This window comes from Phasianus colchicus, chromosome 30, assembly GCF_987193195.1.
Source record: "Phasianus colchicus chromosome 30, bPhaCol1.hap1.1, whole genome shotgun sequence".
NCBI classification, from domain to species: Eukaryota; Metazoa; Chordata; class Aves; order Galliformes; family Phasianidae; genus Phasianus; species Phasianus colchicus.
In genome coordinates, this window is record NC_143465.1 from 1,381,054 (window position 1) to 1,451,818 (window position 70,765).

The 70,765-nt window shown below is 64.9% G+C and overlaps 3 protein-coding genes across 3 annotated transcripts; 2 read left to right on the forward strand and 1 right to left on the reverse strand.

Moving 5' to 3' along the window:
- Positions 1 to 2,309: 2,309 nt before the first annotated feature.
- On the reverse strand, positions 2,310 to 56,240 carry ARHGEF2 (Rho/Rac guanine nucleotide exchange factor 2). Its single transcript, XM_090126859.1, has 23 exons — positions 56,168 to 56,240; positions 47,375 to 47,519; positions 43,323 to 43,390; positions 43,164 to 43,227; positions 41,044 to 41,173; positions 39,899 to 40,008; positions 37,685 to 37,831; positions 36,164 to 36,414; positions 33,809 to 33,934; positions 29,999 to 30,116; positions 27,345 to 27,632; positions 26,321 to 26,397; positions 23,101 to 23,270; positions 20,119 to 20,186; positions 17,068 to 17,256; positions 15,438 to 15,512; positions 13,547 to 13,614; positions 12,909 to 12,950; positions 12,661 to 12,711; positions 8,457 to 8,546; positions 8,220 to 8,405; positions 4,662 to 4,824; positions 2,310 to 2,461 (listed from the first exon to the last, which is right to left on the reverse strand). Exons 1-23 carry the CDS (start codon positions 56,204 to 56,206, stop codon positions 2,388 to 2,390), a joined length of 2,739 nt encoding a protein of 912 aa, XP_089982985.1. The 5' UTR covers positions 56,207 to 56,240; the 3' UTR covers positions 2,310 to 2,387.
- LOC149914322 (uncharacterized) lies at positions 37,821 to 39,889 on the forward strand (the record flags this gene model as incomplete). The annotated part of the gene is made up of 1 exon (XM_090127043.1): positions 37,821 to 39,889. A coding segment is annotated over exon 1 (1,983 nt), but the record flags the coding sequence as incomplete, so codon positions are not given.
- Positions 44,313 to 45,485, forward strand: LOC149914323 (uncharacterized). Its single transcript, XM_090126854.1, has 2 exons — positions 44,313 to 44,846; positions 45,183 to 45,485. Exons 1-2 carry the CDS (start codon positions 44,496 to 44,498, stop codon positions 45,483 to 45,485), a joined length of 654 nt encoding a protein of 217 aa, XP_089982980.1. The 5' UTR covers positions 44,313 to 44,495.
- Positions 56,241 to 70,765: the final 14,525 nt, after the last annotated feature.

Genomic DNA, 70,765 nt, shown 5'->3' on the forward strand with positions numbered 1-70,765 from the left:
CCATGGGGCAGAGAAGGAGCGCGGTGTGGGGCGGGGTGCTATGGGGCGGGGCCGGAGCGCTGGGTGGTCCGGGCGCTATGGGGCTGCAGCTCTATGGGGCGGGGAGCTATGGGGCAGGGCTCTATGGGGCAGAAGTGCTATGGGGCAGGACGCTATGGGGCGGCACGCTATGGGGCAAGAAGTTATGGGGCAGAAGTGCTATGGGGCGGCACGCTATGAGGCGCACGCTATGGGGCAGGACTGTGGGGCAGGAAGTTATGGGGCAGGACGCTATGGGGCAGAAGTGCTATGGGGCAGGACGCTATGGGGCGGCACGCTATGGGGCAGGGCGCTATGGGGCAGGGCGCTGTGGGGCAGGACGCTATGGGGCAGAAGTGCTATGGGGAAGCACGCTATAGAGCAGCGCTCTATGGGGCAGGACGCTATGGGGTAGCACGCTATGGGGTAGCACGCTATGGGGCAGCACGCTGTGGAGCTGCACGCTATGGGGCAGGGCGCTGTGGGGCAGAAGCGCTGTGGGGCAGGACGCTGTGGGGCAGAAGCGCTGTGGGGAAGGACGCTATGGGGCAGCACGCTGTGGGGCAGGGCGCTGTGGGGCTGCACGCTATGGGGCAGGGTGCTATGGGGCAGGGCGCTGTGGGGCAGGTCGCTATGGGGCAGGGCGCTGTGGGGCAGGGCGCTATGGGGCTGCACGCTATGGGGCAGGACGCTATGGGGCAGGGCGCTGTGGGGCAGCACGCTGTGGGGCAGGGCGCTGTGGGGCAGCAGCACGCTGTGGGGCAGGGCGCTATGGGGCAGGACGCTGTGGGGCAGGGCGCTATGGGGCAGGGCGCTGTGGGGCAGAAGCGCTGGTCGGCAGAGCGCTATGGGGCAGGGCGCTGTGGGGCAGAAGCGCTGTGGGGCAGAGCGCTATGGGGCAGGGCGCTGTGGGGCAGGGCGCTGTGGGGCAGGACGCTGTGGGGCAGAGCGCTATGGGGCAGGGCGCTGTGGGGCAGGGCGCTATGGGGCAGGGCGCTGTGGGGCAGGGCGTCACCCACATTTACACAACCACCCAGCCGTGACATCGGGCATCGCACGGGGGAACCCGGACGGACGGACGGACGGACGGACGTGGGGACAGGGAAGGACAGACGGACAGATGGGCGGACAGACGGACGGACGGGGGACTGATGTGGAAGCGGGGACGGACGGACGGGAGGGACACAGAGACGTGGGGACGGACGGACGGATGATGTGGGGACAGACGGACATGCGGGGGGGGGGGGGGGGGGGGGTAGGACGGATGGACGGGGACGGATGGACGGAAGGACAGACAGACAGACAGACAGGCCAAAGGGATGCGGGGACGGATGGACGGGGACGGATGTGGGGACAGGAGGATGGAGGGACAGACGGACACAGGGATGCGGGGAAAGGACAGACTGACAGACGGGGGGACGGACGGACGGACGGAGGGGGGACCGAGATGGACATGGGGACGGACGGACAGACGGACGGACGGGGGGACAGAGAGAGACGTGCGGGCGGAGCCGTGGGGACAGACGGACGTGGGGGCGGACAGACGGACGGACGGACAGAGACGTGCGGGGACAGACGGACGTGGGACGGACGGACAGACGGACACGTGGGGACAGAGGGACGCGCGGGGGGGGGGGGGAGGGGGAACAGAAAGATGGTGGGGGGGGGGGGGGCAGCGACGGATGGGGGGGCCGGAAGGATGGGGCCGGACGGACGGACGGACGCAGAGGGACGGACAGACAGACGTGGGGACGGCTGGACGCGGGGCCGGACAGACGGATGTGGGGCCGGACAGACGGACGGATGTGGGGACAGACAGACGGACGCAGCCCCCCCCCCCCCGAGGCTCAGACCGGCCGCTTTTTGCTGCTTTTCGTCTTTTTTTATTGAAGAACAAAAGCGGGGACCGCCCCCCCCCATCCCCCCCCCCCCAAAAAAAAACCGCGACAGCCCCCCGATGGGGGGGGGGGCGGGGGGGGGGGGGAAGATGTGAGACCCCCCCCCCTTCAGCCCCACCCCCACAGAATAAATAAATTAATCAGAGAGGAATTATGGGATGGAGGGGGGGGGGGGCACTGACCCGTGGCATCGCCCCCCGGTGTTCAATTTTGGGGGGGGGGGGGCAAAGCAGGAGGGGGGGGGGGGCGCACGGCTGTCACCCCCCCCCCCAAAAAAAAAAAATAAAGACTTGGAATGAATGGGGCGGGGGTCCGCCGGCTTCTCCTTGGGGGGGGGGGGGGGGGGCTGTTCTGGGGGGGGAGGGGCTCTTTTTTTTTTTTGGGGGGGGGCTGTTGGGGGGCAGGGCTGCATGGGGGGGGGTTGTTGTTGTTTTTTTGGGGGGGGGCGATGTTTTTGCTCCGGGGGGGCCGCTAGCTGTCCGAGCTGCACCCCTCCCCCTCGCGCAGCTCCCCCTCCTCGGGGATGTCGTGCATCCGTAGGAAATCTGGGGGGGGGGCACGGCGTCAGCATCACCCAACCCCCCCCCCCCCCCCCTCCGCCTCCATGTGAAAAAGGAGGGGGGGGGGCACAAGGCACCGAAGTGCAGCAACGGCACCGCCGCCCCCCCCCCCCCCCCAATAAAAAGGGGCTCAATGTGTGCCCCCCCCCCAACTACATCAACCCCCCCCCTCAACATACATCAACCCCCCCCCCCAATAAAAAGGGGCTCAATGTGTGCCCCCCCCCATACATCAACCCCCCCCCTCAACATACATCAACCGCCCCCCCCAAAAAAGGGGCTCAATGTGTGCCCCCCCCATACATCAACCCCCCCCCCAAATACATCAAACCCCCCCCCCCAAAAAGAGACAACCTGACCCCCCCCAATACACCAACCCCCCCCAGAAAAAAGGGGCTCAATGTGTGCCCCCCCCCACATACATCAACCCCCCCCCAATACATCAAACCCCCCCCCCAAAAAAGGGGCTCAATGTGCCCCCCCCATAGATCAACCCCCCCCCCAAAAAGAGACAATCTGACCCCCCCCCCAAAAAAAGGGGCTCAATGTGTGCCCCCCCCATGTACATCAACCCCCCCCCCAGAAAAGGGACAATCTGACCCCCCCCCAAATACATCAACCCCCCCCCAATATATCAACCCCCCCAAAAAAAGGGACAATCTGATCCCCCCCCAGAAAGAGACAACCTGACCCCCCCCAATACATCAACCCCCCCCCCCAAAAAAGGGGCTCAATGTGTGCCCCCCCCCATACATCAACCCCCCCCCTCAACATACATCAACCGCCCCCCCCAAAAAAGGGGCTCAATGTGTGCCCCCCCCATACATCAACCCCCCCCCTCAACATACATCAACCGCCCCCCCCAAAAAAGGGGCTCAATGTGTGCCCCCCCCATACATCAACCCCCCCCCCAAATACATCAAACCCCCCCCCCCAAAAAGAGACAACCTGACCCCCCCCAATACACCAACCCCCCCCAGAAAAAAGGGGCTCAATGTGTGCCCCCCCCCACATACATCAACCCCCCCCCAATACATCAAACCCCCCCCCCAAAAAAGGGGCTCAATGTGCCCCCCCCATAGATCAACCCCCCCCCAAAAAAGAGACAATCTGACCCCCCCCCAAAAAAAGGGGCTCAATGTGTGCCCCCCCCATGTACATCAACCCCCCCCCCAGAAAAGGGACAATCTGACCCCCCCCCAAATACATCAACCCCCCCCCAATATATCAACCCCCCCAAAAAAAGGGACAATCTGACCCCCCCCCAGAAAGAGACAACCTGACCCCCCCCAATACATCAACCCCCCCCCCCAAAAAAGGGGCTCAATGTGTGCCCCCCCCCATACATCAACCCCCCCCCTCAACATACATCAACCGCCCCCCCCAAAAAAGGGGCTCAATGTGTGCCCCCCCCATACATCAACCCCCCCCCAATACATCAAATCGCCCCCCAAAAACGGACAACCTGACCCCCCCCGATACACCAACCCCCCCCCCAAAAAAAAGGGGCTCAATGTGTGCCCCCCCCCATACATCAACCCCCCCCCCCAAAAAGAGACAACCTGACCCCCCCCAATACATCAAACCCCCCCCCCAAAAAAGGGACAATCTGACCCCCCCCCGAAAGAGACAACCTGACCCCCCCCCCCCCCATAAATGCACTGTGCCCCCCCACAATTATGGGCAGTACCCCCCCCCCAAATAAGACGCGCTGTGCCCCCCCCCATAAGAGACAACCGCCCCCCCCCCCCAAATTAGGAGCAACACAACCCCCCCCCCATAAAGGCACTGTGCCCCCCCCATAAAGAACACAGCCCCCCCCCCCCAAATTAGGGGCAATACAAGCCCCCCCCCCGCAAAAGAGACAACCATCCCCCCCCCATAAAGAACACAGCCCCCCCCCAAATTAGGGGCAATACAACCCCCCCCCATAAAGGCACTGTGCCCCCCCCATAAAGAACACAGCCCCCCCCCTCCAAATTAGGGGCAATGCAACCCCCCCCTCCCCCCCATAAAGGCACTGTGCCCCCCCCCAATTAGGGGCAATACAACCCCCCCCCCTCCCCCCCCATAAAGGCACTGTGCCCCCCCCTAATTAGGGGCAATACAACCCCCCCCACCTCCCCCCCCCATAAAGGCACAGTGCCCCCCCCGCATGGATTTTTTGGGGGGGGTCCTCACCCACCTCTGGGGCTGCCGGGGGGGCTCCGCTCGCACTGCTCCAGCAGCTCCTCCATGCTGTCCCCCCCCCCCGGGGGGGGCGCCGGCTCCTCGTGGGGCTCCGGGGGGGGCAGGGGGAGGAAGGGGGGGATGGCGGCGTCGGGGGGGGGGCTGCCGGGGGGGGAGCGCTGCGGGGATATTTGGGGGGGGGGGGTCAGCGGTGGGACCCCTGTAATGACCCCCCCCCAAAAAAACCCCCCTTCGAATCCCCCAAAAAAGCCTCTGGAGCCCCGCCTCAACCCCCAGCTGTGGACCCCCCCGCAAGACCCCCCCCACACGACCCCCCCCCGACACACAACCCCCCTTTCTCCCCCCTTCCCCCCCCCACAGGACCCCCCCTTCCCCCCCCATTTCCCCCCCTCTCCCCCCACACAAGACCCCCCCCTTTCTGCCCCAAACCCCCCCATACACCCCCCCCTTTCCCCCCACTTCCCCCCATTTGCCCCCCCTTCCCCCCCCATTTCCCCCCTACCCCCCCCACGACCCCATTTCCCCCCATTTCCCCCCATTTCCTCCCCTTCCCCCCCATTTCCCCCCCTTTCCCCCACTTCCCCCCCCCATTTCCTCCCCATTCCCCCCTCACATTTCCCCCCATTTCCCCCTTCCCCCCCCATTTCTCCCCCAACCCCCCCCACGACCCCCTTTCTCCCCCATTTCCCCCCTTCCCCCCCATTTCCCCCCCCGTTTCCCCCCCCATTTCCCTCCCCTTCCCTCCAAACCCCCCCTTCCCCCCCATTTCCCCCCCAAACCCCCCCACGACCCCCTTTCCCCCCATTTACCCCCTTTCTCACCCCATTTCCTCCCCTTTCTCCCCCATTTCCCTCCCTTCCCCCCCATTTCCCCCCCTTCCCCCCCATTTCCTCCCCGTTTCCCCCTCTTTCCTCCCCCCGTTTCCCCCCGTTTCCCCCCCCATTTCCCCCCCCCTTCCCTCCAAACCCCCCGTTCCCCCCGCATTTCCCTCCCAACCCCCCCCCCTTCCCTCCAAACCCCCCGTTCCCCCCGCATTTCCCTCCCAACCCCCCCCCCCACGACCCCCTTTCCCCCCATTTCCCCCCCCATTTCCCCCCCTTCCCCCCATTTCCCTCCCAACCCCCCCGCAGGACCCCCCCATTTCCCCCATTTCCCCCCCGTTTCCTCCCCCTTCCACCGCCGTTCCCCCCAAACCTCCCTTCCCCCCCTTCCCCCCCATTTCTCCCCATTTCCACCCCCCTTCCCCCCCATTTCCCCCCTCCCCCCCCCACGACCCCCTTTCCCCCCATTTCCCTCCCATTTCCCCCTCCTTTCCCCCCAACCCCCCCCTTCCCCCCCCATCTTCCCCCCTTCCCCCCCTTTTCCCCTTCCACCCCCATTCTCCCCCATCTTCCCCCCTTCCCCCCCATTTCCCCCCTTCCTCCCCCCTTTCCCCACTTCCCCACCCATTTCCCCCCCATTTCCCCCCCATTTCCCCCTCTTTCCTCCCCCCGTTTCCCCATTTCCCCCCCATTTCCCCCCTTCCCCCCCTTTCCCCCCTTCCCCACCCATTTCCCCCCCTTCCCCCCCATTTCTCCCTCTTTCCACCCCCGTTCCCCCCCATTTCCCTCCCAACCCCCCCCGCAGGAACCCCCAATTTCCCCCCCTTTCCCCCCAACTCCCCCCCACGACCCCCTTTCCCCCCATTTCCCCCCAAACCCCCCCCTTTTCCCCCATTTCCCCCTTCCCCCCCCATTTCCCCCCTTTCCCCCCCTTTCCCCCCATTTCTCCCCCCCATTTCCCCCCCTTCCCCCCCATTTCTCCTTTTCCCCCCCTTGCCCCATTTCCCCCAATTTCTCCCCCCCAATTTCCCCCCCTTTCCCCCCCTTCCCCCCCATTTCTCCCCTTCCCCCCCATTTCCCCCCCTTCTCCCCCATTTCCCCCTCTTACCCCCCCAACCCCCCCCAATTTCCCCCCCTACTTCCACCCCCCTTTTCCCCCCCTTCCCCCATTTCCCCCCCATTCCCCCCTTCCGCCCCATTTCCCCCCTTCTCCCCCCATCTCCCTCCCCTTTCCCCCATTTATCCCCTATTTCCCACCCCCTTCCCCCCATTTCCCCCCCCATTTTCCCCCCGCTTTCCCTCCCTACTTCCCCCCCTTTTCTCCCCTTCCCCCCCACTTCCCCCCCATTTCCCCCAATTTCTCCCCCCCTTCCCCCCATTTTCCCCCCCCATTTCTTCCCTTCCCTCCCCATCCCACCCATTTCCCCCATTCCACCCCCTTCCCCCTCTTCCCCCCCCATTTCTCCCCTCCCCCCCCATTTTCCCCCCTTCCCCCCATTTCCCCCCCCATCTCCCCCCTCTTCCCATTTCCCCCCTTCCCCCCCATTTCCCCCCCTTTCCCCCCACTTCCACCCCCCTTTTCCCCCCTTCCCCCCCAACCCCCCCCACTTCCCCCCTTCCCCCCATTTCCCCCAATTTCTCCCCCCCATTTCCCCCAATCTTCCCCCCATTTCCCCCCCCTTTCCCCCCATTTCCCACCCATTTCCCCCCTTCTCCCCCATTTCCCCTCTTCCCTCCCATTTCCTCCCCTTCCCCCCATTTCCCCCCCCATTTCGCCCCCCATTTCCTCCCTTCCCCCCTATTTCCCCCCCACTCCCCCCATTTCCCCCAATTTCTCCCCCCCTTCCCCCCATTTCGCCCCCTATTTCCCCCCCTTTCCCCCCCTACTTCCCCCCCCATTTTCCCCTCCTTCCCCCCTTCCCCCCCATTTCCCCCCCCATTTCCCCCACCCATTTCCCCCCCTTCCCCCCCATTTTCCCCCCTATTTCCCCCCCCTTTCCCCTCCTTCCCCATTTTGCCCCCCCATTTCTCCCCTTCCCCCCCATTCCCCATTTCCCCCCCTTTTCCTCCCTTTCCCCCCCATTTCGCCCCCCATTTCCCCCCCTTTTCCCCTCCTTCCCCCTCTCCCCCCCCATTTCCCCCAATTTCTCCCCCCCTTCCCCCCCACTTCCCCCCCATTTCCCCCCATTTCCCACCCATTTCCCCCCCTTCTCCCCCATTTCCCCTCTTCCCTCCCATTTCCTCCCCTTCCCCCCATTTCCCCCCCTTTCCCCCCCCTTTCCCCCCCTTTCCCCCCCATTTCTCCCCTTCCCCCCCATTTCCCCCCCTTTTCCCCGCCTTCCCCCATTTCCCCCCCTATTTTCCCCCCCTTTTCCCCTCCTTCCCCCCAATTTTCCCCCCTTTCCCCCCATTTCCCCCCCTATTTCCTCCCTCCATTTCCTCCCCGCTTTCCCCCCCTATTTCCCCCCCCATTTCCGCCCCCTTCCCCCCATTTCCCCCATTTCCCCCCTCCATTTCCCCCCCTTTTCCTCCCTTCCCCCCCATTTCCCCCCCTTCCCCCCCATTTCCCCCAATTTCTCCCCCCCATTTCCCCCAATCTTCCCCCCCATTTCCCCCCCATTCCGCCCCCCTTTTCCCCCCTTCCCCCCATTTCCCCCCCGTTTCCCCCCCCACTTCCACCCCCCTTTTCCCCCCCATTTCCCCCATTTCCCCCCCCATTTCCCCCCCCCCACCTGCATTCCCGCACGGCGCCCCTTTTCCCCGTCCCTCAGGCGGCCCCGCAGCGCCGCCGCCTCCTGCGCGCGCTCGTGCAGCTGCCGCCGGCAGCGCTGCAGCTCCTCCTGCAACAGCGCGTGCTGCCGCTGCAGCAGCGACAGCTGCGCCTCGGGCGGCGCCGGCGGCGGGGGGGGCGGCGGCGGCGGGGGGGGCGGCGGCGGGGGGGGCGACGGCGGCGGGGCGGCGGCGGCGCCGGGGGGCGGCGGGCTGCGGGGGGGGGGCGGCGCCGAGCCGCCGGAGCGGAGCTGCAGCTCCCAGCGCGTGTCCTGCAGCGCCGCCTGGGCCTGGGGGGATGGGGGCAGGTGTGGGGCGGCCCCATAGCGCGGAGCTGCCACACAGCGCCCCATAGCGCGGAGCTGCCCCATAGCTCCCCATAGCGCCCCATAGCGCCCCATAGCGCCCCACAGCGCGGAGCTGCCCCATAGCGCCCCATAGCAGAGCTGCCCCACAGCGCCCCATAGCGCCCCATAGCAGAGCTGCCCCATAGAGCCCCACAGCGCCCCACAGCGCGGAGCTGCCCCATAGCGCCCCATAGCGCCCCATAGCGCGGAGCTGCCCCATAGTGCCCCATAGAGCCACATAGCGCCCCACAGCGCGGAGCTGCCCCATAGCGCCCCACAGCGCCCCATAGCAGAGCTGCCCCATAGCGCCCCATAGCGCGGAGCTGCCCCACAGCGCCCCATAGCGCCCCATAGCAGAGCTGCCCCATAGCGCCCCATAGCGCGGAGCTGCCCCATAGCGCCCCATAGAGCCCCATAGCGCCCCACAGCGCGGAGCTGCCCCACAGCGCCCCATAGCGCCCCATAGCGCGGAGCTGCCCCACAGCGCCCCATAGCGCCCCATAGCAGAGCTGCCCCATAGCGCCCCATAGCGCCCCATAGCGCGGAGCTGCCCCATAGTGCCCCATAGCGCCCCATAGCGCCCCATAGCGCGGAGCTGCCCCACAGCGCCCCATAGCGCCCCATAGCAGAGCTGCCCCATGGCGCCCCATAGCGCCCCATAGCGCGGAGCTGCCCCATAGCGCCCCATAGCGCCCCATAGCGCCCCACAGCGCGGAGCTGCCCCACAGCGCCCCATAGCGCCCCATAGCGCGGAGCTGCCCCACAGCGCCCCATAGCGCCCCATAGCAGAGCTGCCCCATAGCGCCCTATAGCGCCCCATAGCGCGGAGCTGCCCCATAGCGCCCCATAGAGCCCCATAGCGCCCCACAGCGCGGAGCTGCCCCACAGCGCCCCATAGCGCCCCATAGCGCGGAGCTGCCCCATAGAGCCCCATAGCGCCCCATAGCGCGGAGCTGCCCCACAGCGCCCCATAGCGCCCCATAGCAGAGCTGCCCCATAGCGCCCCATAGCGCCCCATAGCGCGGAGCAGCCCCATAGTGCCCCATAGCGCCCCATAGCGCCCCACAGGGCGGAGCTGCCCCACAGCGCCCCATAGCGCCCCATAGCGCGGAGCTGCCCCACAGCGCCCCATAGCGCCCCATAGCAGAGCTGCCCCATGGCGCCCCATAGCGCCCCATAGCGCGGAGCTGCCCCATAGCGCCCCATAGCGCCCCATAGCGCCCCACAGCGCGGAGCTGCCCCACAGCGCCCCATAGCGCCCCATAGCGCGGAGCTGCCCCACAGCGCCCCATAGCGCCCCATAGCAGAGCTGCCCCATAGCGCCCCATAGCGCCCCATAGCGCGGAGCTGCCCCATAGCGCCCCATAGAGCCCCATAGCGCCCCACAGCGCGGAGCTGCCCCACAGCGCCCCATAGCGCCCCATAGCGCGGAGCTGCCCCATAGCACCCCATAGCGCGGAGCTGCCCCATAGAGCCCAATAGCGCCCCATAGCGCGGAGCTGCCCCACAGCGCCCCATAGCAGAGCTGCCCCACAGCGCCCCATAGCAGAGCTGCCCCATAGCGCCCCACAGCGCGGAGCTGCCCCACAGCGCCCCATAGCGCCCCATAGCGCGGAGCTGCCCCACAGCGCCCCATAGCGCCCCATAGCAGAGCTGCCCCATAGCGCCCCATAGCGCGGAGCTGCCCCATAGCGCCCCATAGAGCCCCATAGCGCCCCACAGCGCGGAGCTGCCCCACAGCGCCCCATAGCGCCCCATAGCGCGGAGCTGCCCCACAGCGCCCCATAGCGCCCCATAGCAGAGCTGCCCCATAGCGCCCCATAGCGCCCCATAGCGCCCCACAGCGCGGAGCTGCCCCACAGCGCCCCATAGCGCCCCATAGCGCGGAGCTGCCCCACAGCGCCCCATAGCGCCCCATAGCAGAGCTGCCCCATGGCGCCCCATAGCGCCCCATAGCGCGGAGCTGCCCCACAGCGCCCCATAGCAGAGCTGCCCCACAGCGCCCCATAGCAGAGCTGCCCCATAGCGCCCCATAGCGCGGAGCTGCCCCATAGCGCCCCATAGCAGAGCTGCCCCATAGCGCCCCATAGCGCCCCATAGCGCGGAGCTGCCCCATAGCGCCCCATAGCAGAGCTGCCCCACAGCGCCCCATAGCGCCCCATAGCAGAGCTGCCCCATAGAGCCCCACAGCGCCCCATAGCGCGGAGCTGCCCCATAGCGCCCCATAGCGCCCCATAGCGCAGAGCTGCCCCATAGCGCCCCATAGCGCCCCATATCGCGGAGAGTGGCCCCACAGCGTCCCATAGCGCGGAGCTGCCCCATAGCGCCCCATAGCAGAGCTGCCCCATAGCGCCCCATAGCGCGGAGCTGCCCCATAGAGCCCCATAGCAGAGCTGCCCCACAGCGCCCCATAGCGCCCCATAGCGCGGAGCTGCCCCATAGCGCCCCATAGAGCCCCATAGCGCCCCATAGCACGGAGCTGCCCCATAGAGCCACATAGCGCCCCATAGCGCGGAGCTGCCCCATAGCGCCCCATAGCGCCCCATAGCAGAGCTGCCCCATAGCGCCCCATAGCGCGGAGCTGCCCCATAGCGCCCCATAGCGCCCCATAGCGCGGAGCTGCCCCATAGCGCCCCATAGCGCGGAGCTGCCCCACAGCGCCCCATAGCGCCCCATAGCAGAGCTGCCCCATAGAGCCCCATAGCGCGGAGCTGCCCCACAGCGCCCCATAGCGCCCCATAGCGCCCCATAGCGCCACATAGCAGAGCTGCCCCACAGCGCCCCATAGCGCCCCACAGCGCCCCATAGCGCCACATAGCAGAGCTGCCCCACAGCGCCCCATAGCGCGGAGCTGCCCCACAGCGCCCCATAGCGCCCCATAGCAGAGCTGCCCCATAGAGCCCCATAGCGCGGAGCTGCCCCACAGCGCCCCATAGCGCCCCATAGCGCCCCATAGCGCGGAGCTGCCCCATAGAGCCCCATAGCGCCCCATAGCGCAGAGCTGCCCCATAGAGCCCCATAGCGCCCCATAGCGCGGAGCTGCCCCACAGCGCCCCATAGCAGAGCTGCCCCATAGCGCCCCATAGCGCCCCATAGCGCGGAGCTGCCCCATAGCGCCCCATAGAGCCCCATAGAGCCCCATAGCGCGGAGCTGCCCCATAGCGCCCCATAGCGCAGAGCCGCCCCATAGAGCCCCATAGTGCGGACAGCGGCCCCACAGCGCCCCATAGCGCAGAGCTGCCCCATAGCGCCCCATATCGCCCCATAGCGCCCCATAGCACAGAGCCGCCCCATAGCGCCCCATAGCGCGGACAGCGGCCCCACAGCGCCCCGTAGAGCACAGAGCCGCCCCATAGCGCGGAGCTGCCCCATAGCGCCCCATAGCGCCCCATAGCGCGGACAGCGGCCGCACAGCACCCCACAGCGCAGAGAGCAGCCCTGTAGTGCCCCATATCCCCCCATAGTGCCCCATAGCACGGAGAGCGGCCCCGTAGCGCCCCATAGTACGGAGAGCTGCCCCATAGCGCCCCACAGCGTGGAGAGCGGCCCCATAGCGCCCCATAGTGCGGAGGCTGGCCCCATAGCGCCCCATAGCTCCCCACAGCACAGACATCCGCCCCATAGCTCCCCATAGCACAGAGCTGACCCATAGCGCCCCATAGCGCCCCATAGCACGGAGCCGCCCGTAGCGCCCCATAGTGCGGACAGCTGCCCCTTAGCGCCCCATAGCACGGAGAGCGGCCCCACAGCGCCCCATAGCACAGAGAGCGGCCCCGTAGCACCCCATAGCACCCCATAGCGCCCCATAGCGCAAGGAGCTGCCCCATAGCACCCCATAGCGCGGAGCGGCCCCATAACACACAGAGCTGCCCCATAGCGCCCCACAGCACTGCCCACGGCGCCCCATAGCGTCAGCCCCATAACATCGCCCCACAGCGCCCCATAGCGTCAGCCCCATAACATCACCCCATGGCGCCCCACAGCGCTGCCCACGGCGCCCCATAGCGTCAGCCCCATAACACCACCCCATGGCGCCCCACAGCGCCGCCCCACAGACCTGCAGCTCCAGCAGGAGGCTGTAGAGGTTGTTCAGGCGCTGGTTCACCTCCTGTGGGGAGAGGGGCAAAATGAGGCTCTGCCCCACAGCACCCATTGTGGGTCTGACTGCACCCCACAGCACCCATTGGGGGTCCGGCTGCCCATTGTGGGTCCGACTGCCCCACTGTGGGTCCGGCTGCCCCATAGCACCCATTGTGGGTCCAGCTGCCCCATTGTGGGTCCGGCTGCCCCACAGCGCCGTCTCACCTCGTGCGACACGCGGGGCAGCACCTGGTTTCCATTCCCGTCCTGGAGGGAAAAATCAGCATCACCCCACACAGCCACCCTGCCCCACACATCCCGCCCCACACATCCTGCCCCACACATCCCGCCCCACACATCCCGCCCCATATATTCTGCCCCATATATCCTGCCCCATATATCCTGCCCCACACATCCTGCCCCATATAGCCTGCCCCACACATCCTGCCCCACACATCCTGCCCCATATAGCCTGCCCCACACATCCTGCCCCACACATCCTGCCCCATATATCCTGCCCCACACATCCTGCCCCATATAGCCTGCCCCACACATCCCGCCCCACACATCCTGCCCCATATATCCTGCCCCACCCCACGCATCTGCCCCACACATCCTGCCCATATATCCCTCCCCACACATCCCGCCCCATATATTTCACCCTGCACATCCTGCCCCATATATCTTGCCCCATGTATCCCACCCCATATATCCTGCCCCACGCATCCTGCCCCACATATCCCACTCCACCCCACACATCTGCCCCGCACATCCTGCCCCATATATCCCACCCCACACATCCTGCCCCATATATCCTGCCCCACACATCCCACCCCACACCCCACACATCCCCCCCCACCCACCCGCTGTCCGGAATCCGAATCCGCCCCACCCATTTCCACGGCGCCATTCACACCGTCGGCGTCGCCGTCTGTGGGGTCAGATGTGGGGCGAGGCCGTGGGGTGATCCGGTGTCCGCCCCATAGCGCCCCATAGCGCCCCACAGCGCGCCCCACATTGTGCCCCACATTGTGCCCCGCACCACCCCGTGCCCCCCCAGCACACCCCAGAGCTGCCCCACTTTGTGCCCCACACTGTGCCCCATGGTGTGCCCCACAGCTCACCCCACAGCGTGCCCCACACTGCGCCCCATAGCACACCCCACATTGTGCCCCACATTGTGTCCCACAGCATGCCCCATGCTGTGCCCCACATGGTGCCCCATGCTGTGCCCCACATTGTGCCCCACTTTGTGCCCCACAGCGTGCCACATGCTGTGCCCCATATTGTGCCCCACAGCGTGCCCCACAGCGTGCCACATGCTGTGCCCCACATTGTGCCCCACGCCACACCGTGCCCCCCAGCACACCCCATTGCGTGCCCCACATTGTGCCCCACATTGTGCCCCACACTGTGCCCCATGCCGTGCCCCACACTGCACCCCATAGCACACCCCACATTGTGCCCCACATTGTGTCCCACAGCGTGCCCCATGCTGTGCCCCACATTGTGCCCCATACTCTGCCCCACTCCACACTGTGCCCCCCCAGCAATCCCCACAGTGTGCCCCACACTGTGCCCCACATCGTGCCCCACACCACGCCCCATGCTGTGCCCGACGCTGTGCCCCATACTCTGCCCCACTCCACACCGTGCCCCCCCAGCACACCCCATGCTGTGCCCCACATGGTGCCCCACGCTGTGCCCCACACTGTGCCCCATAGCACACCCCACTCCACACCGTGCCCCCCCAGTACACCCCATAGCGCCCCACATTGTGCCCCATGCTGTGCCCCACAGCTCACCCCACAACTCACCCCACAGCGTGCCCCACAGCGTGCCCCACAGCGTGCCACGTGCCATGCCCCATGCTGTGCCCCACATTGTGCCCCATGCTTGCCCCACAGTGCACCGCACACCATGCCCCATGCTGTGCTCCAGACCACACCATGCCCCCCAGCGTGCCCCACATTGTGCCCCACATCGTGCTCCCCACCACGCCCCACACTGTGCCCCATACCGTGCCCCACATTATGCCCCATGCTGTGCCCCCAGCGCACCCCACACTGTGCCCCACACTGCACCCCACCCCTCGCCCCATGCTGTGCCCCACACCGCGCCCCACATTGTGCCCCACAGCACACCCCACATTGTGCCCCACACCGCACCCCACCCCACGCCCCATGCTGTGCCCCACATCGTGCCCCACACCATGCCCCATGCTGTGCCCCACATTGTGCCCCACAGCACACCCCACCCCCATGCTGTGCCCCACACCGCGCCCCACATTGTGCCCCATGCTGTGCCCCACACTGTGCCCCACCCCACACCTCACCCCACGCCCCACACTGTGCCCCACACTGCACCCCACCCCACGCCCCATGCCGTGCCCCACACCGCGCCACACACTGCGCCCCACACCGCACCCCACCCCACACCCCATGCTGTGCCCCACATTGCGCCCCACAGCACACCCTACATTGTGCCCAATACTGCACCATGCCCCCCAGTGCACCCCACATTGTGCCCCACACCATGCCCCACACCATGCCCCATGCTGTGCCCCACACCGTGCCCCACACCATGCCCCATGCAGTGCCCCACATTGTGCCCCACCGCACACCCCACCCCCATGCTGTGCCCCACACCGCGCCCCACAATGTGCCCCATGCTGTGCCCCACACCGTGCCCCACACTGCACCCCACCCCACACCCCACCCCACCCCACCCCGCACCCCACACCCCCCCACTGACTGGTGGCTGCGGTTCCGCCGTCGCCGTCGCTGCCGCCCTCGCGGTCCCGAACCAACGCCTCCTTCAGGGACTCCACTGCGCCACCACAGCCCCCGTCAGCCCCACAGCGACCCACGGCGACCCACAGCGACCCACAGCCACCCCACAGCGACCCACAGCCACCCCACAGCGACTCATAGCCACCCCACAGCCGCCCCACGGCGACCCACAGCTGCCCCACAGCGACCCACAGCCACCCCACAGCGACCCATAGCCGCCCCACAGCCACCCCGCAGCGACCCACAGCCACCCCACACCCACCTCTGCCCCACAGCGACCCACAGCTGCCCCACAGCCACCCCACAGCGACCCATAACCACCCCACAGCCGCCCCACAGCCGCCCCACACCCGCCTCTGCCCCACAGCGACCCACAGCCACCCCACAGCTGCCCCACAGTGACCCACAGCTGCCACACAGCCGCCTCTGCCCCACAGCGACCCACGGCCACCCCACAGCAACCCATAGCCACCCCACAGCTGCCCCATAGCCACACCACAGCGATCCCACACCCACCTCTGCCCCACAGCGACCCACAGCCACCCCACGGCCGCCCCACAGCTCCGCCCCACACCCAGATCCCACTGACAGCCCCAAGCCGCCCCGCAGCCCAGCCCCCACGCGGGACCCCCACCCCACATCTGCCCCACACCCCACCCCCACCCCAGCTCCCAATTTGTGACCCCCCCTCTGTCCCCCCCCCCCCACTCTGTCCCCACGTGAGCCCCCCCCCACCCCCACTTCTGACCCCCACGTGCCCCCCCCATCCTTCCCACCCCCATCCCACCCCCCACCCTGACCCCCCATCACAGCTCCCTATTTGTGACCCCCACCCTGACCCCATCCCACCCCCCCTCCCCACGTGACTCCCCTCGCCCCTCCCCCCATCCCAACCCCCATTTGACCCCCACCGTGACCCCCAACCCACCTCCCCACGTGTTCCCCCCCCCCCATTTATCCCATTCCACACCCCCCCACCCATTCCATCCCATTTCTGCCCCCCCCACCCTTTCCATCCCATTTCTGACCCCCACCCTGACCCCCCACCCATTTATCCCACTTCTCACCCCCCCACCCATTCCATCCCACTTCTGACCCCCCCACCCATTCCATCCCCTTTCAGACCCCCACCCCAACCCCCCACCCATTCCATCCCACTTCTGTCCCCCCAACCTTACCCCCCCCACCCATTCCATCCCATTTCTGACCCCACCCTGACCCCCCCACCCTTTCCATCCCACCCAGACCCCCCCCCACCCATTCCATCCAATTCCAGACCCCCCCCAATTCCACCCCCTTTCAGACCCCCACCCCGACCCCTCCACCCATTCCATCCCCTTTCAGACCGCCACCCCGACCCCCCCACCCATTCCACCCCATTTCTGACCCCACCCTGACCCCCCCACCCATTCCATCCCATTTCTGCCCCCCTCACCCATTCCATCCTATTCCAGACCCCCCCACCCATTCCACCCCCTTTCAGACCCCCACCCCGACCCCCCCCCCCATTCCACCCCATTTTGGACCCCCCCCCCGATTCCACCCCGTTTCGGACCCCCCCCACCCTCCCCCCCCACGCCCCCCCCTCGCACCCTCCCTGATGGCGCTGAGCAGCAGCGCGGTGCCGCTGCCCCCATTGTGGTGGGCGTGGAGCAGCGGCGTGGGGCCGGGGGGGGCCGTGGGGTCGTCGCCCCCCCCCCTCAGCGCCGCCATGTCCGCAAACAGCGCCAGCTTCTCCTCCAGCAGCGCCGCGATCTGCCGGTCCTGCTGCTGCAGCCGCTCTGAGGGGGCAAAGGGCAAAGGTCAGGGGTCAGGGGTCACAGGGAACGGCCTGTGCAGCGGCGGCGTGGGGATGAGGGGTCATGGGGCTGCAGCTGCGGTGCTGAGAGGTCAGAGGTCAGGGGTCACAAGGGTGAGCGGTGGGGTGAGCTCGGGGTCAGGGGTCACAGGGCTGCTGCTGCAGTGCTCTGACAGGTCAGAGGTCATGGGGTGAGTGGTAGGGCTGTGGGGTGAGCTTGGGGTCAGGGGTCACGGGGCTGCAGCTGCAGTGCTCTGAGGGGTCAGAGGTCAGAGGTCAGGGGGTGAGCAGTGCGGCTGTGGGGTGAGCTTGGGGTCAGGGGTCAGAAGGTCACAGGGTGAGGGGTCACGGGGCTGCAGCTGCGGTGCTCTGAGAGGTCAGAGGTCAGGGGTCACGGGGCAAATGGTGGGGTGAGCTTGGGGTCAAGGGTCACAGAGCTGCTGCTGCAGGGCTCTGAGAGGTCAGAGGTCATGGGGTGAGCGGTGGGGCTGTGGGGTGAGCTTGGGGTCAGGGGTCACAGGGCTGCAGCTGCAGGGCTCTGAGAGGTCAGAGGTCACGGGGTGAGTGGTAGGGCTATGGAGTGAGCTTGGGGTCAGGGGTCACAGGGCTGCTGCTGCAGGGCTCTGAGAGGTCAGAGGTCAGGGGTCACGGAGTGAGTGGTAGGGCTATGGGGTGAGCTTGGGGCCAGGGGTCACAGGGCTGCAGCTGCAGTGCTCTGAGAGGTCAGAGGTCATGGGGTGAGCGGTGCGGCTGTGGGGTGTTTGGGGTCAGGGGTCAGAAGGTCACAGGGTGAGGGGTCACGGGGCTGCAGCTGCGGTGTTCTGAGAGGTCAGAGGTCAGGGGTCACAGGGTGAGTGGTGGGGCTATGGGGTGAGCTTGGGGTCAGGGGTCACAGGGCTGCAGCTGCAGGGCTCTGAGAGGTCAGAGATCAGAGGTCACGGGGTGAGTGGTATGGCTATGGAGTGAGCTTGGGGTCAGGGGTCACAGTGGTGCTGCTGCAATGCTCTGAGAGGTCAGAGGTCAGGGGTCATGGGGTGAGTGGTAGGGCTATGGGGTGAGCTTGGGGTCAGGGGTCACAGGGCTGCAGCTGCAGTGCTCTGAGAGGTCAGAGGTCTTGGGGTCATGGGGTCAAGAGGTGAGCGGTGGGGTGAGCTTGGGGTCTGGGGTCACAGAGCTGCTGCTGCAGCCGCTCTGAGGGGGCAAAGGGCAGGGGTCAGGGGTCAGGGGTCACAGGGCACGGCCTGAGCAGCGGGGCCGTGGGGATGAGGGGTCACTGGGCTGCAGCTGTGGTGCTGAGAGGTCAGAGGTTAGGGGTCACAAGGGTGAGCGGTGGGGTGAGCTTGGGGTCAGGGGTCAGAAGGTCACAGGGTGAGGGGTCACGGGGCTGCAGCTGCGGTGCTCTGAGAGGTCAGAGGTCAGGGGTCACGGGGCAAATGGTGGGGTGAGCTTGGGGTCAAGGGTCACAGAGCTGCTGCTGCAGGGCTCTGAGAGGTCAGAGGTCATGGGGTCACGGGGTGAGTGGTGGGGCTATGGGGTGAGCTTGGGGTCAGGAGTCACGGGGCTGCAGCTGCAGGGCTCTGAGAGGTCAGAGGTCAGAGGTCAGGGGGTGAGTGGTAGGGCTGTGGGGTGAGCTTGGGGTCTGGGGTCACGGAGTTGCTGCTGCAGGGCTCTGAGGGGGCAAAGGGCAAGGGTCAGGGGTCAAAGGGCACGGCCTGAGCAGCGGGGGTGTGGGGATGAGGGGTCACGGAGTTGCTGCTGGAGTGCTCTGAGGTCAGAGGTCAGGGGTCACAAGGGTGAGGGGTGGGGTGAGCTTGGGGTCAGGGGTCACAGGGCTGCTGCTGCAGTGCTCTGAGAGGTCAGAGGTCAGGGGGTGAGCGGTGCGGCTGTGGGGTGAGCTTGGGGTCAGGGGTCAGAAGGTCACAGGGTGATGGTTCACGGGGCTGCAGCTGCGGTGCTCTGAGAGGTCAGAGGTCAGGGGTCACGGGGCAAGCGGTGGGTGAGCTTGGGGTCAAGGGTCACAGAGCTGCTGCTGCAGGGCTCTGAGAGGTCAGAGGTCAGGGGTCACGGGGTGAGTGGTTGGGGCTATGGGGTGAGCTTGGGGTCAGGGGTCACAGGGCTGCAGCTGCAGGGCTCTGAGAGGTCAGAGGTCAGGGGGTGAGCGGTGGGGCTGTGGGGTGAGCTTGGGGTCAGGGGTCAGAAGGTCACGGGGTGAGGGGTCACAGGGCTGCAGCTGCAGTGCTCTGAGAGGTCAGAGGTCAGGGGTCATGTGGTCAAAATGTGAGCAGTGGGGTGAGCTTGGGGTCAGGGGTCAGAAGGTCACAGGGTGAGTGGTAGGGCTGTGGGGTGAGCTTGGGGTCTGCGGTCACGGAGCTGCTGCTGCAGTGCTCTGAGGGGGCAAAGGGCAAAGGGCAAGGGTCAGGGGTCGAAGGGCACGGCCTGAGCAGCGGGGGCGTGGGGATGAGGGGTCACGTGGCTGCAGCTGCGGTGCTGAGAGGTCAGAGGTCAGGGGTCACGGGTTGAGTGGTGGGGTCAAGGGTCATGGGCTGAGCGGTGGGGCTGCAGGGTGAGCTTGGGGTCAGGGGTCAGAAGGTCACAGGGTTAGGGGTCACGGGGCTGCTGCTGCAGTGCTGAGAGGTCAGAGGTCAGGGAGTGAGCGGTGCAGCTGTGGGGTGAGCTTGGGGTCAGGGGTCAGAAGGTCACGGGGTGAGGGGTCATGGGGCTGCTGCTGCAGTGTTGAGATGTCAGAGGTCATGGGGTCACGGGGTGAGTGGTAGGGCTCTGGGGGTGAGCTTGGGGTCAGGGGTCATAAGGTCACGAGGTCACAGGGTGGGGGTGCGGCGCCCACCCCTCAGTTTGCGCAGCGACGCCTCCACCTCCGTCTCAATCAGCGGGAAATCCTGCCGGCTGGGGCACCTGCGGGCACCGCGTCAGCGCCCCATAGCGCCCCATAGCGCCCACAGCACCCCATACAGCCCCACAGCGCCCCATAGCGCCCCATAGAAACCCCATAGCGCCCCACAGAGCCCCATAGAGCCCTATAGAGCCCTATAGAGCCCAACAGCGCCCATAGCGCCCCATAGCTCCCATAGAGCCCCATAGTGCCCCATAGAGCCCCATAGCACCCATAGCGCCCCATAGAGCCCCATAGTGCCCCACAGCGCCCCATAGCGCCCATAGAGCCCCATAGTGCCCCATAGAGCCCCATAGCGCCCCATAGAGCCCCATAGCGCCCCACAGTGCCCCATAGCGCCCATACAGCCCCATAGCGCCCCACAGCGCCCCACAGCACCCCACAGAGCCCCATACCACCCCAAAGAGCCCCATAGTGCCCCATAGAGCCCACAGAGCCCCATAGAGCTCCATAGCGCCCCACAGTGCCCCACAAAACCCCATAGTGCCCCAGAGAGCCCCACAGAACCCCATAGCACCCCATAGCGCCCCACAGAGCCCCATAGCACCCCATAGAGCCCCACAGAACCCCGTAGTGCCCCATAGCGCCCCATAGCGCCCCAGAGCCCCATAGCACCCCATAGAGCCCACAGTGCCCCATAGTGCCCCACAGAGCCCCATAGTGCCCACAGCACCCCATAGAGCCCCATAGCGCCCCATAGAGCCTCACAGCGCCCTATAGAGCCCCATAGCACCCCATAGCGCCCACAGCGCCCCACAGCGCCCCAGAGCCCCATAGCGCCCCACAGAGCCCCACAGCACCCCATAGTGCCCCACAGAGCCCCATAGTGCCCCACAGCGCCCCATAGAGCCCCATAGCGCCCTATAGAGCCCCATAGCGCCCCATAGAGCCCCATAGCGCCCTATAGAGCCCCATAGCGCCCTATAGAGCCCCACAGCGCCCCAACCTCATAGCACTGCACATCCTACCCCACAGCTCCCAGCTCAACCCCCCTCCCCACAGCCCACCCCACAGCCCACCCTCCATCCTTCCAGTTCACCCCCCAGCCCCCTCCTCAACCCCCCAGCTCCCTCCTCAGCCCACCAACCCACCCCCAGCCCCCTCCCCAGCCCCCCAGCTCACTCCCAGCCCCCTCCTCAAGCCCCCAGCCCCCTCCCCAGCCCCCCAGCCCCCTCCTCAACCCCCAGCTCACTCCCCAGCCCCCAGCTCATCCCCCAGCCCCCCAGCCCATCCCCCAGCCCCCTCCTCAACCCCCCAGCTTCCTCCCCGGCCCCCCAGCCCCCTCCTCCTCAACCCCCCAGCTCCCTCCCCAGCCCCCCAGCCCAGCCCCAGCCCCCTCCTCAACCCCTCAGCTCCCTCCCCAGCTCCCTCCCCAGCCCCCCAACCCACCCCCAGCCCCCTCCTCAACCCCCAGCTCCCTCCCCAGCCCCCTCCTCAACCCCCCAGCTTCCTCCCCAGCCCCCCAACCCACCCCCAGCCCCCTCCCCAGTCCCCCAGCTCACCCCCAGCCCCCTTCCTCAAGCCCCAGCTTCCTCCCCAGCCCCTCAGCGCCCTCCTCAACCCCCAGCCCCCTCCTCAACCCCCCAGCCCCCTCCCCAGCCCCGCAGCCCCCTCCTCAACGCCCCAGCTTCCTTCCCAGCCCCCTCCTGAACCCCCCAGCTCCCTCCCCAGCCCCCCAACCCACCCCCAGCCCACTCCCCAGCCCCCCAGCTCACTCCCAGCCCCCTCCTCAACCCCCCAGCTCTCTCCCCAGCCCAACCCACCCCCAGCCCCCTCCTCAACGCCCCAGCTCCCTTCCCATCCCCCTCCTCAACCCCACAGCCCCCTCCCCAGCCCCCCAACCCACCCCCAGCCCCCTCCTCAACGCCCCAGCTCCCTTCCCATCCCCCTCCTCAACCCCCCAGCTTCCTCCCCAGCCCCCCAGCTCCCTTCCCATCCCCCTCCTCAACCCCCCAGCTCCCTCCCCAGGCCTCCAGCCCACCCCCAGCCCCCTCCTCAACCCCCCAGCTCATCCCCAGCCCCCTCCTCAACCCCCCAGCTCCCTCCCCAGGCCTCCAGCCCACCCCCAGCCCCCTCCTCAACCCCCCAGCTCCCTCCCCAGCCCCCCAACCCACCCCCAGCCCCCTCCTCAACACCCCAGCTCATCCCCAGCCCCCTCCTCAACCCCCAGCCCCCTCCCCAGCCCCCTCCTCAACCCCCCAGCTCCCTCCCCAGCCCCCTCCTCAACCTCCCAGCTCCCTCCCCAGCCCCCCAGCTCATCCCCCAGCCCCCTTCTCAACTTCCCAGCCCCCTTCTCAACCCCCCGGCTCCCTCCCCAGCCCCCCAACTCACCCCCAGCCCCCTCCTCAACCCCCCAGCTCCCTCCCCAGCCCCCTCCCCAGCCCCCCAGCTCATCCCCAGCCCCCTCCTCAACCCCCCAGCTTCCTCCCCAGCCCCCTCCTCAAACCCCCGGCCCCCTCCCCAGCCCCCTCCTCAACCCCCAGCCCCCTCCCCAGCCCCCTCCTCAACCCCCCAGCTCATCCCCAGCCCCCTCCTCAACCCCCCAGCTTCCTCCCCAGTTCCCTCCTCAACCCCCCAGCTCATCCCCAGCCCCCTCCTCAACCCCCCAGCCCCCTCCCCAGCCCCCTCCTCAACCCCCCAGCCCCCTCCTCAGCCCCCCAGCTCCCTTCCCAGCCCCCTCCTCAACCCCCCAGCCCCCTCCCCAGCCCCCTCCTCAACCTCCCAGCTCATCCCCAGCCCCCTCCTCAACCCCCCAGCCCCCTCCCCAGCCCCCTCCTCAACCCCCCAGCCCCCTCCTCAACCCCCCAGCCCCCTCCCCAGCCCCCTCCTCAACCTCCCAGCTCATCCCCAGCCCCCTCCTCAACCCCCCAGCCCCCTCCCCACCCCGCACCTCCCCCCCGGCCGCCCCCCACTCACTGGCTGACAGCCTGCTGGATGAGGCGCATCCAGAGCGTGCGCTCGTCGCGGGAGGCGGCGTGCAGCTCGTACATCTCGGGGGGGGCGGCGCTGAGCAGGAACAGCCCCTTCTCCTGGTTGGCCACGTCCCGCACCAGCAGCTCCTGCAGGGAGATCACCGCAGGCTTGTCCTGCGGGGGGGGGCGGCTCAGTGCGGAACGGGGCTGGGGGGCCATGGGGGGGGGGTGTGGGGGGTGGGGGGTTTGGGTGATGGGGGGGGAGTATGGGGTTGGGGGGTGTGGAGGGAGTGGGGGGGGGGGGATGTGGGGTTTGGGGGTGGGAGATGGGGGGTGGGGTGGGGGGGATGTGGGGTTTGGGAGATGGGAGATGGGGGGGGTGGGGATGGGGGGTGTGGAGGGGGTGTGGGGGTGGGGTGGGTGGGAACGTGGGGTTTGGGAGATGGGGTGGGGGGGTATGGGGTTGGGGGGTGTGGAGGGGGTGGGGTGGGGGGGGAATGTGGGGTTTGGGGGTGGGAGATGGGGGTGGGGGGGATGTGGGGTTTGGGAGATGGGGGGTGGGGTGTGGGGTTGGGGAGTGTAGAGGGGGTGGGGTGGGGGGGATGGGGGGTTTGGGGGTGGGAGATGGGGGGGGTGGAGATGGGGTTGTGGAGGGGGTGTGGGGGTGGGGTGGGTGGGAACGTGTGGTTTGGGAGATAGGGTGGGGGGGTATGGGGTGGGGGGGTATGGGGTTGGGGGGTGTGGAGGGGGTGGGGTGGGGGGGGAATGTGGGGTTTGGGGGTGGGAGATGGGGGGGGTGGGGTGGGGGGGATGTGGGGTTTGGGAGATGGGGGGTGGGGTGTGGGGTTGGGGAGTGTAGAGGGGGTGGGGTGTGGGGGATGGGGGGTTTGGGAGATGGGGGGGGTATGGGGTTTGGGGGTGTAGAGGGGGTGGGGTGGGGGGGATGTGGGGTTTGGGAGATGGGGTTGGGGGGGTTTGGGGTTGGGGGTGTGGAGGGGGTGGGGTGGGGGGGGATGTGGGGTTTGGGGGTGGGAGATGGGGGGGGTGGGGTTGGGGTTGTGGAGGGGGTGTGGGGGTGGGGTGGGGGGGGATGTGGGGTTTGGGAGATGGGGTGGGGAAGTATGGGGTTGGGGGGGGGAGGGGGTGGGGTGGGGTGGGGGGGGATGTGGGGTTTGGGGGTGGGAGATGGGGGGGGTGGGGATGGGGGGTGTGGAGGGGGTGGGGTGGGGGGCATGTGGGGTTTGGGAGATGGGGGGGGTGGGGTTGCGGGGTGTGGAGGGGGTGGGGGGGGGGATGTGGGGTTTGGGGGTGGGAGACGGGGGGGTGGGGATGGGGGGTTTGGGGGTGGGAGATGGGGGGGTGGGGGGGGGTTGTAGAGTGTAGAGGGGGTGGGGTGGGGGGGATGTGGGGTTTGGGAGATGGGGGGGGTATGGGGTTGGGGGGTGTGGAGGGGGTGGGGTGGGGGGAGATGTGGGGTTTGGGGGTGGGAGATGGGGGGGTAGGGTGGGGGGGTGGGGGGTTTGGGAGATGGAGGGGGGTATGGGGTTGGGGGCTGTGGAGGGGGTGGGGTGGGGGGGGAATGTGGGGTTTGGGAGATGGGGGGGGTATGGGGTTGGAGGGTGTGGAGGGGGTGGGGTGGGGGGGATGTGGGGTTTGGGGGTGGGAGATGGGGGGGGTGGGGTTGGGGGGTTTGGGAGATGGGGGTGGGGGGATGGGAGGTTTGAGGGGTGGGAGATGGGGGGGCTGGGAATGGGGGGTTTGGGGGTAGGAGATGGGGGGTGGGGTGGGGGGGATGTGGGGTTTCGGAGATTGGGGGGGGTATGGGGTTGGGGGGTGTGGAGGGGGTGGGGTGGGGGGGATGTGGGGTTTGGGGGTGGGAGATGAGGGTGAGGGGCGTGGGGGGGTGTGTGTGGGGTGGGGTGGGATGTGGGGTTTGGGGGTGGGAGATGGGGGGGGTGGGGTGGGGGGGATGTGGGGTTTGGGAGATGGGGTGGGGGGGTTTGGGGTTGGGGGTGTGGAGGGGGTGGGGTGGGGGGGGATGTGGGGTTTGGGGGTGGGAGATGGGGGGGTAGGGTGGGGGGATGTGGGGTTTGGGAGATGGGGTGGGGGGGTTTGGGGTTGGGGGTGTGGAGGGGGTGGGGTGGGGGGGGATGTGGGGTTTGGGGGTGGGAGATGGGGGGGTGGGGATGGGGGGTGTGGAGGGGGTGGGGGGGGGATGTGGGGTTTGGGAGATGGGGGGGGTGGGGTTTGGGGGTGGGAGATGGGGGGGGTGGGGATGGGGGGTTTGGGGGTGGGAGATGGGGGGGTGGGGGGGGGGTTGTAGAGTGTAGAGGGGGTGGGGTGGGGGGGATGTGGGGTTTGGGAGATGGGGTGGGGGGGTTTGGGGTTGGGGGTGTGGAGGGGGTGGGGTGGGGGGGGATGTGGGGTTTGGGGGTGGGAGATGGGGGGGTAGGGTGGGGGGATGTGGGGTTTGGGAGATGGGGTGGGGGGGTTTGGGGTTGGGGGTGTGGAGGGGGTGGGGTGGGGGGGGATGTGGGGTTTGGGAGATGGGGGGGTGGGGTGGGGGGGTTTGGGAGATGGGGGTGGGGGGATGGGGGGTGTGGAGGGGGTGGGGTGGGGGTGGATGTGGGGTTTGGGGGTGGGAGATGGGGGGAGTGGGGTTGGGGGGTTTGGGGGTGGGAGATGGGGTGGGGGGGTATGGGGGTGGGGGGTGTGGAGGGGGTGGGGTGGGGGGGCAATGTGGGGTTTGGGGGTGGGGAGGGGTGGGGGGTTTGGGAGATGGGGGGGGTATGGGGTTGGGGGGTGTGGAGGGGGTGGGGTGGGGGGGGAATGTGGGGTTTGGGGGTGGGAGATGGGGGGGGTGGGGTTGGGGATGTGGAGGGGTGTGTGTGGGGTGGGGGGTGGGGGGATGTGGGATTTGTGGGGTGGGAGATGGGGTGGGGGGGGATGTGGGGTTTGGGAGTGGGAGATGGGGGAGAAGGGATACACAGTTGGGGGTGTGTATGGGGTGGGGGTATGGGGGGATGTGGGACTGTGGGGTGGGATATGGGGGATGTGGGGGCTGTGGGGGGCTGTGGGGGTGTGGGGGTGTTATGGGGGGCTGTGGGGCTGTGGGGGGGATATGGGGGGCTGTGGGGTGGTGTGTGGGGCTGCGGGGCTGTATGGGGGGATGTGGGGAGGGATGTGGGGCGGCGTGGGGTGGTGTGTGGGGCTGCAGGGCTGACCGTGGTGGGGAAGGAGAGCTTCTGGTCCTTCTCCTGCAGCAACACGATGACGTCCGTCATCAGCAGCAGCAGCACGTCTGGGGGGGGGCTGTCAGCACATCGCGGCCCGCCCCATACGGCCCCATACAGCCCGCCCCATAGAGCCCGCCCCATAGAGCCTGCCCCATACAGCCCCATAGAGCCCCATAGAGCCCGCCACATAGAGCCTGCCCCATAGAGCCCCATAGAGCCTGCCCCATACGGCCCCATACAGCCCCATAGAGCCCGCCCCATACAGCCCCATAGAGCCCCATACAGCCCCAGACAGCCTGCCCCATAGAACCTGCCCCATAGAGCCCCATAGAGCCTGCCCCATAGAGCCCCATTCAGCCCGCCCCATACAGCCCCAGACAGCCCCATAGAGCCCCATACAGCCCACCCCATAGAGCCCGCCCCATAGAGCCCCATAGAGCCTGCCCCATAGAGCCCCATAGAGCCCCATACAGCCCGCCCCATAGAGCCTGTCCCATAGAGCCCGCCCCATAGAGCCCCATAGAGCCCACCCCATACAGCCCCATACAGCCCCATATAGAGCCTGCCCCATACAGCCCGCCCCATACAGCCCCCTGCCCCATACAGCCCCACAGAGCCCCCTGCCCCACAGAGCCCCACAGAGCCCCATAGAGCCTCATAGAGCCCCTCACCCCACAAAGCCCCTCACCCCATAGTGCCCCATAGAGCCCCCCGCCCCATAGAGCCCCTGCCCCATAGAGCCCCCCCACCCCATAGAGCCCCACAGAGCCCCCTGCCTCATAGTGCCTCATAGAGCCCCTCGCCCCCAAAGCCCCCCATCCCACAGAGCCCACGAACGCCCCCACCCCGTGACCCCGTGACCCCGTGACCCCAACCCCAGACGCCCCCTACGATCCTCCCGTGACCTCTCAACCTTTGACCCCCACGTGACCGCGCCCCCCACGTGACCACTCCCCCGCGTGACCACGCACCAGCCCACGTGACCCCGCCCCCCACGTGACCCCGCCCCCACCTTTGAAGCGCCCCGCCGCGGTTTTCCACAGGACGCAGCCGCTGTGCAGCAACTTCCGGCGCAGGAGTTCGTCCCGCCCGAAGGTGGCGCAGGCGCTTCCGGCGCCGTTTCCGCTTCCGGGCCGGCCGTCGGCGCGCAGCTGCAGCTTGGCGCGGCCGTCCACGCGGCGGTAGATGTCGTAGAGGCGCATGCGCAGTTCGTACTCGCGCACCTCGGCGTTGATGGCGGAGATGAGGTCCTTCACCAGCGCCAGCGCGCGGCTCAGCTCCGCCGCCTCCGCCTCGTCCTCTGCGCGCGGCCGGCAGCCGTCAGCCCCAAAGGCACCAAAACCAGCGACCCGCAGCCGGCGACCCATAGGCACCGCCCCATAACCAGCGCCCCACAACCAGCGACCCATAACCAGCATCCCGTAACCAGCGACCCATAACCAGAGCCCCATAGGCACCGCCCCATAACCAGCGCCCCACAACCAGCGACCCATAACCAGCGCCCCACAACCAGCGACCCATAACCAGCATCCCGTAACCAGCGACCCATAACCAGAGCCCCATAGGCACCGCCCCATAACCAGCATCCCGTAACCAGCGCCCCACAGCCAGCGCCCCACAGCCAGCGCCCCATAACCAGCGCCCCATAGGCACCGCCCCATAACCAGCGCCCCACAACCAGCGTCCCGTAACCAGCGCCCCATAGGCACCGCCCCATAACCAGCGCCCCACAACCAGCGCCCCATAGGCACCGCCCCATAACCAGCGCCCCACAGCCAGCGCCCCATAACCAGCATCCCGTAACCAGCGCCCCATAACCAGCGACCCACAACCAGCGACCCACAGCCAGCAACCCACAGCCAACGCCCCATAACCAGCGCCCCATAACCAGCATCCCGTAACCACCGCCCCATAACCACCGCCCCATCGACAGCATCCCATAACCAGCGCCCCATCAACACCGCCCCATAACCAGCATCCCGTAACCAGCGCCCCATAAGCAGCGCCCCACAACCACCACCCCATAACCAGCACCCCGTAAACAACACCCCATAACCAGCGCCCCACAACCAGCATCCCACAACCAGCATCCCATAACCACCGCCCCGTAAGCAGCGCCCCATAACCAGTGCCCCATAGGCACCGCCCCATAACCAGCACCCCATAACCAGTGCCCCATAACCAACATCCCGCAACCAGCGCTCCACAACCAGCGCCCCATAACCAGCGCCCCATCAACAGCGCCCCATAACCAGCGCCCCATAACCAGCGCCCCACAACCAGCGCTCCATAACCAGCATCCCGTAGCCACTGCCCCATAAACAGCACCCTATAAACAGCACCCCATAACCACCACCCCATAACCAGCACCCTGTAACCAGCGCCCCATAACCACCACCCCATAGGCACTGCCCCATAACCAGCACCCCATAATCAGCACCCCGTAACTACCGCCCCATAACCACCGCCCCATCAACAGCGCCCCATAACCACTGCCCCATAAACACAGCCCCATAACCACCGCCCCATAGCGCACAGCCACCCCATAGTGCATCACCCCATAGGGCACAGCCACCCCATAGCGCAGCGCCGCCCCATAGCACACAGCCGCCCCATAGCGCACAGCCGCCCCACAGCGCACAGCCACCCCACAGCGCAGCACTGCCCCATAGCGCAGCACTGCCCCATAGCACACAGCCACCCCACAGTGCAGCGCCGCCCCACAGCGCACAGCCACCCCATAGCGCACAGCCACCCCACAGCACATCACCATGCCACAGCGCAGCACCGCCCCATAGCGCACAGCCACCCCACAGTGCAGCGCCGCCCCACAGCGCAGCACCGCCCCACAGCGCACAGCCACCCCATAGCACATCACCACCCCATAGCACATCACCACCCCACAGCACATCACCACCCCATAGCACATCACCACCCCATAGCGCAGCACCGCCCCACAGCGCACAGCCACCCCATAGCACATCACCACCCCACAGCACATCACCACCCCACAGCACATCACCACCCCATAGCACATCACCACCCCATAGCGCAGCACCGCCCCACAGCGCACAGCCACCCCATAGCACATCACCACCCCACAGCGCAGCGCCGCCCCATAGCGCGCAGCCGCCCCTTAGCGCAGCGCCGCCCCATAGCACATCACCACCCCATAGCACACAGCCGCCCCACAGCGCACAGCCACCCCATAGCACATCACCACCCCATAGCACATCACCACCCCACAGCGCAGTGCCGCCCCATAGCGCGCAGCCGCCCCTTAGCGCAGCGCCGCCCCATAGCACATCACCACCCCATAGCACACAGCCGCCCCACAGCACACAGCCACCCCACAGCGCAGTGCCGCCCCACAGCGCAGCACCGCCCCACAGCGCACAGCCACCCCATAGCACATCACCACCCCATAGCACATCACCACCCCACAGCACATCACCACCCCATAGCACATCACCACCCCACAGCACATCACCACCCCATAGCACATCACCACCCCATAGCACACAGCCGCCCCACAGCGCACAGCCACCCCATAGCACATCACCACCCCACAGCACATCACCACCCCATAGCACATCACCACCCCATAGCACATCACCACCCCATAGCACACAGCCGCCCCACAGCGCAGCGCCCGCAGGGCCGCACCTCGCGAGTTGCGCAGGATGCGCTCGATGAGCACCGGGTATTTGGTGATGCGCTGCGTCACCAGCAGGATGCACTCCGGGACGCCGTGCCGCCGCAGCAGCGGGGAGCGGGCCATGCGCTGCGGGACACAACGCCAGCGTGGGGGGCGTGGGGGGCGCGGGGTGAGGTGCGGGGATACGGGGCGTTAGGGGTGGGGGGGGGGTGATGGGGGGCAGGAATGGGGGGTGGGGGGATGGGGGGTGGGGCTGTGGGGGGGGTGAGGGGTGGGGGGGGATGGGGATGAGGTGAGGGGATACGGGGGGGTTAGGGGTGGGGTGGGGGTGAGGGGGGGAGAGGGATAGGGGGTGGGGGGATGGGGGGTGGGGCTGTAGGGTGGGGTGGGGGTGGGACAAGGGATGAGGTGAGGGGGTACAGGGGGGCTTAGGGGTGGGGTGGGGGGTGAGGGGGGGGTGGGGATGAGGTGGGGGGATACAGGGGGGTTAGGGGTGGGGTGGGGGTGAGGGGGGCAGGAATGGGGGGTGGGGGGACGGGTGTGGGGCTGGGGGGATGGGGGGGGATGGGGATGAGGTGAGGGGATACAGGGGGGCTTAGGAATGGGCTGGGGGGTGAGGGGGGGATGAGGGGTGGGGGGTGGGGGGATGGGGTGTGGGGCTGTGGGGGGGGTGAGGGGTGGGGGGGTGGGGATGAGGTGGGGGGATACAGGGGGGCTTAGGGCGGCTTAGGAATAGGGGTGGGGAGTGGGGGCTGGGGGCTGTGGGGGGGTGAGGGGTGGGGGGGGATGGGGATGAGGTGAGGAGATACGGGGGGGCTTAGGGGTGGGGTGGGGGGTGAGGGGGGCAGGAATGGGGGGTGGGGGGACGGGTGTGGGGCTGTGGGGGGGGTGAGGTGTCAGGGGGGATGGGACATGGGATGAGGTGAGGGGATACAGGGGGGGTGAGGGGTGGGGGGGGGTGGGGATGAGGATGAGGTGAGGGGCCGCAGGGGGGGCTTAGGAATGGGGTGGGGGGTGAGGGGGGCAGGAATGGGGGGCAGGGGGACAGGTGTGGGGCTGGGGGGGGTGAGGGGTGGGGGGGGGATGGGGATGAGGTGAGGGGATACGGGGGGCTTAGGGGTGGGGCGGGGGAATGGGGGTGGGGGTTGAGGGGGGCAGGAATGGGGGGCGGGGGGATGGGTGGGGGGCTGTGGGGGGGAGCGGTGGGGGTGGGACAGGGGATGAGGTGAGGGGACACAGGGGGACTTAGGAATGGGGTGGGGGTGAGGGGGGCAGGAATGGGGGGTGGGGGGACGGGTGTGGGGCTGGGGGGGTGAGGGGTGGGGGGGGAAGGGGATGGGGATGAGGTGAGGGGATACAGGGGGGCTTAGGGGTGGGGCCATGCGCTGCGGGACCCAACACCCCGCGCTCAGCCGGGATGGGGGGCCGTGTGGGGCGGGGGGGGCTGGGGGGTGGGGGGGTGGGGATGAGGTGGGGGGATACGGGGGGGCTTAGGAGTGGGGTGGGGGGTGGGGGGATGGGGTGTGGGGCTGTGGGGGGGTGAGGGGTGGGGGGGGATGGGGATGAGGTGAGGGGGTACAGGGGGGCTTAGGGGTGGGGTGGGGGAATGGGGTGGGGGGTGAGGGGGGATGAGGGATGCGGGTGGGGATGGGGATGAGGTGAGGGGGTACAGGGGGGGCTTAGGAATGGGGTGGGGGGTGAGGGGGGCAGGAATGGGGGGCAGGGGGATGGGATGTGAGTCTATAGGGGCTGAGGGATGGGGGTGGGACAAGGGATGAGGTGAGGGGCTGCAGGGGGGCTTAGGAATGGGGTGGGGGGTGAGGGGGAATGGGGGGCAGAGGGATGGGGTGTGAGATTATAGGGGTGCTGAGGGATGGGGGTGGGATGGGGTGTGGGGGCACAGCATGGGGGGTGGGAGGAGGGGGGGGGATGGGGGGCAGGGGGACGGGGTCTGTGGGGGGCTGACGGAAGGGGGTTGGGGATGGGGAGTGGGGTGGGCACTACGGGGGGCTGAGGGACGAAGGTGGGGCTGCGGGGGGCACGGGGTGGGGGGTGGGGGGGGTGAGGGATGGGGGATGGGATGCGGGCTATGGGGGCTGAGATGTGGGGAGTGGGGTGGGGGGTGGGAGGTGGGGGGTGGGTGGGGGGATATGGGGGGGCTGAGGGGTGGGGGGGGGGAATGGGGGGTGGGGGCTGTAGGGAACAGAGGTGTGGGGGATGGAAGGAAGGTGGAGCCATGGGGGAAGGAATGGGGTGTGGGGCTGAGCTATGGGGGAAACAGCGATGGGGGGGTAAAGGGGGGAGCTGTGGGGGATGGGGATATGGGGGATGGGGAATAGGGCTATGGGGCTGTGGGGCTGGAGAATAGGGCTATGGGGCGGTGGGGGAATAGGGCTATGGGGGATGGGGTTATGGGGAATGGGGTTATGGGGGATGGGGCTATGGGGGATGGAGATATGGGGGAATGGGTCTATAGGGAATGGGGCTATGAGGAATGGGGCTATGGGGGAATGGGGAATAGGGCTATGAGGAATGGGGTTATGGGGGATGGGGCTATGGGGGATGGGACTATGGGGGAATGGGTCTATAGGGAATGGGGCTATGAGGGTGGAGTTATGGGGGTGGAGTTATGGGGGTGGAGTTATGGGGGAATGGGGCTATGGGAGAATGGGGAATAGGGCTGTGGGGAATGGGGTTATGGGGGAATGGAGCTATGGGGAATGAGGCTATGGGGGAATGGGGCTATAGGGGATGGAGAATGGGGCTATGGGGCTATGGGGGATGGAGATATGGGGGATGGAGCTATGGGGGATGGAGATATGGGGGATGGAGCTATGGGGGATGGAGCTATGGGGGATTGAGCTATGGGGGATGGAGCTATGGGGGATGGAGCTATGGGGGATGGAGCTATGGGGGATTGAGCTATGGGGGATGGAGCTATGGGGGAATGGGGCTATGGGGGAATGGGGCTATAGGGGATGGAGAATAGGGCTATGGGGCTATGGGGGATGGAGCTATGGGGGTGGAGTTATAGGAGATGGAGATATGGGGCTATGGGGGTGGAGTTATGGGGGAATGGGGCTATGGGGGATGGGGCTATGGGGGATGGGGATATGGGGGAATGGGGCTATGGGGGATGGGGCTATGGGGGATGGGGATATGGGGGAATGGGGCTATGGGGGATGGAGCTATGGGGGATTGGGTCTATAGGGAATGGGGCTATGGGGGATTGAGCTATGGGGGATGGAGCTATGGGGGAATGGAGATATGGGGGATGGAGCTATGGGGGAATGAGCTATGGGGGAATGGGGCTATGGGGGATTGAGCTATGGGGGATGGAGCAATGGGGGAATGGGGCTATGGGGGATTGAGCTATGGGGGAATGGGGCTATGGGGGAATGGAGATATGGGGGATGGAGCTATGGGGGATTGAGCTATGGGGGATTGAGCTAAGGGGGAATGGGGCTATGGGGGATGGGGCTATGGGGGATGGAGAATAGGGCTATGGGGCTATGGGGGAACAGGGACAGAGCTGTGGGGCTCCAAGGCTGGCAGCAGCTCTGCCCCAGCACCCTGCAGCCCCCCAGCCCCCATAGCCCCCCATGGCCCCCCATAGCCCCCCAAAGCCCCCCATGGCCCCCCATAGCCCCCCATGGCCCCCCAAAGCCCTCCATGGCCCCCCAAAGCCCCCCATGGCCCCCCATGGCCCCCCATAGCCCCCCAAGGCCCCGCTGGACGCCCCCCATGGCCCCCCAAAGCCCCCCATGGCCCCCCAAGGCCCCCCATGGCCCCCCACGGCCCCGCTGGACGCCCCCTACCCGCACGAAGGCCTGCAGCCGCTTGTCGCGCGCCAGCAGCTCCTTGTACTCGCGCAGCGCCGCGCTGTGTTTGCTGCAGAACTCGGCGTAGCACCGCCGCAGCTGCTCCGCGCGCTGCCCCGAGAACTGCAGCAGTGAGGGGGGAAATAATAGGGAAATGAGGGGGAAATGAGGGGGGGAAATAATGGGGAAATGAGGGGGGAAATGATGGGGGATGAGGGGAAACGATGGGAAAGGATGGGGGGAAATAATGGGGAAATGAGGGGGGATGAGGGGGAAATGATGGGGAAATGATGGGGAATGAGGGGGAAATGATGGGAAAGGATGGGGGGAAATAATAGGGAGATGATGGGGAATGAGGGGAAACGAGGGGGGAAATAATAGGGAAATGAGGGGGAAATGACGGGGAATGATGGGGAAATGAGGGGGAATGAGGGGAAATTGTGGGGAATGGTGGGAAATGGGGAAATAATGGGGGAATGATGGGGAAATGATAGGAGAAAATAATAGGGAAATGATGGGAAATGAGGGGGGGAATGAGGGGGGGAAATAACGGGGGATGATGGGGGAATGAAGGGGGAATGAAGGGGAAATGATGGGAGAAAATAATAGGGAAATGATGGGGAATGATGGGGAATGATGGGGAAATGATGGGGAATGATGGGGGAATGAGGGGAAATGATGGGCAAGGATGGGGAAACAATGGGAAACAATGGGGAAATGATGGAGAAATGATGGGGAAATGATGGGAAAGGATGGGGGAAATAATAGGGAAATGATGGGGAATGAGGGGGAAATGATGGGGAATGATGGGAAAGGATGGGAAAGGATGGGGAAATGGTGAGGAAACAATGCGGAAATGATGTGGGGATACGATGGGGAATGATGGGAAATGAGGGGAAATGATGAGGAAGCAATGGGAAATGATGGGGAATGATGACAAAACAATGGGAAATGAAGGGAAATGGGGGGAAGTGTTGGGGAAATGATGGGGAAATGATGGAGAAATGATGGGAAAATAGGGAAATAATGAGGAAATAATGGGGAAACAATGGGGAAATAATGGGGAAATGATGGGGAAACAATGGGGAAATAATGGGGAAATAATGGGGAAACAATGGATAAATGGGGAAATAATGGGGAAATAATGGGGAAATGGGGAAATAATGGGGAAACAATGAGGAAATAATGAGGAAATAAAGGCGAAATGGGGGCGTCACCCACCGCCACCGCACCTCCCCCCGCTGCCACCACACTGTCTCCCCCCCTCCCCCCCCCCATTCACCAAAACGTCCCCCAGTGCCACCAGTGATCCCAGTGCCCTCACCTGGTGGCCAGGACGTCTCCCAGTGCCACTCAGTGCCCCCACCTGGCTGACCAGGACCCCCCCATCCCCGCCCCCCCCCCCAATACCTGGCTGACCAGGACCCCCCCATCCCTGACCACAACCCCCCATCCCTGACCCCCCCCCATACCTGGCTGACCAGGACCCCCCCATCCCTGACCCCCACCCCTACCTGGCTGACCAGGACCCCCCCATCCCCGACCCCCCCCCTACCTGGCTGACCAAGACCCCCCTCCCCATTCCTGACCCCCCCCAATACCTGGCTGACCAGGCCCCCCCATCCCTGACCAGGACCCCCCATCCCTGCCCCCCCCCAATACCTGGCTGACCAGGACCCCCCCCAATACCTGACCAGGACCCCCCATCCCCGACCCCCCCCAGTACCTTGCTGATCAGGACCCCCCATCCCTGACCACAACCCCCCATCCCCATCCCCCCCCCCTACCTGGCTGACCAAGACCCCCCTCCCCATTCCTGACCCCCCCCCTCCACCTGGCTGACCAGGACCCCCAATCCCTGACCAGGACCCCCCCATCCCCGACCCCCCCCCACCCGGCTGACCAGGACCCCCCCCAATACCTGACCAGGACCCCCCATCCCTGCCCCCCCCCAATACCTGGCTGACCAGGAACCCCCATCCCTGACCAGGACCCCCCCATTCCTGACCCCCCCCAATACCTGGCTGACCAGGACCCCCAATCCCTGACCAGGACCCCCCCATCCCCGCCCCCCCCCAATACCTGGCTGACCAGGACTCCCAATCCCTGACCAGGACCCCCCCATCCCCGCCCCCCCCCCCACCTGACTGACCAGGACCCCCAATCCCTGACCAGGACCCCCCCCATCCCTGACCCCCCCCCACCTGGCTGACCAGGACCCCCTCCATCCCTGACGCCCCCAGTACCTGGCTGACCAAGACCCCCCCCAATACCTGACCACGACCCCCCCCATCCCCGCCCCCCCCCTACCTGGCTGACCAGGCCCCCCCATCCCCGCCCCCCCCCCAATACCTGGCTGACCAGGAGGTCCCCGAGGCGCTGGATGACGAAGTTTTTGCTGCTGCCCCCCACGAGGGAGAGGCGGCGGCGCTGCAGGAGCTGCGCCAGGAAGCGCTGGTGCAGGGCGCTCAGCTCGTCCACGCAGGGGAACACGGCGTTGACGGCGCCGGGCTGCAGCTGCAGCTCCTCCAGCATGGCGCGCCGCAGCACGCCGCCCATGATCTTCAGCGTGCGCACGTGGTGCAGCTCCGTCTGCATCAGCTCTGCGGGGGGGTCACTGCGCTGCCCCCCGCCCCACGCGTCCCCAGACCCATGCGTCCCCAGACCCACGCGTCCCCAGACCCACGTGTCCCCAGCCCCACACGTCCCCACAACCACATGTCCCCAGCCCCACACATCCCCAGACCCACGTGTCCCTGCAACCACACGTCCCCAGTCCCACACGTCCCCAGACCCACACATCCCCATAACCACGTGTCCCCAGCCCCACGCGTCCCCACAACCACGTGTCCCTGCAACCACGCGTCCCCAGCCCCACACATCCCCACGACCACATGTCCCCAGCCCCACGCGTCCCCAGCCCCACACATCCCCACAACCACGTGTCCCCAGCCCCACGCGTCCCCACCCCACGCGTCCCCACAACCACGCGCCCCCAGCCCCACGCGTCCCCAGCCCCATGAGTGCCCAGCCCCACGCGTCCCCAGACCCACACATACCCAGCCCCACACATCCCCACAACCACGCGTCCCCAGCCCCACACATCCCCACAACCACACGTGCCCAGCCCCACACGTCCCTGCAACCACGTGTCCCCAGCCCCACACGTCCCCAGCCCCATGAGTGCCCAGCCCCACGCGTCCCCAGACCCACGTGTCCCCAGCCCCACGCATCTCCAGCCCCACGCATCCCCAGCCCCACGCGTCCCCAGCCCCACGTGTCCCAACCCCACACGTCCCCAGCCCCACGCGTCCCCGCAACCACGCGTCCCCAGCCCCACGGGTCCCCAGCCCCACATGTGCCCAACCCCACACGTCCTAGCCCCACGCGTCCCCAGCTCCACGCGTGTCCAGCCCCACACGTCCCCAGACCCACACGTCCCCACAACCACACGTCCCCGCAACCACGCGTCCCCAGCCCCACACGTCCCCGCAACCACAGCTGTGTCCCCGTCCCACACCTCCCACCCCTCCCCATGTCCCCATCTGTGTCCCCATACCTACATGCCCCACATCCCATCCCATCCCATCCCATCCCATCCCATCCCATCCCTCCCATCCCATCCCATTCATCCCATCGCCATATCCCCATCCCATCCATCCAATCCCATCCCATCCATCCCATCCATCCCATCCCATCCCATCCCATCCCATCCCATCCCATCCCATCCCATCCCATCCCATCCCATCCCATCCCATCCCATCCATCCCATCCCATCCATCCCATCCCATCCCATCCCATCCCATCCCACCCCATCCCATTCATCCCATCCATCCCATCCCATCCCCTCCCCTCCCCCCCCGCCCCGCACACCATAGATGACGTCCTGCCGCTTCATGACATCCGCGCGCTGCAGCTGCAGGAAGGCGGCGTCCACCGCCAGGCTCCACGAGTCGGCCGCGAAGTCGCGCTCGTCCGCCTCCAGCTCGGCCAGCAGCTGCTGCACCACCGCGTCGGGGCCTGCGGGCGAGGCGCCGCGTCACCACGACCCACGGCCCCGTGTCCCCACGGCCCCGATCCCATCCCTGCGTCCCCATGTCCTCAATCCCCATCCCCGTGTCCCCATGTCCTCAATCCCCATCCCTGCGTCCCCATGTCCTCAATCCCCATCCCTGCGTCCCCATGTCCTCAATCCCCATCCCCGTGTCCCCATGTCCTCAATCCCCATCCCCGTGTCCCCATGTCCTCAATCCCCATCCCTGCGTCCCCATGTCCTCAATCCCCATCCCTGTGTCCCCATGTCCTCAATCCCCATCCCTGTGTCCCCACATCCCCACTTCCCTGCGTCCCCATGTCCTCAATCCCCATCCCTGCGTCCCCATGTCCTCAATCCCCATCCCCGTGTCCCCATGTCCTCAATCCCCATCCCCGTGTCCCCACATCCCTGTGTCCCCACATCCCTGCGTCCCCATGTCCTCAATCCCCATCCCCGTGTCCCCACATCCCCACATCCCTGTGTCCCCATGGCCCCGATCCCCATCCCCGTGTCCCCACATCCCCACATCCCCGTGTCCCCATGTCCTCAATCCCCATCCCCGTGTCCCCACATCCCTGTGTCCCCACATCCCTGTGTCCCCATGGCCCCAATCCCATCCCTGCATCCCCATCCCTGTGTCCCCAAATCCCCATGTCCCCACGTCCCTGTGTCCCACATCCCCACATCCCACATCACTGTGTCCCCAGTCCCCATCCCTGTGTCCCCAATCCCTGTGTCCCCACGTCCCTGTGTCCCACATCCCCACATCCCACATCCCCATGTCCCCACATCCCTGTGTCCCCATGGCCCCGATTCCCATACCTGTGTCCCCAATCCCCGTGTCCCCAATCCCTGTGTCCCTACATCCCTGTGTCCCCAATCCCTGTGTCCCTACATCCCCGATCCCCATCCCTGTGTCCCCACATCCCTGTGTCCCCATGGCCCCGATCCCCACCCATGTCCCCACATCCCCGTGTCCCCAGTCCCCATCCCTGTGTCCCTACATCCCCAATCCCCATCCCTGTGTCCCCATGTCCCTGTGTCCCCAATCCCCAGTCCCCATCCCTGTGCCCCCAATCCCTGTGTCCCTGCATTCCCGATCCCCATCCCTGTGTCCCCACATCCCCACATCCCACATCCCCGTGTCCCCGATCCCCATCCCTGTGTCCCCACATCCCTGTGTCCCCACGTCCCTGTGTCCCCAATCCCCATCCCTGTGCCCCCAATCCCTGTGTCCCTGCATCCCCAGTCCCCATGTCCCCGTGTCCCCACATCCCTGTGTCCCCATGGCCCCAATCCCCATCCCTGTGTCCCCACATCCCCACATCTCACATCCCCGTGTCCCGGATCCCCATCCCCATGTCCCCATGTCCCTGTGCCCCCATGTCCCCAGTCCCCATCCGTGTGTTCCCACATCCCTGTGTCCCCGTGTCCCCAATCCCCATCCATGTCCCCACACCCCCGTGTCCCCAGTCCCCATCCCTGTGTCCCCATGGCCCCGATCCCCATCCCTGTGTCCCCATGTCCCTGTGTTCCCAATCCCCAATCCCCATCCCTGTGTCCCCAATCCCTGTGTCCCTACATCCCCGATCCCCATCCCTGTGTCCCCACATCCCTGTGTCCCCGTGTCCCCAATCTCCATCCATGTCCCCACATCCCCGTGTCCCCAGTCCCCATCCCTGTGTCCCTACATCCCTGATCCCCACCCCTGTGTCCCCACGTCCCTGTGTCCCACATCCCCGTGTCCCACATCCCCATGTCCCCACATCCCTGTATCCCCAAGTCCCCAATTTCCATCCCCATGTCCCCAATCCTCATATCCCCAATCCCCATCCCCATGTCCCCACATCCCTGTGTCCCCAAGTCCCCAATTTCCATCCCCATGTCCCCAATCCTCATATCCCCAATCCCCATCCCCATGTCCCCACATCCCTGTTTCCTCATGTCCCCACATCCCACATCCCCATGTCCCCAGTCCCCATCCCCACATCCCCATGTCCCCGAGTCCTCCTGTCCCCACATCCCCGTGTCCCCCCCCCACCCCTCCCCACCTTCATCGATGAGGGACTCCACGGACAGCGTGCGGTTCCGGACGTTGAGGGAGTCGGTGGACTGGGACAGAATGCGGCGAATCCCCAGCGCCGATTCGTCACTGAACGTCCTGGGGGGGGGAAGCGCACAGCAGAGGTGGGTGACCGCCTGGGGACACCCCGAGGACCCCCCAGGGACACCGCAGGGACACCGCAGGGACACCCCCATGGACACCACAGGGACACCCCCGAGGACCCCACAGGGACACTGCAGGGACCCCCCAAGGACCCCTCTTGGGACACCCCCAGGGACACCCCAAGGACACCCCCAGGGACCCTCAAAGGACCCCCAGGGACCCCCGCAGGGACACCGCAGGGACACCGCAGGGACACCCTCAAGGACACCTCTTGGGACACCCCCAGGGACACCCCAAGGACACCGTAGGGACCCCCCAAGGACACCTCTTGGGACACCCCCAGGGACCCCCCAGGTTCCACCTAGGGACACCACAGGGGCCCCCCAAGGATACCCCTAGGAACACCCCCAGGGACCCCCCCAGGGACACCGTAGGGACACCCTCAAGGACCCCCTCAGGGACCCCCCAGGGACCCCCTAGGGACACTGCAGGGACCCCCCAAGGACACCTCTTGGGACACCCCCAGGGACCCCCAAAGGACCCCCAGGGACCCCCTAAGGACACCCCAGGGACCCCCCAAGGACCCCTCAAGTACCTCCCAAGGACTCCCCAGGGAACCCCCAGGGACACCCCAAGGACCCCCAAAGGACACCCTAGGGACACCCCCAGGAACCCCTCAAGGACTCCCCAGGGACCCCCCAGAACACCGCAGGGACCCCCCAGGGACCCCTCAAGTACCTCCCAAGGACTCCCCAGGGACCCCCCAGGGACACCGCAGGGACTCCCCAGGGACCTCCCAAGGACACCCAAGGGACCATCCAGGGACCCCCTAGGGACACCGCAGGGACCCCCCAAGGACACCTCTTGGGACACCCCCAGGGACCCCCAAAGGACCCCCAGGGACCCCCTAGGGACACCCCAGAGTCCCCCCAGGGACCCCCCAGGGACACTGCAGGGACACCTCTTGGGACACCCCCAGGGACACCCCAGAGACCCCCCAAGGACCCCCAGGGACCCCCAGCCCCTCACCCCGCGATGTTGGTGGTGGAGACGCTCTTGGAGAGGGACAGCGAGGGGCGGCCGCGGCGCGGGCCCAGCAGGGACTGCCGGAAGCTCTCGGACGGATAGACGGCCGAGTTGGGGCGCTCCCGGGGGGCATCTGGGGGGGGGGACAGAGGGGGGGACGGCGTCAGCGCACCCAGCGCCACGGGGAGACCCCCGGCCGGGCGCCCCGACCCGCCCCACGTGGATCCCAACCCACCCAGGGTGGCCCCAGCCCACCCAGGGGGTTCCCAGCCCACCCCCAGCCCACCTCAAATTGTCCCCAGCCCACCTCAAACTGTCCCCAACCCACCCAGGGAGTCTCCAACCACCCATGATGTCCCCAAAGTGTCCCCAGCCCCCATCAAGGTGGCCCCAACCCACCCAGGGGGTCCCCAACCCATCCCGGGGGTCCCCGATTGCCCCACGTGACCCCATCCCAAAATGTTCCCAACCCACCCAGGGGGTCCCCAATCCATCCCAGGGGGTCCCCGATTGCCCCACGTGACCCCAACCCAAAATGTCCCCAACGCAAATCAGGGGGTCCCCAATCCATCCCTGGGTGACCCCAACCCACCCAGGGGGTCCCCAACCCACCCATGATGTCCCCAAAGTGTCCCCAGCCCACATCAAGGTGGCCCCAACCCATCCCAGGGGGTCCCCGATTGCCCCACGTGACCCCAACCCAAAATGTCCCCAACCCAACTCAGGGGTCCCCAATCCATCCCTGGGTGACCCCAACCCCACTCAGGGGGTCTCCAACCACCCATGATGTCCCCAAAGTGTCCCCAACCCACCCCAGCAGGTCCCCAATTGCCCCACGTGACCCCAACCCAAAATGTCCCCAACCCAACTCAGGGGTCCCCAATTCATACCTGGTTGACCCCAAACCCACCCAGGCGGTCCCCAACCCACCCAGGGAGACCCCAACCCACCCCATGGCCCCAGCCCACCTCAAACTGTCCCCAACCCATCCCAGGGGGTCCCCGATTGCCCCACAGACCCCAACCCAAAATGTCCCCAACCCACCCAGCGGGTCCCCAATTGCCCCATGTGACCCCATCCCAAAAAGTCCCCAATTCATCCCAGGGTGACCCCAACCCACCCAGGGGGTCCCCAACCCACTCATGATGTCCCCAAAGTGTCCCCAGCCCACATCAAGGTGGCCCCAACCCATCCCAGGAGGGTCCCCAATTGCCCCACGTGACCCCAACCCAAAATGTCCCCAACCCAAATCAGGGGTCCCCAATCCATCCCAGGGTGACCCCAACCCACCCCATGGCCCCCGCCCACCTCAAACTGTCCCCAACCCACCCAGAGGGTCCCCAACCCATCCCAGGGGTTCCCCGATTGCCCCACGTGACCCCATCCCAAAATGTCCCCAACCCATCCCAAAAAGTCCCCAACCCGTCCCAGGGTGACCCCAACCCACCCAGGGGGTTCCCAGCCCACCCCCAGCCCACCTCAAATTGTCCCCAGCCCACCTCAAACTGTCCCCAACCCACCCAGGGGGGCCCCGATTGCCCCACGTGATCCCAACCCAAACTGTCCCCAACTTATCCCAAAAAGTCCCCAATCCATCCCAGGGTGACCCCAACCCACCCAGGGGGTCCCCAACCCATCCCAGGGGGTCCCCGATTGCCCCACGTGACCCCAACCCAAAATGTCCCCAACCCAAATCAGGGGTCCCCAGCCCACCCAGGGTGACCCCAACCCACCCCATGGCCCCAGCCCACCTCAAACTGTCCCCAACCCATCCCAAAATGTCCCCAACCCATCCCAGGGGGTCCCCAACCCATCCATGATGTCCCCAAAGTGTCCCCAGCCCACATCAAGGTGGCCCCAACCCATCCCAGGGGGTCCCCAATTGCCCCACGTGACCCCAACCCAAAATGTCCCCAACCCAAATCAGGGGTCCCCAATCCATCCCTGGGTGACCCCAACCCACCCAGGGTGACCCCAACCCACCCCATGGCCCCAGCCCACCTCAAACTGTCCCCAACCCATCCCAAAATGTCCCCAACCCATCCCAAACAGTCCCCAACCCACCCAGGGTGTCCCCAACCCAACCCAGGGTGTCCCCCCCCCCCCCGCCGCCCCCCACTCACTCTTGTTGCGCAGTGACACCGACTGCAGCGCCGTGCTGTTCTTCAGCAGCGCCGCCTTCTGCTGCTGCAGGGGGGGGGGGACGGGGGGGGGGACAAATTGTCACCACGGTGTCCCCCCCCCCACTCCGTGTCCCCCCCCCCCGTCCCCCCCACGCTCACCTTCTGCTTCACCTTGGTGCAGTTGGGCAGCGTGTCCTTGCAGCGGTTGTGGATGGTGACATTGCAGGCTGCCGTGGGGTGGGGGGGGGACGTGAGGGTGAGGACCCCCCCGGCTCCCCCCACACCGCCCCTGTGGGGCGCAGCCCCCGTCCCCCCGTCCCTCTGTGTTTTATGTCCCCAAATCTCATGTCCGTGTGTCACACATCCCCGTGTCCCCACGTCCCCATGTCCGTCTGCCCCCATTTTCACCCGTCCCCACTTCCGACATCCCCATGTCCTTCTGTCCCCATGTCCGTCTGTCACCACTTTCACCCGTCCCCATGTCTCACATCCCCACATCCTTCTGTCCCATCGTCCCCATGTCCCTCTGTCCCCATGTCTGACATCCCCACGTCCTTCTGTCCCCATGTCTGTCTGTCCCCATTTTCACCCATCCCCACGTCTCACATCCCCACGTCCTTCTGTCCCCACGTCCCCATGTCCTTCTGTCCCCATTTTCACCCGTCCCCATGTCCGACATCCCCACGTCCTTCTGTCCCCGTGTCCGTCTGCCCCCACTTTCACCCATCCCCACGTCTCACATCCCCACGTCCTTCTGTCCCCACGTCCCCATGTCCCTCTGTCCCCATTTTCACCCGTCCCCACGTCCTTCTGTCCCCGTGTCCCCATGTCCGTCTGCCCCCATTTTCACCCGTCCCCACGTCCGACATCCCCACGTCCTTCTGTCCCCATGTCCGTCCGTCCCCACTTTCACCCGTCCCCATGTCCGACATCCCCACGTCCCTCTGTCCCCATGTCCGTCTGTCCCCACTTTCACCCATGCCCACGTCTCACATCCCCACGTCCTTCTGTCCCCACGTCCCCATGTCCTTTTGTCCCCATTTTCACCCGTCCCCACGTCCTTCTGTCCCCATGTCCGTCTGTCCCCACTTTCACCCGTCCCCGTGTCTCACATCCCCACGTCCTTCTATCCCCACGTCCCCATGTCCGTCTGTCCCCACTTTCACCCGTCCCCACGTCCTTCTGTCCCTGTGACCCCATGTCCGTCTGTCCCCATTTTCACCTGTCCCCACTTCCGACATCCCCACGTCCTTCTGTCCCCACGTCCCCGCGTCCGTCTGTCCCCATTTTCACCCGTCCCCACTTCCGACATCCCCACGTCCTTCTGTCCCCATGTCCGTCCGTCCCCACTTTCACCCGTCCCCATGTCTGACATCCCCACGTCCTTCTGTCCCCATGTCTGTCTGCCACCTTTTTCACCTGCCCCCATGTCCGACATCCCCACGTCCTTCTGTCCCCATGTCCGTCTGTCCCCACTTTCACCCATCCCCATGTCCGACATCCCCACGTCCCCATGTCCTTCTGTCCCCATTTTCACCCATCCCCACGTCCTTCTGTCCCCGTGACCCCATGTCCGTCTGTCCCCATATTCACCCGTCCCCATGTCCGACATCCCCATGTCCTTCTGTCCCCATGTCCCGATGTCCCTCTGTCCCCATTTTCACCCGTCCCCATGTCCTTCTGTCCCTGTGACCCCATGTCCGTCTGTCCCCATTTTCACCTGCCCCCATGTCCGACATCCCCACGTCCTTCTGTCCCCATGTCCCTCTGTCCCCACTTTCACCCGTCCCCATGTCTGACATCCCCACGCCCTTCTGTCCCCGTGTCCACATGTCCGTCTGTCCCCATTGCCACCTGTCCCCATGTCCGACATCCCCACGTCCTTCTGTCCCCATGTCCGTCTGTCCCCATTTTCACCCATCCCCACGTCTCACATCCCCACGTCCTTCTGTCCCCACGTCCCCATGTCCTTCTGTCCCCATTTTCATCCGTCCCCACGTCCTTCTGTCCCCGTGACCCCATGTCCGTCTGTCCCCACTTTCACCCGTCCCCATGTCCGACATCCCCACGTCCTTCTGTCCCCATGTCCGTCTGCCCCCACTTTCACCCGTCCCCGTGTCTCACATCCCCACGTCCTTCTGTCCCCACGTCCCCATGTCCATTTGTCCCCATTTTCACCTGTCCCCACGTCCTTCTGTCCCTGTGACCCCATGTCCTTCTGTCCCCATTTCACCCATCCCCGTCTCACATCCCCACGTCCTTCTGTCCCCATGTCCTTCTGTCCCCATTTTCGCCCATCCCCACGTCCTTCTGTCCCCGTGACCCCATGTCCGTCTGCCCCCATTTTCACCCGTCCCCACGCCCAACATCCCCACGTCCTTCTGTCCCCACGTCCCCACACCCCTGTCACCCTGTGTCCCATGTCCCTGTGTCCCATATCCCCATGTCCTTCTGTCCCCACGTCCTTCTGTCCCCGTGTCCCATGTCCCCATGTCCCCATGTCCTTCTGTCCCACGTCCCCACGTCCCTGTCACCCTGTGCCCCTATGCCCCCATGTCCCCACACCCCCGTGTCCCCGTGTCCATCTGTCCCCACTTCCACGTGTCCCCACGTCTCACATCCGCACGTCCCCGTGACCCCGCATCCTACATCCCCACATCTCGTGTCCCCATGTCCTTCTGTCCCCGTGTCCTTCTGTCCCCATGTCCCATGTCCCCATGTCCCATGTCCCCACGTCCTTCAGCCCCACGTCCCCACACCCCTGTCACCCTGTGTCCTATGTCCCTGTATCCCATATCCCCATGTCTTATGTCCCCATGACCTTCTGTCCCCATGTCCCATGTCCCCGTGTCCTTCTGTCCCATGTCCCCACGTCCCTGTCACCCTGTGTCCTATGCCCCCATGTCCCCACACCGCCGTGTCCATCTGTCCCCACTTCCACATGTCCCGTCTCACATCCGCACGTCCCCGTGACCCCACATCCCACATCCCCAAATCTCACGTCCCCACATCCTTCTGTCCCCGTGTCCCATGTCCCCATGTCCCCATGTCCTTCTGTCCCACATCCCCACGTCCCACACCCGCACTCCACCCCCCCCACCCCTCCCCTATAGGGCGCACATCCCCAAAGCAATGCACACAGCACCTCGCCGCCCCAAAAGGAACGGGACCGCAGCGGGGCGCTGCCCCATAGGAGCACACATCGCCCCCCATAGCGGCAGGCATCGCCCCCCATAGCGGGGTGTGGGGCAGAGGGATGCTGCCCCATAGATGCAGCTGCCCCATAGATGCAGCTGCCCCATAGATGCAGCAGCCCCAGCGGCAGCCGCCCACCCCTGCGGCACCGCAGCGCTGCAGCACCGGCCCACGGCGCAGAGCCCACAGCGCAGCGTGGGGCTCCGAGCTCCCCGCCCCACACCCAACCCCACAGCTGTCCTACAACCCACCCCACAGCTGCCCCATAGCTCACCCCACATCCAACCCCACAGCTGCCCCATAGCCTGCCCCACACCCACCCCACAACCCACCTTATAGCTACCCCACAGCTCACCCCGCAGCCACCCCACACCCCCCACTCCACAGCCATCCCACAGCTCACCCCACAGCCAGACCCAAAGCCAACACCAAAGCTGCCCCACAGCCCCCCCACATCACCTCACAGCCACCCCCACATCACCCCACATCACCCCCCATCACCCCACCTCCCAGTCCCCCCACATCCCCCCATCACCCCACAGCCCCCCCACATTCACCCCACGACCCCACAGCCACCCCCACATCACCCCCCACCCTCCCCACTTCCCAGCCCCCCATCACCCCCCATCACCCCACAGCCACCCCCCATCACCCATCACCCCCCATCACCCCACAGCCCCCTCCATCACCCCCCACCCTCCTCACCTCCCCCCCCCCACATCACCCCCATCACCCCCCATCACCCCCCAGCCCCCCCCACCCTCCTCACCTCCCAGTCCCCCCCCATCACCCCCTATCACCCTACAGCCACCCCCCCATCCACCCCCCCATCACCCCACAGCCCCCCCATCACCCCCCACCCTCCTCACCTCCCAGCCCCCCCCATCACCTCTCATCACCCCATCACCCTACAGCCACCCCCACAGCCACCCCCCCATCACCCCCCAGCCCCCCCCATCACCCCCCACTCTCCCCCCCCCCAGCCCCCCCCCGGCCCCCCGGCGCCCCGCCCTCACTGGGGCAGATGAGAGCCTCCTTGGCGGTGATGCTCTTGTTGCAGGCGAAGCACATGGTCATCCCCGACACGGTGATGGTGGTGAAGAGATGCCCGTTGGTGTAGCGCGCGTCCTTCTCCTTCCCCTCCTTCATCCTCTCCTTGCTCTGCCCCACAGCACGGCCGCTCGGTCTCCCCATAGGACCGCGGCCCCCCGGACCCCCCAGCGCGGCGCCCCGACCCCCGGCCGCCCCCCGGCCCTGCGGAGGATCCCCCATAGCGGCGGCACGGCGGAGCCGAGCGGGACCGGCTGCCTGGATCGCGGCTTCCCAGCCCGTTTCCACGGCGACGCCGATGGATGCGCCGACGTGTGGCCCCCACCCCCCCCCCCCACCCCCCGCACGCCGCCCCCCCACGCCGCCACCCCCCCCCCCCGGACGTAGGGACCCTGCCTGATGTGTGGGGCGGCCACGCAGCGACACGTGGGGGGCAGCTCAGCGCTATGGGGCAGTGCCGTGGGGCGCCGGGCCCACCCCGATAAGCCCCCCCTCCCCCCCCGAGAGACGGGTCCTGCACTGACCCCACTGCCGTCCCATCGCCCCCAGCCCTCTGCTCCCATCCCCATCCCACTGCCCCCATCCCACTGCTCCCATCCCACTGCCCCCATCCCTCTGCTCCCATCCCCATCCCACTGCCCCCATCCCACTGCCCCCATCCCACTGCTCCCATCCCACTGCCCCCATCCCACTGCTCCCATCCCACTGCCCCCATCCCACTGCTCCCATCCCACTGCCCCCATCCCTCTGCTCCCATCCCCATCCCACTGCTCCCATCCCACTGCCCCCATCCCTCTGCTCCCATCCCCATCCCACTGCCCCCATCCCACTGCCCCCATCCCACTGCCCCCATCCCACTGCCCCCATCCCACTGCCCCCATCCCACTGCCCCCATCCCACTGCTCCCATCCCACTGCTCCCATCCCACTGCCCCCATCCCCACTGCCCCCATCCCACTGCTCCCATCCCACTGCCCCCATCCCACTGCTCCCATCCCACTGCTCCCATCCCACTGCCCCCATCCCCACTGCCCCCATTCCCACTGCTCCCATCCCACTGCTCCCAGTCCCATCCCACTGCCCCCATTCCCACTGCTCCATCCCCATCCCCTTGCTCCCATCCCATTGCCCCCATCCCCATCCCACTGCCCCCATTCCCACTGCCCCCATTCCCACTGCCCCCATCCCATTGCCCCCATCCCCACTGCCCCCAGTCCCACTGCTTCCATCCCATTGCCCCCATCCCACTGCCCCCATCCCCACTGCCCCCATCCCACTGCTCCCATCCCATTGCCCCCATCCCCACTGCCCCCAGTCCTACTGCCCCCATCCCACTGCCCCCATCCCCACTGCTCCCATCCCATTGCCCCCATCCCCATCCCACTGCCCCCATCCCCACTGTCCCCATTCCCACTGCTCCCATCCCATTGCTCCCAGTCCCATCCCACTGCCCCATCCCCATCCCACTGCCCCCATCCCACTGCCCCCATCCCCATCCCATTGCCCCCATTCTCATTGCTCCCATCCCATTGCCCCCATTCCCACTGCCCCCATCCCATTGCTCCCAGTCTCATCCCACTGCTCTCACCCCACTGCCCCCACTCCCATCCCACTGCCTCGATCCCATTGCTCCCAGTCCCATCCCACTGCCCCGATCCCACTGTCCCCATCCCCATCCCACTATTCCTACACCATGGCCCCCATTCCCACTGCCCCCATCCCATTGCTCCCAGTCTCATCCCGCTGCCCCCATTCTCACTGCCCCCATTTCCCATCCCACTGTTCCCAGTCCCATCCCACTGCCCCCATCCCATTGCTCCCAGTCTCATCCCACTGCTCCCACCCCACTGCCCCCATCCCCATCCCACTGTTCCCATCCCATTGCCCCCATTCCCACTGCCCCCATCCCATTGCTCCCAGTCCCATCCCACTGCCCCCATCCCCACCCCACTGCCCCCATCCCCATCCCACTGTTCCCATCCCATTGCCCCCATTCCCACTGCCCCCATCCCACTGCTCCCAGTCCCATCCCACTGCCCCCATCCCCACCCCACTGCTCCCATCCCCATCCTACTGCCCCCACCCCACTGCTCCCATCCCATTGCTCCCAGTTCCCATCCCATCACTCCCAGTTCCCGTCCCGTTACTCCCCATTCCACCCCATCGCTCCCAGTTCCCATCCCATCACTCCCAGTTCCCGTCCCGTTACTCCCCATTCCACCCCATTGCTCCCAGTTCCCATCCCACCGCTCCCTGTCCCCATTCCCATCATTCCCAGTTCCCACCCCACCCTATTCCTGTTCCCATCCCAATCCCATCCCACCCCCTTCTCAATTCCCATCCCATCCCCTCCCAGTTTCCACCCTTATCCCATCCCACCCCTATTCCCATCGCAATTCCTATTCCCAGTTCCCATCCCATTCCCATCCCAATCCCCATCCCAGTTCCCATCCCATTCCCATCCCAGTTCCCATCCCAGTTCCCATCCCATTCCCATCCCAGTTCTCATCCCATTCCCATCCCAGTTCCCATCCCAGTTCTCATCCCAGTTCCCATCCCGATCCCCATCCCATTCCGATCCCATTCCCATCCCAGTTCCCATCCCAGTTCCCATCCCAGTTCCTATCCCAGTTCCCATCCCAATCCCCATCCCATTCCCATCCCATTCCCCATCCCATTCCCATCCCAGTTCCCATCCCAGTTCCCATCCCAGTTCCTATCCCAGTTCCCATCCCAATCCCCATCCCATTCCCATCCCATTCCCCATCCCATTCCCATTCCAGTTCCCATCCCAGTTCCCATCCTGTTTCCATCCCAATCCCCATCCCAATTCCTGTCCCAATTCCCATCCCAATCCTTATCCCGTTTCCATCCCAATCCCCATCCCAGTTCCCATCCCAGTTCCTATTCCAGTTCCCATCCCAATTCTCATCCCAATCCCCATCCCAAATCCCATCCCCATCAACATCCCAATTCCCATCCTCACCCCATCCCCAATCCCAATTCCCCTCCCCATCCCCGTTCCCCCCCCACTGCTGACCCACAGGGACGCAGAGGGGTTCGGCCCCATAAGGAGCCCCCAGCCCCCATAGGGTCACCCCCCCCCCCCCCCCCCAGGCGGATCCACCCGACCCCAAATAACCCCTGTGGTTTTGGGGTTTTTTTGGGCTCACATTCCAACCGCAGCCCCCCCCCACACAGACCCCCCCCCCAGAAAAACCCCAAAACCCCCCCAAAAACCCCAACCCCACTGCACTCCTCCCATGGGGGCACTGGGAGTCATGGGGGCGATGGGGGGGGGGGGCTTCACCCCAAAAAGTCCAAATGGGATAAAATGACCCCAAAAAGGCGAACCTCCCCCCCCCCAACCCCCCAAACTCCAACTCCTCCCACACGCAGCCCCTCATTGTGCCCCCCCCAAACCCCCCCCCCCCAGCTCTCTGGTGGGTTTTGGGGTGGGGGGGCTGAGCCTCAAATGGGACCCCACCCCCCCCCGGTGCTTTTGGGGTCGCCAAAAGTCGGCTGTGCTGCAGGAAATGGGGCCTCACAGCACTGCAATGGGGACCCCCCCAGTGCCCCCCCCCCCATTGTGCCCCCCCCCCACTGACAGCCCAAATCTGAGAGCCCAAAATGCAGTCCCAAAAATGGAAACCCCAAAGCGAGACCCCAAAAACTGAGAGCCCAAAATGAGACCCCAAATCTGAGACCCCAAATTGAGAGCCCAAAAATGGAGACCCCAAAATGAGAGCCCAAATCTGAGACATCAAATTGAGACCAAATCTGAGACCCCAAAATGCAGTCCCAAAAATGGAGACCCCAAAAACTGAGATCCCAAACCTGAGACCCCAAAATGAGACCCCAAATCTGAGACCCCAAAATGAGAGACCAAATCTGAGACCCCAAAATGCAGCCCCAAAAATGGAGACCCCAAAGTAAGACCCCAAAAACTGAGACCCCAAATCTGAGACCCCAAAATGAGAGCCCAAATTGAGAGACCAAATCTGAGACCCCAAAATGCAGTCCCAAAAATGGAGACCCCAAAGTGAGACCCCAAAAACTGAGATCCCAAATCTGAGACCCCAAAGTGAGACCCCAAAAACTGAGATCCCAAATTTGAGACCCCAAAATGCAGTCCCAAAAATGAGAACCCCAAAGTGAGAGAACGAAAATGGAGACCCCGAATTGAGAGATCAAATCTGAGAGCCCAAAATGCAGCCCCAAAAATGGAGACCCCAAAGTAAGACCCCAAAAACTGAGAGCCCAAAATGAGACCCCAAATCTGAGACCCCAAATTGAGAGCCCAAAAATGGAGACCCCAAAATGAGAGCCCAAATCTGAGAGCCCAAAATGCAGTCCCAAAAATGAGAACCCCAAAGTGAGAACCCGAAAATGGAGACCCCAAATTGAGACCCCAAATTGAGAGACCAAATCTGAGACCCCAAAATGCAGTCCCAAAAATGGAGACCCCAAAAACTGAGAGCCCAAAAATGGAGACCCCAAAGTGAGACCCCAAAAACTGAGATCCCAAATCTGACACCCCAAAATGAGAGCCCAAATTGAGAGCCCAAATCTGAGAGCCCAAAATGCAGTCCCAAAAATTGAGACCCCAAAATGAGACCCCAAAAACTGAGATCCCAAAATGAGACCCCAAATTGAGAGCCCAAAAATGGAGATCCGAAATTGAGACCCCAAATCTGAGAGCCCAAAATGCAGCCCCAAAAATGGAGACCCCAAAAACTGAGATCCCAAATCTGAGACCCCAAAATGAGAGCCCAAATTGAGAGCCCAAACCTGAGACCCCAAAATGCAGTCCCAAAAATGGAGACCCCAAAATGAGAGCCCGAAAATGGAGATCCCAAAGTGAGATCCCAAACCTGAGACCCCAAAATGAGACCCCAAATCTGAGGCCCCAAATTGAGAGACCAGATCTGAGAGCCCAAAATGCAGTCCCAAAAATAGAGACCCCAAAGTGAGACCCCAAAAACTGAGATCCCAAAATGAGACCCCAAAATGTGACCCCAAATCTGAGACCCCAAATTGAGAGCCCAAAAATGGAGACCCCAAAGTGAGACCCCAAAAACTGAGATCCCAAATTTGAGACCCCAAAATGCAGTCCCAAAAATGAGAACCCCAAAGTGAGAACCCGAAAATGGAGACCCCAAATTGAGACCCCAAATTGAGAGACCAAATCTGAGACCCCAAAATGCAGTCCCAAAAATGGAGACCCCAAAAACTGAGAGCCCAAAAATGGAGACCCCAAAGTGAGACCCCAAAAACTGAGATCCCAAATCTGACACCCCAAAATGAGAGCCCAAATTGAGAGCCCAAATCTGAGAGCCCAAAATGCAGTCCCAAAAATTGAGACCCCAAAATGAGACCCCAAAAACTGAGATCCCAAAATGAGACCCCAAATTGAGAGCCCAAAAATGGAGATCCGAAATTGAGACCCCAAATCTGAGAGCCCAAAATGCAGCCCCAAAAATGGAGACCCCAAAAACTGAGATCCCAAATCTGAGACCCCAAAATGAGAGCCCAAATCTGAGACCCCAAAATGCAGTCCCAAAAATGGAGACCCCAAAGCGAGACCCCAAAAACTGAGACCCCAAAATGAGACCCCAAATTGAGAGCCCAAAAATGGAGACCCCAAAATGAGAGCCCAAATCTGAGACCCCAAACTGCAGTCCCAAAAATGGAGACCCCAAAGCGAGACCCCAAAAACTGAGATCCCAAATCTGAGACCCCAAACTGACAGCCCAAAAGCTGAGACCCCAAAACTGCGGTCCCAAGAACTGCGACCCCAAAACGGAGACCCCCCCCCCCAACGCAGACCCCCCCACAGGGCTGAGATCCTCAACGCTGCGCCCCAAACTGACCCCAAAACGGAGACCCCAAAACGGAGACCCCAAGTTGAGACCCCAAAACTCCCCCCCCCAGCTGAGGCCGCACAAACTCATGACAGCGCTGCGCTGCTGCACCACGTGACCCGGGGGGGGGGGGGGCACACAGCACGTCCCCCCCCAGCCCCCATTCTGCCCCCAACCTGGGGCTCCGTGTGCCCCAATATCCCCTCCAGGACCCCACTGCCCCCCCCAGACCCCATTGCCCCCCCCCAGACCCCATTTCCAACCCCCCAGACCCCATTTCCCCCCCAAATCCTCCCCCCCCCCCCGGGGTCCCTATGCCTCAATCTCCCCCCCCCCAGCCTTTATCCCCCCCCCAGGGGTCTCAATGCCCCCCTTCCCCCCCCCAGACCCCATTCCTCCCCCCAGACCCCATTTTGCCTCCCCAGACCCCATTCTCTCCCCCCCCCAGACCCCATTCCCCCCCCAGACCCTCTCCCCCCCCCAACCCCATTTCCCCCCCCAAACCCTCCCCCCCCCCCCCCCAGGGGTCTCAATCCCTCACTTCCCCCCCCCCCCCGGCGTTCCGTGCCTTCGTTTGCCCCCCCCCCAGACCCCATTTCCCCCCCCAGACCCTCTCCCCCCCCCCCCGGGGGTCCCTATGCCTCAATCTCCCCCCCCCCCCCAGCTTTTATCCCTCACTTTTCCCCCCCCCCGGCGTTCCGTGCCTTCATTTGCCCCCCCCCAACCTCCCCCCCCCCGGTGGTCTCACTGCCCCATTCCCCCTTTGCTTCCCATCCCCCCCCCTCCCCCCCCCCAGGGGGTCTCAATGCCTCAATTCCCCCCCCCTCCCCCCCCCCCCCTTTGTGTCTGCCCGGACAATAACGGCCATTTCCGCCGCAGGAAGAGCCCCCCCCGCCCCCCCCGCGCGGCGCCGGGCAGCGCCGCACACAAAGCGGAACGGGAACGGGGGGGGGGGGGGGGGTTGTATGGGGCGGCCCCCCCCCGCCCCGCATTGTTCCCCGCACAATGGGGCGCTGCGCAGCGCTCGCGGTCCACGCGCGTCCCGAACCCGCGTGGGACGGGACGGAACCGAACCGAACCGCGGCACGGAGGCACCGCCGGGACCCCCGAGCGAACCGCGACCGAACCGCCGTCCCGATTGTCCCGATAGAACCCCGATAAACCCCGATAAACCCCGATAGAACCCCAAAAAAACCCCGATAAACCCCGATCAATCCCGGTCCGCTCCCGATAAACACCGACAAACGTCGACACGGCGCCGTCCGAAGCCCCGAATCGCGACAACGACGAACCCCCCCCCCCCCCCCCCAGAAAAAACCCCAACCCCAAAACTCCGATGGAGCCCGGAACCACTGCGAACCCCGAACCGCACGCAGCCCCATAACCCCATACAGACCCCACACAGACCCCATAGCCCTATAACCCCATACAGACCCCATACAGACCCCATAACCCCATACAGACCCCACACAGACCCCATACAGACCCCATAACCCCATACAGACCTCATACAGACCCCATAACCCCATACAGACCCCATACAGACCCCATAACCCCATACAGACCCCATACAGACCCCATAACCTCATCACCCCCTAACTCCATCACCCTGTAACCCCATAACCCCATCACCCCATACAGACCCCCTAACCCCATAACCTCATCACCCCATCACCCCGTAACCCCATACAGACCCCATAACCCCATCACCATTCCAACAAAGCCCCGTAACCTCAAACCCCATAACAACCCCGACAAAGCCCCATAACCCCATCAACCCAAACCCCATAACCACTCCAACAAAGCCCCATAACCCCACCACCCCATAACCCCGACGAAGCCCCATCACCCCATAACCACCCCACAGTCCCGAACCTCAACACCCCATAACTCTGACAAAACCCCATAACCCCTGTAACCCCAACAAAGCCCCACAACCCCACAAAAACCCCGACAAAATCCCACCAACCCAACAAAGCGCCATGACCCCAAACCCCAAAACTCCAACAAAACCCCACAACCCCAACAAAGCCCCGCGACCCGAAAACGCCAACAAAACCCCACAACCCCGTAACAGACCCCAACAAAGCCCCATAACCCCATCACCCCAAACCCCATAACCCCAACAAAACCCCACAACCCCGATAAAACCCCACAACCCCAACAAAACCCCATGACCCCAACAAAACCCCACAACCCTGATAAAACCCCACGACCCCGACAAAACCCCACAACCCAAACAAAACCCCACAACCCCAACAAAGCCCCATAACCCAAACAAAACCCCACAACCCCGATAAAACCCCATAACCCAAACAAAGCCCCACAACCCCGATAAAACCCCATAACCCCAACAAAACCCCACAACCCCAACAAAACCCCATAACCCCAACAAAACCCCACAACCCCAACAAAACCCCATAACCCCAACAAAACCCCACAACCCCAACAAAACCCCACGACCCTAATAAAACCCCAAAACCCCGATAAAACCCCAAAACCCCAACAAAACCCCACAACCCCGACAAAACCCCACAACCCCAACAAAGCCCCACAACCCAAACAAAACCCCACAACCCAAACAAAACCCCAACAAAACCCCACAACCCAAACAAAACCCCACGACCCCGACAAAACCCCACAACCCCAACAAAACCCCACAACCCCAACAAAACCCCACAACCCCGACAAAACCCCGACAAAACCCCGACCCTCTGATCCCCCCCCTTCCTCACACAGTGCCCCCCCCGGCCCCATAACTCCCCCCGCTATGGGGTTTTCTCCCTCCCGGCCCCACAACTCCCCCCCCCCACCCCACCCCCCCGGCTATGGGGTGCCCCCCCGACCCCACAGCCCCCCACCCCTTTATGGGGTTTTTCCCCCCCCCCGCTCCCACCTTTCCGCTCCGATCGCCCCTCGCCGCGATCCGGGACATCCCCGCCCCCCCCCGCCCTATAGGGCTCCTCCCCCCCCGGGGGCGGCCCCAAAGCCTCGTGCAGCCGCGGGCTCTTTGTTTTAGGGTCGGGGGCCGTTCCGGCGCTATGGGGCGGTGAGGGGTCGGGATTGGGGTCATCCTATAAGGTCACCCCCCCCCCCCAAATAAAGATGGGGCCGCACTGTTGTGGGGGGAGCCCTCACCCCCAGCCCAGGGGGAAAACCCCAAATAGGGGAGGGGGCGTCACCCTACACGGCCCCAACGCCCCATATGGGGCACCACCCCACAGCACAGCAGTGGGGACGGAGCGCCGGAACCCAGGAGAGGCTTTTGGGGTCCCCAGCGGCACCCCGTCCTGCCGGCCCCATAAGCGCAGCCAGCCCCAAAGCACAGGCAGTCCCATAAGAACAGCTGGCCCCATAAGAACAGCTGGCCCCATAAGAGCAGGGCACGGGCAGTCCTATAAGTGCAGGCAGCCCCATAAGTGTGGCTGGCCCCATAAGGATGGCCAGCCCCATAAGCACATGCAGCCCCATAAGCATCACTGGCCCCACAAGTGCAGGCAGCCCCATAAGCATCACTGGCCCCATAAGTGCAGGCAGCCCCATAAGCATCACTGGCCCCATAAGTGCAGGCAGCCCCATAAACAGAGCTGGTCCCATAAGAACAGCTGGCCCCATAAGAGTGGCTGGCCCCATAAGGATGGCCAGCCCCATAAGCACATGCAGCCCCATAAGCATCACTGGCCCCACAAGTGCAGGCAGCCCCATAAGCAGAGCTGGTCCCATAAGAACAGCTGGCCCCATAAGAACAGCTGGCCCCATAAAAGCAGGGCACGGGCAGTCCTATAAGTGCAGGCAGCCCCATAAGTGTGGCTGGCCCCATAGCCGCAGGCAGCCCCATAAGGGTGACCAGCCCTGTAAGCACAGGCAGCCCCATAAGCATCGCTGACCCCATAAGTGCAGGCAGCCCCATAAGCATTGCTGACCCCATAACACAGGCAGTCCCATAAGCATCGCTGGTCCCAAAAGAACAGCTGGCCCCATAAGAGTGGCCAACCCCATAAGCAGGGGCAGTCCTATAAGCACAGACAGCCCCATAAGTTCAGACAGCTCCTTCAGTGTGGCTGGCCCCATAAGCATCGCTGACCCCGTAAGTGCCAGCAGCTCCATAAGCATCGCTGACCCCATAAGTGCCAGCAGCCCCATAAGCAGAGCTGGTCCCATAAGAACAGCTGGCCCCATAAGAGTGGCTGGCCCCATAGCCCAGGTAGCCCCATAAGGGTGGCCAGCCCCATAAGCACATGCAGCCCCATAAGCATCACTGGCCCCACAAGTGCAGGCAGCCCCATAAGCATCACTGGCCCCATAAGTGCAGGCAGCCCCATAAGCAGAGCTGGTCCCAAAAGAACAGCTGGCCCCATAAGAGTGGCCGGCCCCATAAGCAGGGGCAGTCCTATAAGCACAGACAGCCCCATAAGTTCAGACAGCTCCTTAAGTGTGGCTGGCCCCATAAGCATCGCTGACCCCATAAGCACAGACAGCCCCATAAGCATCGCTGATCCCATAAATGCCAGCAGCCCCATAAGCACCACCGACCCCATAAACGCCAGCAGCCCCATAAGCACCACCGACCCCATAAGCGTCGGCAGCCCTATAAGCATCGCTGACCCCATAAACGCCAGCAGCCCCATAAGCACCGCTGACCCTATAAGTGGTGCCAGCCCCATAAGCATCACTGACCCCATAAGCAGAGGCAGCCCTATAAGCATCGCTGACCCCATAAGCGCTGGCAGCCCCATAAGTGCAGGCAGCCCCATAAGCATCGCCGACCCCATAAGCACAGGCAGCCCCATAAGCAGAGCTGGTCCCATAAGAACAGCTGGCCCCATAAGAGCGGCCAGCCCCATAAGCACGGGCAGTCCTATAAGCACAGACAGCCCCATAAGCATCGCTGATCCCATAAACGCCAGCAGCCCCATAAGCACCACCAACCCCATAAGCGTCGGCAGCCCTATAAGCATCGCTGACCCCATAAACGCCAGCAGCCCCATAAGCACCGCCAACCCTATAAGTGGTGGCAGCCCCATAAGCATCACTGACCCCTTAAGCACAGGCAGCCCTATAAGCATCGCTGACCCCATAAGCGCTGGCAGCCCTGTAAGCGCCAGCAGCCCCATAAGCACTGGTGACCCCATGAGCACCACTGACCCCATAACACAGGCAGCCCCATAAGCAGCGCCGACCCCATAAGCAGCTCTAACCCCATAACACTGGCAGCCCCATAAGCATTGCTGACCCCATGAGCAGTGCTGACCCCATAAGCAGCGCTGACCCCATGTGCATCGCTGACCCCATAACACAGGCAGCCCCATAAGCATTGCTGACCCCATAAGCAGCGCTGACCCCATGTGCAGCGCTGACCCCACAAGCAGCGCTGACCTCATAAGCACTGCTGACCCCACAAGCATTGCTGACCCCACAAGCATTGCTGACCCCACGTGCAGCGCTGACCCCATAAACATCGCTGACCCCATAAGCAGTGCTGACCCCACAAGCATCGCTGACCCCCCTTAAAAGCATCGCTGACCCCACAAGCAGTGCTGACCCCATAAGCATCGCTGACCCCATGTGCAGCGCTGACCCCACAAGCAGCGCTGACCCCATAAGCATTGCTGACCCCACAAGCATTGCTGACCCCATAAGCATCGCTGACCCCATAAGCAGCGCTGACCCCCCATCAAAGCATCGCTGACCCCATAAGCAGTGCTGACCCCATAACACCGGCAGCCCCACAAGCAGCGCTGACCCCATGAAAGCATTGCTGACCCCATGACAGCAGCGCCGACCCCATAACACAGGCAGCCCCACAAGCAGCGCTGACCCCATAAGCAGCGCTGACCCCATGTGCAGTGCTGACCCCACAAGCAGCGCTGACCCCATAAGCAGCGCTGACCCCATGTGCAGTGCTGACCCCATAAGCAGTGCTGACCCCATAAGCAGCGCCGACCCCATAACACAGGCAGCCGCATAAGCAGCGCTGACCCCATAACACAGGCAGCCCCATAAGCATTGCTGACCCCCCATCAAAGCATCGCTGACCCCATAAGCAGCGCCGACCCCATAACACAGGCAGCCCCACAATCATCGCTGACCCCATAAGCAGCGCCGACCCCATAACACAGGCAGCCCCACAATCATCGCTGACCCCACGAGCAGCGCCGACCCGCGAGCCGCGCCGAGCGGCGGGCGGCAGACAAACGTTGCTGTTGGCACCGCGCCGCCCGGGGGCGGAGATGCGCGGCCGCCGCACAGCGCCAACAGCGCGGCTCCGAGCGGCACCGCGGGGCGCCACGAGCTGCCGCCGTCCAACCGCCCACCCCGCATCCGGTCCTACAGCGCGACTGCGGACCCCACATCCCGGTCCTACAGCACCATCACAGACCCCACATCCCGGTCCTACAGCACCATCACAGACCCCACATCCCGGTCCTACAGCGCGACTGCGGACCCCACATCCCGGTCCTACAGCACCATCACAGACCCCACATCCCGGTCCTACAGCACCATCACAGACCCCACATCCCGGTCCTACAGCACCATCACAGACCCCACATCCCGGTCCTACAGCGCGACTGCGGACCCCACATCCCGGTCCTACAGCGCGACTGCGGACCCCACATCCCGGTCCTACAGCACCATCACAGACCCCACATCCCGGTCCTACAGCGCGATCACAGACCCCACATCCCGGTCCTACAGCACCATCACAGACCCCACATCCCGGTCCTACAGCACCATCACAGACCCCACATCCCGGTCCTACAGCGCGACTGCGGACCCCACATCCCGGTCCTACAGCACCATCACAGACCCCACATCCCGGTCCTACAGCACCATCACAGACCCCACATCCCGGTCCTACAGCGCGATTACAGACCCCACATCCCGGTCCTACAGCACGACGGTGGACCCCACATCCCGGTCCTACAGCGCGACTGCGGACCCCACATCCCGGTCCTACAGCACCATCACAGACCCCACATCCCGGTCCTACAGCGCGATCACAGACCCCACATCCCGGTCCTACAGCACCATCACAGACCCCACATCCCGGTCCTACAGCACCATCACAGACCCCACATCCCGGTCCTACAGCACCATCACAGACCCCACATCCCGGTCCTACAGCGCGACTGCGGACCCCACATCCCGGTCCTACAGCACCATCACAGACCCCACATCCCGGTCCTACAGCGCGATCACAGACCCCACATCCCGGTCCTACAGCACCATCACAGACCCCACATCCCGGTCCTACAGCGCGATTACAGACCCCACATCCCGGTCCTACAGCACGACGGTGGACCCCACATCCCGGTCCTACAGCGCGACTGCGGACCCCACATCCCGGTCCTACAGCACCATCACAGACCCCACATCCCGGTCCTACAGCGCGATCACAGACCCCACATCCCGGTCCTACAGCACCATCACAGACCCCACATCCCGGTCCTACAGCACCATCACAGACCCCACATCCCGGTCCTACAGCACCATCACAGACCCCACATCCCGGTCCTACAGCACCATCACAGACCCCACATCCCGGTCCTACAGCACGACGGTGGACCCCACATCCCGGTCCTACAGCGCGACTGCGGACTCCACATCCCGGTCCTACAGCACCATCACAGACCCCACATCCCGGTCCTACAGCGCGACTGCGGACCCCACATCCCGGTCCTACAGCACCATCACAGACCCCACATCCCGGTCCTACAGCGCGACTGCGGACCCCACATCCCGGTCCTACAGCACCATCACAGACCCCACATCCCGGTCCTACAGCACCATCACAGACCCCACATCCCGGTCCTACAGCGCGATTACAGACCCCACATCCCGGTCCTACAGCACGACGGTGGACCCCACATCCCGGTCCTACAGCGCGACTGCGGACCCCACATCCCGGTCCTACAGCACCATCACAGACCCCACATCCCGGTCCTACAGCGCGATCACAGACCCCACATCCCGGTCCTACAGCACCATCACAGACCCCACATCCCGGTCCTACAGCACCATCACAGACCCCACATCCCGGTCCTACAGCACCATCACAGACCCCACATCCCGGTCCTACAGCGCGACTGCGGACCCCACATCCCGGTCCTACAGCACCATCACAGACCCCACATCCCGGTCCTACAGCACCATCACAGACCCCACATCCCGGTCCTACAGCGCGATTACAGACCCCACATCCCGGTCCTACAGCACGACGGTGGACCCCACATCCCGGTCCTACAGCGCGACTGCGGACCCCACATCCCGGTCCTACAGCACCATCACAGACCCCACATCCCGGTCCTACAGCGCGATCACAGACCCCACATCCCGGTCCTACAGCACCATCACAGACCCCACATCCCGGTCCTACAGCACCATCACAGACCCCACATCCCGGTCCTACAGCGCGACTGCGGACCCCACATCCCGGTCCTACAGCACCATCACAGACCCCACATCCCGGTCCTACAGCACCATCACAGACCCCACATCCCGGTCCTACAGCGCGATTACAGACCCCACATCCCGGTCCTACAGCACGACGGTGGACCCCACATCCCGGTCCTACAGCGCGACTGCGGACCCCACATCCCGGTCCTACAGCACCATCACAGACCCCACATCCCGGTCCTACAGCGCGATCACAGACCCCACATCCCGGTCCTACAGCACCATCACAGACCCCACATCCCGGTCCTACAGCGCGACTGCAGACCCCACATCCCGGTCCTACAGCGCGATCACAGACCCCACATCCCGGTCCTACAGCACCATCACAGACCCCACATCCCGGTCCTACAGCACCATCACAGACCCCACATCCCGGTCCTACAGCACCATCACAGACCCCACATCCCGGTCCTACAGCGCGACTGCGGACCCCACATCCCGGTCCTACAGCACGACGGTGGACCCCACATCCCGGTCCTACAGCACGACTGCGGACTCCACATCCCGGTCCTACAGCACCATCACAGACCCCACATCCCGGTCCTACAGCGCGACTGCGGACCCCACATCCCGGTCCTACAGCACGACGGTGGACCCCACATCCCGGTCCTACAGCACCATCACAGACCCCGCATCCGGTCCTACAGCGCGACTGCGGACCCCACATCCCGGTCCTACAGCACGACGGTGGACCCCACATCCCGGTCCTACAGCACCATCACAGACCCCACATCCCGGTCCTACAGCGCGACTGCGGACTCCACATCCCGGTCCTACAGCACCATCACAGACCCCACATCCCGGTCCTACAGCACCATCACAGACCCCACATCCCGGTCCTACAGCGCGACTGCAGACCCCACATCCCGGTCCTACAGCGCGATCACAGACCCCACATCCCGGTCCTACAGCACCATCACAGACCCCACATCCCGGTCCTACAGCACCATCACAGACCCCACATCCCGGTCCTACAGCACCATCACAGACCCCACATCCCGGTCCTACAGCGCGACTGCGGACCCCACATCCCGGTCCTACAGCACGACGGTGGACCCCACATCCCGGTCCTACAGCACGACTGCGGACTCCACATCCCGGTCCTACAGCACCATCACAGACCCCACATCCTGGTCCTACAGCGCGACTGCGGACCCCACATCCCGGTCCTACAGCACGACGGTGGACCCCACATCCCGGTCCTACAGCACCATCACAGACCCCGCATCCGGTCCTACAGCGCGACTGCGGACCCCACATCCCGGTCCTACAGCACGACGGTGGACCCCACATCCCGGTCCTACAGCACCATCACAGACCCCACATCCCGGTCCTACAGCGCGACTGCGGACTCCACATCCCGGTCCTACAGCACCATCACAGACCCCACATCCCGGTCCTACAGCACCATCACAGACCCCACATCCCGGTCCTACAGCGCGACTGCAGACCCCACATCCCGGTCCTACAGCGCGATCACAGACCCCACATCCCGGTCCTACAGCACCATCACAGACCCCGCATCCGGTCCTACAGCGCGACTGCGGACCCCACATCCCGGTCCTACAGCACGACGGTGGACCCCACATCCCGGTCCTACAGCGCGACTGCGGACTCCACATCCCGGTCCTACAGCACCATCACAGACCCCACATCCCGGTCCTACAGCGCGACTGCAGACCCCACATCCCGGTCCTACAGCGCGATCACAGACCCCACATCCCGGTCCTACAGCGCGACTGCGGACCCCACATCCCGGTCCTACAGCACAACTACAGACCCCACATCCCGGTCCTACAGCACCATCACAGACCCCACATCCCGGTCCTACAGCACGACTGCAGACCCCACATCCCAGTCCTACAGCACAACCCCTGGCCCCAAATCCCAGTCCTAAATCCCAACCACAGACCCCAAATCCCGGTCCCAAATCCCAATTCCAGACCCCAAATCCCAGTCCTAAATCCCAACCCCTGCCCCAAGTCCCGGTCCTGAATCCCAGTCCTGAATCCCAATTCCGGACCCCAAATCCCGGTCCTAAATCCCAACCACGGACCCCAAATCCCAGTCCTAAATCCCAAACACTGACCCCAAATCCCAGTCCTAAATGCCAAACCCGGACCCCAAATCCCCACCCCAGACCCCAAAGCCTGGTCCCAAATCCCAACCCCAGACCCCAAATCCCAGTCCTAAATCCCAACCCCTGCCCCAAGTCCCGGTCCTAAATCCCATAAACCCCATAACCCCCATAAACCCCATAACATTGGGATTTAGGACCAAACCCTAAACCCTCATCCCAAACCTTGGTCCCAAATCCCTGTCCTAAATCCCAAATTCTCAACCCAAATCCCAACCCTGGTCCCTAAACCTGGTCCCAAATCCCAGCCCCAAATTTCAAATCCTGGTCCCAAACCCTGGTTTCAAAACCCCGCTCCCAAATCCCAAATCCTCATCCCAAATCGTCATCCCAAATCCTCATCCCAAATCGTCATCCCAAATCCTCATCCCAAATCCCAAATCCTGCTCCCAAATCCCAAACCCTCATCCCAAATCTCAAACCCCCGTACCAAATCCCAAATCCCAGTCCTAAATCCCAAATCCTGCTCCCAAATCCCGGTCCTACACCCAAAGCTGCTCCCGAAGCCCAAATCCAAACCCTAAACCCACGTCCCAAACCCCAGTCCCAAATCCCAAATCCCACTCCCAAACCCCAAACCTGGGTCCCAAAGCCAGTTCCCAAATCCTAAATCCTCATCCCAAACCCTAAACCTTGGCCCCAAACGTTGGCCCCAAAGCCTGGACCCGAATTCCAAATCTGACTCCGAACTCCTCACCCTAAACCCCACCCCCCCAATCCTGGTCCCAAATCCTAAATCCTGATCCTAAACCCTGACCCCAAAGCCCACTCCTAATCCTGAGTCCTGGTCCTAAAGCTGATCCCAAAATCAGATCCCAAAGCCCGGTCCCAAATCCTAAATCCAGGTCTCAAATCTCCAGCCTTTGTCCCACACCCCAGACTGGTGTCCTAAATCCCAACCCCAAATCCCGGTCCCAAATCCCAACCCCAAACCCCAAATCCCGGTCCCAAATCCCAACCCCAAACCCCAAATCCCGATCCCAAATCTCGATCCCAAACTTCACTGTGACGCCATTGATGGGGCCCGGCTGTGCCCCATAGAGCCGTGATGGTGCGGGATCGGGGCTGACCCCACAGCACCCCATTGTGCCCCACAGCGCCCCATTGTCCCCCATTGTGCCCCACTGGGCCCCATTGTGCCTCATTGTGCCCCACAGCACCCCACTGTGCCCCACTGCACCCCATTGTTCCCCATTGTGCCCCACTGGGCCCCATTGTGCCCCACAGCACCCCACTGTGCCCCATAGCACCCCATTGTGCCCCATAGCGCCCCATTGTTCCCCATTGTGCCCCACTGGGCCCCATTGTGCCCCATTGTGCCCCACAGCACCCCACTGTGCCCCACTGCACCCCACTGTGCCCCATTGTGCGCCACTGCACCCCATTGTGCCCCACAACATCCCACTGTTACCCATTGTGCCCCATTGTGCCCCACAGCACCTCATTGCACCCCATTGTTCCCCACTGTGCCCCATAGCACCCCATTGTGCCCCACTGTGTCCCACTGCGCCCCACAGCACCCCATTGTGCCCCATTCTGACCCACTGTGCCCCACAGCACCCTATTGTGCCCCACAGCACCCCATTGTGCCCCACAGCGCCCCATTGTCCCCCATTGTGCCCCACTGGGCCCCATTGTGCCCCATTGTGCCCCACAGCACCCCACTGTGCCCCACTGCACCCCATTGTTCCCCATTGTGCCCCACTGGGCCCCATTGTGCCCCACAGCACCCCATTGTGCCCCATAGCACCCCATTGTGCCCCATAGCGCCCCATTGTTCCCCATTGTGCCCCACTGGGCCCCATTGTGCCCCATTGTGCCCCACAGCACCCCACTGTGCCCCATTGTGCGCCACTGCACCCCATTGTGCCCCACAACATCCCACTGTTACCCATTGTGCCCCATTGTGCCCCACAGCACCTCATTGCACCCCATTGTGCCCCACTGTGCCCCATAGCACCCCATTGTGCCCCACTGTGTCCCACTGCGCCCCGCTGTGCCCCACAGCACCCCATTGTGCCCCATTGTGCCCCACTGTGCCCCACAGCACCCTATTGTGCCCCATTGTGTCCCACTGTGCTCCACTGTGCCCCATTGTTCCCCATTGTGCCCCACAGCACCCCATTGTGCCCCATTGTGCCCCAATGCACCTCATTGTGCCCCATTGTGCCCCACAGCGCCCCACTGTGCCCTACAGCACCCCATTGCTTCTCATTGTGCGCCACTGCGCCCCACTGTGCCCCACAGCACCTCATTGTGCCCCATTGTGCCCTACAACACCCCACTGTGCCCCACAGCACCCCACTGTGCCCCATTGGGACCCATTGTGCCCCATTGTGCCCCACTGAGCCCCACAGCACCCCACTGTGCCCCATTATTCCCTATTGTGCCTCACGGCACCCCACTGTGCCCCACTGTGCCCCACAGCACCCCATTGTGCCCCATTGTGCCCCACTGTGCCCCACAGCACCCAATTGTGCCCCATTGTGCCCCACTATGCCCCACTGTGCCCCACAGCACCCCATTGTGCCTCATTGTGCCCCACAGCGCCCCATTGTGCCCTACAGCACACACTGTGCCCCATTGTGCCCTACAGCACCTCATTGTGCCCCACAGCACCCCATTGCTTCTCATTGTGCGCCACTGCACCCCACAGCACCCCACTGTGCCCCACTGTGCCCCACAGCACCTCATTGTGCCCCATTGTGCCCTACAACACCCCACTGTGCCCCACAGCACCCAATTGTGCCCCATTGTGCCCCACGGTGCCCCACTGTTCCCCATTGTGCTCCACTGCACCCCATTGTGCCCCATTGTGCCCCACTGAGCCCCACAGCACTCCATTGTGCCCCACTGTGCCCCCCTGTGCCCTACAGCATCCCACTGTGCCCCACTGTGCCCCATTGTGCCCCACAGCACCTCATTGCACACCATTGTGCCCCACTGTGCCCCATTGCACCCCATTGTGCCCCACTGTGTCCCACTGCACCCCACTGTGCCCCATAGCACCTCATTGTGCCCCATTGTGTGCCACTGCACCCCACAGCGCCCCACTGCGCCCCATTGTGCCCCACAGAACCCCACAGAACGCCACTGTGCCCCACAGCACCCCATTGTGCCCCATTGTGCCCCATAGCACTCCACAGAACCCCACTGTGCCCCACTGCACCCCACTGTGCTCCATTGTGCTCCACTGCGCCCCATTGTGCCCCACTGCACCTCATTGTGCCCCACTGCGCCCCATTGTGCCCCACTGCACCTCATTGTGCCCCCCTGTGCCCCACAGCGCATTTCCTCCCCCGCAGCAAAACCCTCCATGCAAATTTCGTTTCCGCTTTCCCCAGACGCCGCCCCACAGCCGCGGGGCACCGCCTGCCCCTATAGGGCACCGCCTTCCGCTATAGGGCACAGCTTTTCCCTATGGGGCACAGCCTGCCCCTATAGGGCACAGCTTTCCCCCATAGGACACAGTTTTCCCCTATAGGGAACAGCCTTCTGCTATAGGGCACAGCCTTCCCCTATCCTTCCCCTATAGGGCACAGCCTTCCCCTATAGGGCACAGCCTTCCACTATAGGGCACAGCCTTCCCCTATAGGACACAGTTTTCCCCTATAGGGCACAGCCTTCCGCTATAGGGCACAGCCTTCCCCTATCCTTCCCCTATAGGGCACAGCCTTCCCCCATAGAGCACAGCCTTCCCCTATCCTTCCCCTATAGGGCACAGCCTTACCCTATAGGGCACAGACTTCCCCTATCCTTCCCCCATAGGACACAACCTTCCCCTATAGGGCACAGCCTTCCCCCATAGGGCACAGCCTTCCGCTATAGGGCACAGCCTTCCCCTATCCTTCCCCCATAGGGCACAGCCTTCCCCTATATGACACAGTTTTCCCCTATAGGGCACAGCCTTCCCCTATAGGACACAGTTTTCCCCCATAGAGCACAGCCTTCCCCTATAGGGCACAGCTTTTCCCTATGGGGCACCGCCTTCCCCATAGCACACAGCCTTCCCCATAGGGCAGGGCGTTCCCCCATATCTGTGGGGCGGCGCTGAGCCGCGCTCCACCCTTTCCCCTGAAAAAACCCCACAACGACGGAAGGAAACGCGCGGCCTCCACCGCCCTCCCGAGGGGCAGAAGTGTGGGGCGGGATGTGGGGCGGCCCCATGGATGTGTGGGGCGGGAGGCGGAAAACCCCGTGAGCGTCACATGGGAGAGGGGGGGAGGGGGGAGGGAAGCGCAGTGCGGGGAGATGGGGGGCGGGGGGGCCGCCCCATAGCCAGGGGACCCCGGGACCTATGGGATCTATGGGATCTATGGGGCACCCAGTGGCTGCGCAGACCCCAATGTCTGTGGGGGACCCCGAAATCTATGGGGCGCCCCACGGCTGCGGGGACCCCCGGGCCACGTGGGGAGCCCGTAATGAGCGCCTATAGGGGACCCCAATACCCACGGGGGACCCCAACAAACACCTATGGGACCCCAACACCTATGGGACCCCAATAAACACCTATGGGACCCCAACACCTAAGGGACCCCAAAACCTAAGGGACCCCAACATCTATGGGACCCCAAAACCTATGGGACCCCAACATCTATGGGACCCCAACATCTATGGGATCCCAACAAACACCTATGGGACCCCAACAGCTATGGGATCCCAAAACCTACGGGACCCCAACACCTCTGGGACCCCAACAGCTATGGGACCCCAATAAACACCTATGGGACCCCAAAACCTATGGGACCCCAACAGCTATGGGACCCCAAAACGTACAGGACCCCAACACCTATGGGATCCCAATAAACACCTATGGGACCCCAACATCTGTGGGACCCCAACACCTATGGAAGCCCAACAAACACCTATGGGACCCCTGGCCCTATGGGACCCCAATATCGGGAAACCCCGACATCCGTGGGGACCCCGAAGTCCACGGGGAGCCCCGATCCCGAGGGGGGACCCCAATGTCGGTGGGTGACCCCAATGTCGGTGCTGACCCCAATGTCGGTGCTGACCCCAAAGTTTGTAGCTGACCCCAAAGTCGGTACTGACCCCAATGACGGTGCTGACCCCAAAATCTGTGGCTGACCCCAAAGTCGGTGCTGACCCCAATGTTGGTGGGTGACCCCAATGACGGTACTGACCCCAAAGTCTGTGCTGACCCCAATGTCTGTGGCTGACCCCAAAATCTGTGGCTGACCCCAAAGTCGGAGCTGACCCCAAAGTCGATGGGTGACCCCAAAGTCTGTGCTGACCCCAAAGTTTGTGGTGGACCCCAATGACGGTGCTGACCCTAAAGTCGGCGGGTGACCCCAAAATCTGTGGCAGACCCCAATGTCGGTACCGACCCCAAAGTCTGTGCTGACCCCAAAGTCTGTGGCAGACCCCAATGATCGGTGCTGACCCCAATGTCGGTACCGACCCCAAAGTCGGCAGGTGACCCCAATGTCGATGGGTGACCCCAAAGTCTGTGCTGACCCCAAAGTTTGTGGTGGACCCCAATGACGGTGCTGACCCTAAAGTCGGCGGGTGACCCCAAAATCTGTGGCAGACCCCAATGTCGGTACCGACCCCAAAGTCTGTGCTGACCCCAAAGTCTGTGGCAGACCCCAATGATCGGTGCTGACCCCAATGTCGGTACCGACCCCAAAGTCGGCAGGTGACCCCAATCCCTGCGGCTGACCCCAAAGTCGGAGCTGACCCCAATGTCGATGGGTGACCCCAAAGTCTGCGGCTGACCCCAAAGTCTGTGCTGACCCCAAAATCTGTGGCTGACCCCAAAGTCCGTGCCGACCCCAAAGTCGGTGCTGACCCCAAAGTCGGTGCTGACCCCAACCCTGCGCCTGACCCCAAAGAAACCTTCGCGTGCCCCCAATGTCCGCGGGTCGCCACGCTCGCAGCGCGGTCCGCGCCCCCCCTCCCCCCCCTCCCCTCCCCCCCTTCGGCCGCCGTGGCTCCGCCGCCCCGCGCCGCCCCGCATCGCCCCGCATCGCCCCGCGCCGCCCCGCAGCCCCGCCAGCTCCCCCCCCCCCCCCCCGCCCGCCCCCATGCGGGGTCGCCCCCCCCCCGCCCCGCTCACCGGCGGCGCCCCCCGGCCGTGCATGGCGCCCCGCGCCGCCCGCGCTTCCTCACTCGGCCGGACGCGCCCTCGGCCCCCCGCCCCCCCGGCACCGGAACCGCGCGGAGCGGAGCGCCGAACCGCAACGCCGCCCAAAGGCGCCGCGCTGGGACCCCAGAGCCCGGGGCACGCAGCCGTACTGACCCCAAACCGCAGGGACCCGCATCCCATATTGACCCCAAACCGCAGGGACCCGCATCCCGTATTGACCCCAAACCGCAGGGACCCGCATCCCGCACTGACCCCAAAATCCGAGGGACCCCACATCCCGCACTGACCCCAAACCGCAGGGACCCGCATCCCGTATTGATCCCAAACCGCAGGGACCCGCATCCCATATTGACCCCAAACCGCAGGGACCCGCATCCCGTATTGACCCCATAACCGCAGGGACCCGCATCCCGCACTGACCCCAAAATCCGAGGGACCCGCATCCTGTATTGATCCCATAACCGCAGGGACCCGCATCCCGTAGTGACCCCAAAACCCCCGGGATCCCACACCCCATACTGACCCCAAAACCCCGAGGGCCCCGTATCCCGTATTGACCCCAAAACTGCAGGGACCCCATATCCCGTAGTGACCCTAAAACCCCGGGGACCCCGCATCCCGTAGTGACCCCGAAACCGCAGGGACCCCACTTTCCATAGGGATCCCAAAACCCCCGGGATCCCACACCCCATACTGACCCCGAAACCACAGGGACCCGCATCCCGTAGTGACCCCATAACCCCAGGGACCCCACATCCTGTATTGACCCCATAACCCCAGGGACCCCA

What these genes read in the sequence shown, in the direction of transcription:
- ARHGEF2 (XM_090126859.1), bottom strand. Translation starts at nt 56,206, where the DNA reads ATGTCCCGGATCGCGGCGAGGGGCGATCGGAGCGGAAAG. An exon ending in GCACCAAGGTGAAGCAGAAG is followed by an intron (nt 43,228 to 43,322) that starts GTGAGCGTGGGG and finishes CCCCCCCTGCAG; the next exon opens with CAGCAGAAGGCGGCGCTGCT. An exon ending in GCCTCCTGCTGGAGCTGCAG is followed by an intron (nt 8,547 to 12,660) that starts GTCTGTGGGGCG and finishes CCATCCCCCCAG; the next exon opens with GCCCAGGCGGCGCTGCAGGA.
- LOC149914323 (XM_090126854.1), top strand. Translation starts at nt 44,496, where the DNA reads ATGTCCGTCCGTCCCCACTTTCACCCGTCCCCATGTCTGACATCCCCA. An exon ending in CCCGTCCCCATGTCCTTCTG is followed by an intron (nt 44,847 to 45,182) that starts TCCCTGTGACCC and finishes TCCCCGTGACCC; the next exon opens with CATGTCCGTCTGTCCCCACT.